Below are 72089 nucleotides of genomic sequence, written 5' to 3'. Positions count from 1 at the left end.
TTTTATTCGGATTTAATTATATGGTCGATTTAGCTTGGGATAGGCCTGTTAATACTAAACAGGGTTGGTAGTTGGACCAGATTCGAAAAAGGAGGAGATTTCAGTCGAGTTGGACGGAAACAGAGGTGAAGAGGCTTACGGTTCCATGTTGAGCTTATTTTTGGAATTTCAGGGAGACTAAACCGTAGATAATTTCCCCAAGATTCTAATCTATGTAAGGAAGAGTTTTGGAGGATTTGGACAGCTCAGAAACGCGTAAATAAGTCGGCAGAAAGATTATTGCCGTGACTTCCACAGAAAGAAAAGGAGATATTTAATCGGGTTTTAGAGGGTTTGGAGGTGTATAAAAGGTTTGCTCGAGTCCCAGAGAGGGGTATTGAAGTTTAGAAGAAGTTAGGGGAAGTTTAGAACACTACAGAGTCGAGAAATTGAAGTTACAGGAAGTCGAGTTCTGCTGTTGCTGCTGAAGAACACGAAGAACATAAGACCAATCAGAACAATCTTTTATTTTACAGCAGAGATTTTCTATCGATCCTTGTAACGGTCTTATCGCAACAGTTCTCTGTAACAGTCCTTTTGTAACGCCTATACAGCGTTGCAAACTGCCTTCTTTATTAGTTTTCTTTTGTTTTTCACCCTTTGGAGCTATGAACACCTATTTTGAGCAAGTGAATAATATGAGGAGCTAAACCCCTTTGCTGAGGCGACGGGGGAAGCCATTTTTCCAATTATTATGTGGTAATCTCTATTTTTAATGATTTTTGCAATTTTTTTTTCTGATTATTTGCACTGAACTGAAATCGAATATATGATTCTGATTAAGTGGTTGTGTTCTCAATTGACGGGTCATACTTAGGTTAAGTCTTTTGATGGTCCATGCTTTCGATTTACAACTATTGTTTTGAGAATCTACTTGTTTAGGCAAAAATATTAGAATCACTTTAAACGTAAAGAGTTGCATGAATATTGATTAGGTTAAATCAGATAAAAATTGGGGATTGGTGGAATCCTGAGTCTCAGTGCTTTTAAAATATTGATAACAACAACTTCTTAAGTTTTCTATTTTAATTTGAGTCTAAAATCGAATCTCTACAAGTGTGAGTGAACGACATCTTTCTTACCACTTTACAACAACTTTCAAAATCACATTAGTTCACCCGTACATAAGGTTGAGTTGATGGAGATATGCCTAGGATATTCCTCATTCCCGATGTTAACGATTTCGAGCTCATCAGTTGTGGAGTTGGTGCCATCTTGCAGCTGTCGTGGAGCATCTAGCACTTCCTCTTGTGGCTCGTCGTTGTTGTAGCATTCCATTGGGCGGAGAGACTGGGTAACAGTCTCCCCTGCTAATTGCTAACATTGGCGTCAGTACACGGTTTTCCCTTTCTGATCACGGATCGCCACAAAAGTTCGCCCACTCTTAGTGTGAACGTGGGTCGTGGCTTCACATGATGAAGAAGAATTGGTACGTCTTGTTAGCAAAGATGCATCGTGGGACTCAGCCTTCAATGATGCAATACGGCCCTCTTCCTGGATTGACGCCCACGTGGGGAGTGGAATGCAATGAACTTTGTCTGATTTTTCGCGTGTAGCTTATCTTGGTTCAAAAAATCCCACTCCACATATTGGTGCATAAGGAGATAATGATGCAAGAATACGAATGACTTCTTTATTCAGCATAGTCTTCAGGCATTGGTGATGCGTCGAGGGGACGATCCTATTATCATGAAGCCATAGTCTCCCCAGTATCATATGTTAGTACGATTCCTTTTCTATGACTTCGAATTTCACCTTTGATTGGACTGTCCCTACAGATAAATTCATATTGACATACCCGTATGTGTTGGTTTGGTTTCCTTCAAAGTCTGTCATCGTGGTAGGATGTCGCACGATCTTGCTTGGGTGAACCTTGGCTGTCCTGAGTGTCTTGAGAGTAATCACATTCGAAGACGCTCCCGTATCGATGAGGGCCCTCTTGAACTCTGAATCCTTGATGCGTACATTAACGTGTAGGGCCCGGATGTGACCTCCTTCCGCCACCATGTCTTCTTCTGTAAATGTAACATTATTCACAGACATCTCTGGTGTTTTTGAGGCTTCTGGACGCAAATAAGTCAAATGCACGTCTAGGGCTATCTGGTTGATTGCAGAAAATGTCTCCGCCCGCTGATTCTTCGATAGGTGTAAAAGTTCGCATAAACTTTCCACTAGAGAAACCGCTTCCTGATCCACTGGCCTCTGGTTCATAGTGAAACTATTGACTTGAGGAGAATCGTTGCGAGGATCAGTCCCCAGTGTAGAAATATCCGTGACAGGAGAACCACTCATATCTGATATCATCTTGATGAGGAGATCGAGTATGCAGTTTATTGTTTCTTTGATCAGGTCCATGTTCTTCGTGTGAATCTTTTGCACCCGTACTAACTCGATCGATGTTGTGATTCTTCCGGTTACACCATCAGATACACCGTTGGGAAGAGGGGTATCTTCATTGGAGGAGCTTCGACCGGGATTTGAAGTTGTTGGGGAAGTACTAAGACCAACCATTTTGAAAATCAGCCAAATGGGATTAGGTATTGAAGAGATTGACTTCACAACCGAGAGATTAATATCCCTCTATGGTCGCCAATTGTTTATGGGTGAAAACTGTTTCTACTGGTTTTTGGTAAATTTGGGTGTGTGGACGAGAAACGAATCTAAACCCTAAACAAATGCACTGCACGGAAGTGCTTTTGATTCGAGAGATCAATCTATAAAATTCTGGCCTAAACCAAGAAATGGGAGTTCTAGAATTGTTTCGGTCATAAAGTGAAGGAGATGGGGTTGATCTTAGGGAGGGAAGCGAAGAAGGTGTTGATATTGTGAAGGTGTTGGCTGTTTATGACTTGTATCATAATGATGAACTGGCTTGCACAATGAAAGCTATCAGTTCTGGGTGTTTTCTGGATACTGTGACAACACTTGGTTTTTTTGTGTTGTTTGGAAATTGGTGAAGGACCTATTTATAAAAGTCATTGAGCGCAACCCTCATCTCATAGGAAGTGGAGGAGGTGAAGTGATGGAGTAGTGGGGTCGTGTAGGAGTGGTGATTGTTACACGATCACACCTTTTCCCACTTCCCTCATCACTGTTAACCGTCCACCTTTTCCTGACACGTTCTTGTAATGGCGTGTTGCACGCTGCACGCTGTAAACCGCCAGACCAATACCCAGTAAGTATCCCCCAGTTTGTGACATGCTTGATATCTCGAATGAGTAGATCATGGGACCCACTGCAGGAAATAGCATACGGTGCTATTAAGTTAAATAACTAATTTATTTAAGAAATTGATATTCATGAAATATCGTGTATACTCGATGCATGTAATGCATCGAAAACAATCAATATGTATGAAACATCGATGTTTTAAAACTTAACCGAATAAGTCGCGGATTAAGCGTCTTAAAATAGCATCACGTCCAACCATCTTCGAGTGAGAGGCCGCATGGGCGAGCCATCCCCTGGTCGATCACTTCCTGTGGAAGAGTGGCGGACGGTGATCACCGAGGTGCTTCATTGGTCGTCTAGCTTTTCATCTAGGCTGTCCGACCAAGCTGGCAAAGTTGGACGGACGAGATGGTTTACGGCATATATCTACGACGTTGATGGAATTTTAGGGTTTTAAAGAGGTGCGCAAGCATCCCTCTTTGTCTTGATCGAATTCAAGCATGGGTGTTAATTTTGGTGGGACCGATCGGTCACACATGGAGGCGGTCCATTGTTGTGTATGTCTATACCTCTCAGTCCCATGAAGGCTTGATCTAGGCCACTCAAATTTACTGGCAAAGATGAGTGGTCGTGATCGATGTGCGATAGAAATGCATTGCCGCAAAGGATTTAGAAGCCGCGTGACATGCCACCTTCGGGCGTGCGCTTCGAGGCACTCGGCCATGGTTCGCCTAGGACGGACGGTCACACGCACAGGTGGGCCCACGGTAATCACGTTGACATCCTTGGGACCTCTTGAGTCTATATATACACCCTCCGTTTAGGCTGGCGAAGATGGATGGACGCGATCGAACTACGACAGATATGCATCGCCGCAAACCCTATTAAACAGTCACGCACGCGTGACTTTGGCCAAACGGTTTGGAAATCCACGCTTCCCCTTTGGGAGGACCGACCGTGTGGGTCCCACGTAGGGCTGATGGTGAACATATGTGCACCTTCTTGATGGTCCTAGGCGCGATCTAAGCCATCCAAATATGCTGGCTAAGTTGGATGGTTGTGATCGTTTTAAGATACTAGTGGAATTTCCTCGAACTTTTAAAGCATCACGCCAGCCATGTTTCGATCAAACGTTCATTGCTCCATGGCATTGCCGTGAGAAAGCCGATCGGGTAAGTGAAGAGCGGATCCGCCAATGTGTGCATTAGAGCTTCACTGATCAATCGCGGGACGATCCAAGCCTTCCAACTAGGCTGGCGAAGTTGGATGGTCGTGATGATTTTAAGACTGACCTGATCAGTCTCGCTCGTTCGAGCCTTTCCCAAAACAACACGGCCACCCTATTTTAGGGCTGGCGTTCGGCGGGTGTTTGGAAGTATAGCGTGCGTTCGACCGGCTAGGGCAGAAGCGGGCCCGCCGGTGGTCATCACTGTGATCCCTGTTCCTCCTAGGGTTTGTCTAGGCTGGTTAAATCATGCGGTCAGTTTACGTGACCGTGATCGTTTCTGAGACTGATACGGACAGTCCAGATTTCCCTTAGGGAATTAAATATGCTCGATCGGGCTAATATAATCACGCTGATACGAGATTCTCTTTGTTAGAGAATGGTGTATCATGTACGGGCATTTCGTGCATACTTCACTATTGACACTTGGAGATTCATGTTACTCTGCTGAGGGTAACACTCAGTCATCATGCCGCACCAATAATGAGAGTTCTGCTGAGAACAACATAGGAAATACTAGGCAAACCATGCATTAATTAATAATGCTATAAATTCACAGAATATTTGGGATTGTTGCTACATGCTCAATTATAGGTGAATTTTGTATATTTATCGAATTGCTTCAAATAAATAAAGCGAGAGGTTTTCTGCGCTCATCGCTTATCAAATGGCTTTATCCTTTGCATGATGTCAGCATATTAAAATTGGTTTTACAATTTTATCCCTGAACTAAAATCCACCATCAACAAGGATTTTTATTGAGAGTGAGAATTCAAACTTGTGATTAATTAACACAAGTATGAGCCTTGAGCTCATTAAATGAATGTTGTTTCTGGTTAAACCTCTTTTTCCTGATCTTTGGAGGAAAACCATTATGATGTGAAAAGTTATCAAAAAATTTAATATCATCAACGTATGACGCATATTGATGATTCTTACCTGAAGGATTCACAGAGGGACTTGTCATCCTGTTGATGATATCTTTATACCTTTCAATTATCCTTTTTAGGTTGGCTTCCATCTTTCCATTGCTTCCTTCTTCTGGTACCTTTTTCACATCATTAACACCATACTCTCCCTTTTTGATAGAAGAAAAACCATGAGTTCTTCTCGAACGGAATGGTTTAGAAAGACTGTTTCTCACCTGAACATTTGAGGAACACATCGAACTGACTTTCCTGGTGGGTTACACAGGGTGAGTACTAAAACCGATAGGTTTAGACATACGAATGTCAGTTACACCTTTCAGAATTAAACCTAAGGTGTGTTGGATACGAATAATATAATTGTCATTCAACCCAGAATTCCCCTTTTGTTCACAAATCCCTTTTGAATCACAAAAGAGACACACTTTCTGATCACCTGAGTCAGCTAAATAAACAGTCTTATCACCATTGTTGGGAGAATGCTTCCTTTCGTGGATTCTCCTTGATGAGAGGAAGACACAGACACATCTTTTTCAACAGGAAGGGATTTCGGTTTTGCTTCTGGAACTAATTCTCTTACAGTTAAATCAGAAGCAATTGGTATGGTGGACTCTTTTGAACACTCATGAAAGGAGAGTTTACTTAAGAGTTGTTCAATTTTCAAGGCATCCTTTTTGAGGTTTTCTTCTTGAAGAATTTTCAAGCGGGAGTCACACCCACTTTCCATACCAACAAGGACATTGACTTTGTGTTTCAATCGGTTGACATTATCAGCCTGGATTCTAATAAGTTTTAGAATCACTGCACTCTCTTTGGCTGCATTCCTTTCAACTTCAGAGTCAGACTCGTTAGTAAGGTAGTCATACACACACTTGTCAATGTAAGTCTGTTTCCTTAGAACACAAGGTTCTTCTATATTCGAGACTGACAAATCTTTCTCTTTAATAGACTTTAAAGAAACAAAACTCTTATTTCTGGTGATGCGTTTATCAGAGACAATATCGTCCATCCTCAGATCGCTACAAACACAGACTTATAAGGTCTTTAACGTGTTTGCCTGCGCTGATACCAATTGAAAATGTGGGGGTCTAACAACCACACCCAACAATTCGTTTGACAATCTGAGAGGACTTAATCCAATACACTTTCTAGAGAATCAATTAGACATTCAGACTCAATTTAGAGTAAAGTATATCAAAGAGCTTAATATCTCTAACTCTTAATTCAATCCGCAATCAGCAAATAGAAATCTGCGAGCCCGATTGAATATAAGAGGAGTTACTTGAACGGTACCAAATACCAATGTTCAAGTGTCAATTAATGTAAATCAACAACCAAAGGTTGGATATTCTAATTGATTGATCTTAACGCACAACCTGTGATATTTCAATTATATAAAAAAAATATAATGCGGAAGAGAAATAACACAAACACCAGAATTTTGTTAACGAGGAAACCGCAAATGCAGAAAAACCCCGGGATCTAGTCCAGATTGAACACCACACTGTATTAAGCCGCTACGTACTCTAGCCTACTATCAATTAACTTCGGACTGGACTGTAGTTGAACCCTAATCAATATCACACTGATTCAAGGTATAGTTGCGTTCCTTACGTCTCTGATCCCAGCAGGATACTACGCACTTGATTCCCTTAGTTAATCTCACCCACAACCAAGAGTTGCTACGACCCAAAGTCGAAGACTTGATAAACAAATCTGTCTCACACAGAAAAGTCTATAGGTTGAATAAATATGTCTCTCACATAAATACCCAAGAGTTTTTGTTCCGTCTTTTGATAAATCAAGGTGAACATGGACCAATTGATAAACCAGACTTATATTCCCGAAGAACAGCCTAGTATTATCAATCACCTCACAATAATCTTAATCGACTAGCGAAACAAGATATTGTGGAATCACAAACGATGAGACGAAGATGTTTGTGATTACTTTTATCTTGCCTATCGGAGAAATTAATCTCGATTCAATTATTTCAGTTGTACTCAATACGATAGAATCGGGCAAGATTAGAACACGCAACTACAAAGAAAATAGTTGGGTCTGGCTTCACAATCCCAGTGAAGTCTTTGAAGTCGTTAAACTACAGGGTCTCGATAGAAACCCAAGGTTAAAAGAGAATCGACTCTAGTTTATGCAACTAGTAACACACATGAGGTGTGGGGATTAGGCTTCCCAGTTGCTAGAGTTCTCCTTTATATAGTTTTCAAATCAGGGTTTGCAATCCAAGTTACCTTGGTAACAAAGCATTCAATATTCACCGTTAGATGAAAAACCTAATTCAACCAAGCTAATATCTTTTAACCGTTAGATCGACCTTAGCTTGTTACACACAAATCAAATGTACTCTCATTTAGGTTTATGTAACCGTACCTAAACATGTACACCATGTTGGTTCACAAATACTTAACCGAGGTTATCCATATGATTACTCTCATATCAACCTTATTCATTTTAACCATAACTAGTTCAAATGACTTAAATGAAACTAGTTGAAGAGTTGTTCAATTGTTATATTCTCATAGAATTATACAAGAACATAATTGAAGCAAAATCAGTTTGATTCACTTGAATCAATGATGAACATTATAGCCCCGGTTTACAAAGATTGCATTTTCCTTATTATATAAATGTTTATGTTCATGTTCATAACCGATTTTAGAACTTTAACCGTCAAGTATGCAAACGGGTACGCATACTTGAAATACCCGGACTAAGATTGAGTTACGCCAGTACGCAAATTTCAAATCCCAGCAGAAATCCTCGGACATGAACCTGTATGCCAGTACGCAAACGGGTACGCCTACTTAGGTTCCCGGATTTCTCAAACCAACCGGTACGCAAACGGGTGCGCATACTATGGTTCCCGGACATGGATTACATATGTGCAAGAGTGCACAACATGACATATCCAATAATGGTTAAGTGTTTTAAACTCTTATTTCAATCATTGAAACTTTCTTAAAGGATGTTATATAGTTGTTATTCACAAACTATTTTTCATCAAATCGATTTTCAAGTTATTGAAATAATCATTACGAAACATTCCAAGACAACGCCAATGATTGTATCACACAAACCATGTAAGATGTTACTCGGCAATTTTTACATGATATAAGATGAACTTGGTCGAAGCGAAAGCTTGCCAACACATATTTCGAGGTATATGTAAGCGAGTTAAACTTAGCTCGAAATCTCAAATGTGTATATAAAAAACTATATCGTAATACGACTTATGTCTCAATGTGGGAGATAGAGTAGAAATAGAATGTCCAAGTGATACATGAGTTCAAGTATCCACATACCTTTTGTCGATGAAGTTCCACAAGCTCCCCTTAGCAGTTCTTCGTCTTCAAACGATGAATGCCGTGAAAACTAAGCTCAACTACACAATCTATGTCCTAGTCCGAGACATCTATAAATGGGTTAGAAATCAAGACTTATAATTTTGATCACTAACATTGACAAACATGCTTGAGATGGCAACGCATGCGAGTTCGACCGAGCAGTGCTCTAACATTACAAAATATGTGTAATAATTTGTTAAAGAACATCCAACACTGTCTGCTTACATTCCATGCTTCAAAAGGTGTTTGATCCCATACGGCTTTAGACACTGCCTGCTTTCACTCAATGCTTCAAAAGGTGTTTGATCTTGTACTGATTTTGTAGAATACTGTCTGCTTCCACTCTATGTTTGATCTTCATAGTTCATACACAACATGGTCCTATGAAATGCAAATATGTATCTTGATACGTGAAAGTATGAGAAAATCACAATATACAGTGGCAACATGTTTGCAAGTAATGTTTCCCATAAAACACTATTGAGGCAAAATTATAATCCCATAAAACACTATTGAGGCAAAATTATAAGATGAAGTTTAATATGCAAGACTAATTATTCAGAAATATTTTGATAAGTTAAATATAAGTAATGCTTACATAATATAAGTCATGAGTGGAAAATTATCTGCTTATTTAGGTGTTTAAACTTCTTAATTGGTTAATTCTTCATTTTGTTGTTCGGATTCGTCGTCTGAATCATTTGGTGGTGGATTATTTGCATGTCTTCTTGTATTTGGATTTTGATTCATCTTTGTCTTAATAGTCTCCGTCTTTCCCATTTTTTTTGCTGAGAGTTTAATCAATGTTGAATAAATTATTAAAATTGATTTAGTTTAAAGAAGAGGAAAAAATAAATAAAAATTAACGACTAATAAAGGAAGAGGAAAGAAAAAAATTAGTTCATTTTTTGTGTGTTTATGAATAAGTTATACCAATCAAAAGGTAATTTAGACATTTGTTATGTATCTTAGAGGAGGAGTCCTTGGTGAAATATCAGGAATCCCGAAAGCATCTTTCTAGGAGTCAAACTGGTGGGGTGGACCGCGCCATATATAACCTTCAAATTTTCCCTCTGTTTGTGGGTGAAAACTGTTTCTGTTGGTTTTGGTAAATTTGGGTGTGTTGATGAGAAACGAGCCTCAACCTTAAACAAATGCACTGAACGGGAGTAGTTTAGATTTGAGAGATCAATCTGTACAATCCTGGCCTAAACCAAGAAATGTCCGTTCCAGTCTTGCTTCGGTCACAAAGTGAAGGAGAAGGGTTGGTCTTAGGGAGGTAAGCGAAGAAGGTGTTGAGACCAGAATGGTTAATTCTGAAGGTGTGGATATTTTATGACTTGTATCAGAATTTGGAACTGGCTTGCGGAATGTAAGCTATCAGTTCTTTGGTATTTTTCTGGATACTGTGTTGTTGTTCTAACCAAAACTTGTTGTCTGGTTTAAATAGGTAAAACCCATTTATACAAGTCATATTGAATGCACCCTGATCTCGTAGAAAGTGGGAATGATAGAGTGATGGAGAAGTGGAATCATGTGTAAATGCCAGAAACCACGTTCCCACTATGAAGGAAACAGGTTAGTTTACACCCACTACTTGTTGCCGCCACTAACTGCCCTGCTTTCTGACACTTTCTTATAATGGGCGTGTTACACGCCGCACGATGTAAACCGCCAGACCAATACCCTGATGAGCATCCCCCAGTTGGTGACATGTTTGACGTCTCGAGTGTTTTCGTGGAAAACGTGTAGCAGATTGCTATATGTGGCAAGTCAAAGTCAGGAGACTTGCCGCAGGAGAATAGCATGTGATGCTATTAGGCTTGTCTTGATTGGTCGCCTAAGACTTGCCAAAGGCCTGTGAATTATGTGGCGAATTTGGACGACTGAGATTTTAACTCATGAGAAAGGGTGGCCATTGATTATGGCCACACTCTGTTGGCGCCTGATAATAGCACAATGGCGCTATTGGCACATGCCAATGGTGTAGTGGCATATTTAGCGCATGCCAGTGGCACAATGACATGGTTGGCATAGTTAGCGCATGCCGGCGGCACGGTGGTGCAAGTAGCTCCTGGCGTAGCCATGGCCGCTAGATTTTGGCACATTGGTGTTAGACCCAAATATGGCTTGGCAACATTAGTTCCAGTTTCCACATCAATCCCAATGCTCTGGGTAGCATTACTTGGCTTGGTTGGCGTAACAACTTTACCTTAATTAGGGTTTGGCATGCCGAAACCCTAATTAGCGCGTGTGGCATGTGGCCACGACACGGTGATGTTTTGTGGCATGTTGTGGGGCCCGAAGTGGCGTAATTTGGGACACGACTGGAAATTAGGGTTTCGATTAACGCCACTAAATCAAGTTCGTGTTTCTGATTAGGATACCCTAATTGAAGTCTGTTATGGCATTGGCCATGAACAGAAGGCGGATTAGCACGTAGGCGTGCTATTTATGGAACGTTAGCACGTTCAGCATGCTGTTGCGGTAAAGTGGCATGTTTGGCATGTTTGGTATGTACGTTTAGTGCATTGTCGTCGGCATGGCATGTTTGGCATGCCATTAGCATGCGAAGCGGGATGCAACGTTTGACATGCACGTTTGGCACGCCATTGGCATGTTGGCGCGATTTTGGAAAGCCAATTTGGCATTGTGACCATCTGGCGTAATTTTGCCTCTTTTAATATTGTGACAGGTTTAGAGCGACCTGATTGGTCGATAAAAAGAGGGGCCGACCAAGCATGGGCGTGACCACAGTTCCAGTGCGCGTAGAGGATTTAAAGCGACCTGATTGGTCGATGGGAAATAGGGGCCGACAAGTATGGGCCCAACCACAACTCATGTGCGTGTGGCGGGTTTAAGGAGACCTGATTGGTTGACGAGAAACAGGGGTCAGTCAGGCGCCGATTGGCTTATGGCATGGCCACACCTCCCTTTGTTGCTTCTCCTATCCCGCGGGCTCCTTTTATTCTTTGTTTTTTGATTTTGGGTAGGATTTTTGCACCTACTAATCCATGGCGGATTAATTGCCTAGTTCGCCTAAGCTTAATTTCGGCCGGTGGGGTCTAATATATTGCGCAGGTCGCAAAGCCCTAATTTTTGCAAATTAGTCAGAGTAATATCTGAATCTTGTGAATTATCACAAAATTGATTGAATTTTATGTGTTGACACAGAGTTCTTTAAGTTTATTGCCAGAGAGCAGTATGTTTTCCAATTGAGTACTTTTATGCAAGGACCTTAACCTTGATACTTGGAAATTCGTGCTACTGTGTTGCGAGTGAACACAAATTGTCATGCCATATCAATATTAAAGGTTCAGCCGGGGAACATTGCATAGGAAAAATACTCGGCAGGCTCCGGCATTAGTGAGTAATGCAGCTAGGAGCTTATACACTCATTAGGCTCTATACTAGTGAACAATTCATCTAGGAGCTCGAGTTTCAATATAATATGAAGAGAGACATAGGCACTCATCATATTTTCATATATTCTCCAAATTCCCTGCGGAATATAGACATATCAATGTCTACCACATCTGATGCCGGGTCAGGTAGATAAACTTTTACAAATTTAGCCCTGAACTAAAAACCACCATCAACACCCTCAAAAATGTTTTACGGCCTGAAATCAAAGTATCATCCATAATTAAAATATTTTGGATCAGAAATGACCTAAAGTTTGTTTTATTTTGTCAGAAATCCCCACTAAAATATTTATTCAGAAATCCCACTAAAGAAGAGATTTGGCTCATCCTATCAAATATGAACCAATGCGGAGCCCCAGGCCCGGATGTCTTCCAACCAGGTTTTTTTAAAGATAACTGGGACATACTGGGAAAAGATATCATTGGCTCAGTCCAAGAATTCTTTCGATCGGGCATTCTCGACAAAGATTTCAATCATTTCTTCATAACCCTCATCCCAAAAATTTACACGCCTCAAACTCCGGGAGACTTCAGACCTATTGGCCTGAGCAATACCATTTATAAAATAATCTCAAAAATATTAGCTAATAGATTAAAACCCATACTCAGTAAAATAATCTCTCCCAATCGATCGACGTTTCTCCCTGGTCGAAAAATCACAGATAACATCATAATTGCTCATGAACTTATCCCCTCGATGAAAATTTCCAAGAAAAAAAAAGGGTTTCCTAGCGTTTAAACTAGACCTATCAAAAGCTTTCGATAGTGTTGAATGGATTTTTATTGAGAAAGTCCTCTTAGCTTTTGGCTTCTCGTAAAACTTGACAAACCTCATTTTTCTATGCATATCAACAACCTATTTTTCAATTCTTCTCAACGGTTCCCCGGGTCCCACTTTCAACACTCCGAGAGGTTTAAGACAAGGTGATCCATTATCGCCGTATGTTTTCCTAATATGAATGGAAATTCTATCTACACTCATGGAAAAAGCTATTGAAGCCAAGAAAATCACTGGATTTCAAATCAACAAAAATGCTCCCAATATATCCCACTTATTTTTCGCGGATGACTGTTTTTTATTTACAAAAGCGGATCTGGGGGAAGCGAAAAGTCTTTTGGTAATCTTACAATTATTTGGGAACATCACAAGCCAGATGGTTAATCTTCAAAAATCCAGCGTCTACTTCAGCTCATCAATTTATTCGAAACATGGGAAGATTATAGTAAAATATTTAAAAGTCTCGCTGATGACCAAAAACGATGGATACCTGGGTACCCCGCTCTTCTTTGATAAGAATCGAAAAGCCAATTTTGAGCCTCTACTACAACGATATTATTCTACTTTACAAGGTTGGAAATCAAAACTGTTATCTCTAGCGGATAAGACTGTCTTGATAAAATCTATCCTTCAATCTTACCCAACCTATCAAGTTCTTGCTCTTCCAAAAGAAACACTTGATCAACTCGAACGGATTCAGAGAAATTTCTGGTGGAAAAAAGATGGGAAGAAAAAGGAAATGAGGATTTATAAAAGCTTGGAAAAGTATATGCAAGCCCATTTCCCAAGGTGGTTTAGGAATTAAAAAAAACCCATCATTTCAACATAGCTCTTCTCACTAAACTTGCTAGTAGATTGGTAACCGAACAAGATCAATTATGGGTCAAACTCCTAAAAGGAAAATAGTTCCCAAACTCGCACCATTAAGAAGATTCCAGAGCCTCGAGTTTGTCTTGGATTTGGACCAGCATACAACAAGGTTTAAAGTTAATAAAAAGAAATTTTGTTTGGCAAGTCAAAAACGGAGCTTCGGTAAAAATTTGGGAAGACAGATGGATTCCTAACGCGGATATAGTCCATAAAGTCCCCAACTCTCAAGATCAGACACCAACAAGAGTTCAAGATCTAATAACGGATCAGAATAAGTGGGTGTTGATGGTGGTTTTTAGTTTAGGGTTAAAATCGTAAAACCTTGCATCTGATGTGACATCACTCTGCAAGGAAACAGATCCACGTGTGTTATCCTCTCCACGGGCATTGAGCCGCTCAATATACTTACATGAAATTTATCCAGACTGGCGAATCCCATATGTTCTGTAAATTTCGGCGCCTCGCGTATATTCACTTGATATAAGTTCCTCTGAATGCCTTCTATGCTATGTTCTCCGGATGAACTCTTAATGTTGATATGGCATGACGATTCGTGTTCACTCGATGAAATTTATCCAGACTGGCGAATCCCAGATGTTCTGTAAATTTCGGCGCCTCGCGTATATTCACCTAATATAAGTTCCTCTGAATGCCTTCTATTCTATGTTCTCCGGATGAACTCTTAATGTTGATATGGCATGACGATTCGTGTTCACTCGCAGCAGAGTATCACGAATCTCCAAGTATCAAGAATAAGATCTCTTCATAAGGTATTCAATCAGAAAAGCATGCTGCTCCCTGGCAACGAACTTAAAAGAGCTCTGTGTCGACACATAGAATTCAGTCAATCATCCTGACTAACTTGCAGAATTTAGGGTTTCGCGCCTCGCGCAATATACCATACCTTGCTTGTCAAAATTAAGCCTAATAAAACTAAGTAATTAGTCCGCCATGGATTAGCAGGTGCAGAACCTCGCTCAGAATAAGAAAAACAGGGAGCCGCAGCAGCAAAAAGAGGCATGGCCATGCCCGAGGCCATCTAGCACCATTGGCCACGCCCCGACCCTATTTTCTCGACCAATCAGGTCGCTTTAAACTCGCGATACTCTCATCAAAAGTATAGTCGCGTCCTATGTTTGGCCGGCCCCCTTTTAGGCCAATCAAGTTTCTCTGAACTTTTCACCATACACTAAAGACCAAACGCACCCTGCCGCGCCACCATGCTAAACTGACAAGCCAAACGCGCCCTACAACAAAAACATATTGGTCGGCATGCCAACATACCACTCTACCGCAGCAACTTCGCAACATGCCACTCTACCGCGGTAGCATGCCAACATACCACTCTATCACGACAACTTCTCAACATGCTAACTTCGCAACATGCTACCTCGCAAACATGCCACTTCGTGGAAACCTGCCATCAATAGCCACCCACAGCGAATTCTTCCATGGAGCCTTGGCCACGCCAAGCCTTAATTCTTCCACGGCGAATTCTTCCACGGCGCCAAACCCTAACTTTGGCCACAGAGCCAATTTTTAGCTTTGGACATGTCGCAACATCACTGGCATACCATTATACCGCGGATACTAGCATGCCGCTATGCCACGGCTACGCCATTGGCATGCCGCTAGCATGTAGCCGGCGCCACTTCGCATACAACAAGATGTGGCCATAATCAATGGCTATCATTCTTCATGAGATGCAATCTCAGGCATCCAAGTTCGTCACCGAACCGGTAAGCTCGCGACAAGTTTTAGGCGACTAGCGAAAAAGAGCCTAGCATCACATGCTATTTACCTGCGGTAAGCCTCTCGATTTTAACTTGCCACACGTAGCACAGTGTTACATGTTTTCCACGAAAACACTCGATACATCAAAATATGTCATAAACTGGGGGATGCTCATCAGGGTATTGGTCTGGCGGTTTACAGCGTGTGGCGTGCAATGCGCCCGTTACAAGAAAGTGTCATGAAATGGGATAATTAGTGGTGGTGAAAAGGAACGGTGTAAACAATTCATTTCCTTCATCATGGAAGCATAGTGACTGGCGGTTACACGAATTCACTTCCCTCATCATGGAAGCATAACGTCTGACAGTTACACGTTACTCTTTTCTTCCACCACTCAATCGTTTCCACTTCCTACGAGACCAGCGTACGTTTCACTATGACTTGTATAAATAGGTCTCACCTATTTCCACCAAAAAACAAGTTTTGGTCGGTAACAACATAGTATCTATAAATCATCTGGTAGCTTTCCATTCTGCTAACCAGTTCTACTTTTGGATACGAGTCATAAACAACCACACCTTCAGAATCAACTATTCTGATCTCAACACTCTCTTCGCTTCCTTCCCTGAGAACAACCCTCCACTTTGTGACCGAAACAAGTATGGAACGACCATTTCTTGGTTTAGGCCAGGATTGCACAGATTGATCTCTCGAATCAAAAGTACTCCCGTGCAGTGCATTGTTTAGGGTTTAGATTTGTTTCTCATCCATACACTCGAAATTACCAAAATCAGCAGAAACGTTTTTCACTCACAAACAATTGGCGACCACAGTGGAAGATCAATCTCTCGGTTACAACATCAATTTCCAATTTCCAATACCGTTCTTCAACACGATCTCAATATGGTAGAACTCAGGTCCGGATCAACAACAATTCCTGAGAACACTAGCGTTGAAATCATCCCTGGTACTAACGCTCCTTACAGTGGCATTAATACGCCACCCTCCAATACCAGAAGCGCGGAAAAGGTTCCTTCAGGTGTTACACCACCGATCTCCAGAGCCGCTGTCGCCTCTTCCAATGTTTCTACATGTCTGACACCTCCAACCGTCACCAGAGCCGCTGCTACTCCATCACCAGGACGAGAGACTGGAGGATCCAGGGGAATCCAACCTCCTCTTACCACTGTTGATTTGATGGAAACACAAAAAGTTCTCGCAGGGCTCAAACAGACATGGCTACAACTCAGCAGGACATAGCTATTTTCCTCAAGACACTAACGAGCGGCTGCTACAAGAGTCACGTCAACCCCAGATGGAGCTGACAAGGAATACTTTTAACATCCGACGCAAGCACTTCAACAGGACGCGCTGCTCCTAAACGTCCAGTAAAAAATAATCAACAATCCAATTTCATCACACGTGAAGATTAGGAACAACCTCTCCAAAATCGGGGCAAAGAAAATCAACAACCCTCCTGAGTTCACAGAGACCCTCTTCCCGTCAGGAGCTGCATGATTTCTGGGGACTTCGCCCACAAAATCGTTCAGTCTATGATGAAACATTTATGTGAGATTCTGTATTTTTCCAAGGCGCAATGTCAAGACATATTTGCATCCCTCAACCGCACTGCATCAGGAAAGCAGCTGTTTCCATCCAGGGAAGTCGTTCCCGAATCCCAACCTCTCCTGGAAAGCACGATTGATAGATGGAACTGGGGACTCCTAACCACTGTTCACTTGAAGGATGTCGAGTTTGACAGCACGCTGATTGACGCGATGTCCGACTTCAACATTGTACCGTCAAGGCTTTGAGAGTTGCAAGGGAAAATCAAACAGAAGAAGCGTATTCTTTACCATGAGGAGAAAAACAGTACTTGCCGACCAACACTATTTGTGACGTCTTCCCATATACCATATCATACCAAGTCGTTTTTCGAAGTCAAGGGTTAATGTCTCCCTCACTCGAGTTTTCTCCAGGAGTCGCTTCGACGTTTTTCTCCAGGAGACGCTTCAAAGTTCTCTCAAGAAGTCGCTCCGCTTCAACGTTCTCCAGCAGCGGCTCCACTTCAACGTTCCCCAGCAACGGCTCCACTTTAACGTTCTCTCCAGAAGTCGCTCCGCTTCAACGTCCTCTCCAAGAGACGAAGCCGCTTCAACGCCACTTATTCCTGCCAAAGATCGTGTCATAGCCGCCACACTCCTTCCTTCCAAGGTTCGTGCCCGTAGCCACCACACTCCTCTCTGTCAAGGATCGTGATCACAGCCAGCCAAGGATCGCAGTTGTGGCCACTTTTTGATCCATCTCGCCAAACCTCGTGGTCGTGGACAGTTTACCCGCTTACGCATCCAGCCGAACCCTTTGCTTCCATGGACGCCCATGCAATTCCAGCCAACCTATTTTGGTTCCCATGCGATGTCGTCTCTTCTGATTACATCTTCTGCCAAGAACTGTTGCTGCTCGTTTGTCGATACCAGCCAGAGATTCACCATGGAAACAACCACTACAAGGGTAATCCGTACTTCTCCATGTTTTAGTTTTACATGGAAGAAGTAATAGAGTCACCAGTACGGATGCAAGATGGTGATATCCTTATCATGGTCAACTCACCGACCACACCAGATATAAACATGTAAACCACACTTGGGGACTGAGGCTCTACACGGGACCCCTTCACTATCAAAGCTCAGAAGACACGGTCAACCAAAAGTCATAGCCACGAAAAGGTCATCCACCCTTCAAAGGTGTAGCGTAAGAATATCATCACCTCTCTGACTAGAATGTTCCTGCAACACTTTACGAGGCCGCGGTGGATCCCAAGCCTACTCAGAGAAAACAACTTTAGTAACCAAACAGAAGTGCGACTGGGGACTGCTCATCACGGTCCATCCCTGGAAACAATCAAGCATTCATGAGATAACTCCAGAGACGCGACCGAAACATTTTTCTTGAAGAGACAAAGGGATCCACGATTAACGACGTGATTCTCTCACTTCTACTTCTTCATTATCAAGAATGTTTCGTCCATGTGATATTCCAAGCATCCCAGCATCATATCCAGGAGAGTATGATAAGATTGTATCAAATCCCATAGGCGTGGATTCAAGGCGATGCAATTAAAGTAGGCTACATCTGGGGAATGAATCCTCCTTCATGTTTAGAAGCTTAAACGCAGTCACCACCTTACCAGTGAATGCAGCAGAAGCACATCTTCCACGAGAAAATAGGCTCAGGATAATCACACATGGGGACCACCAGAATGGAGTGCCTTCACTGCCCTCAACCAGGTTATTCCCGATTCCATCATCATCGCTGTCGAAGTTTTACGAGCCGCAAGAATTTCTCAACATGAAGCCGTACACGCGCATCAAAGACCCCAAAAGTACGACACAGAGATATATTCACATATCCGGCCACGCCATCGGATCTAACAGAAGTATAACTGGGGACTGCTCACCGCATCCCGTTCCATGCAATAGTCCAAGATTCAGAAGATGGTGGAAAGGATGTCGCTTGGAACGAAATCCTTAAAGACTTGATAGCAGCACATCGGAAACAGAACGCTCTCAACTCGTCTACTTCACCCAATGGCTCCAGAATATTTCGACCATGCAAGAATCCACAACATATCATCACCGCAATCAGAAAGTCCAGGCACCAAATAATCTAAAATCAAGGATGGACCAACAACGCAACCACAATCTCCAGGATTGTCCCTGACATGATCATTGCCGAGCATGTGTTTCATCCATCTATCCCAAGATCGCAATGGAGTTTGGTAAATTTTGAAATCCACTGGAGAGGTTAGATACTCATTCTTCTGGAGTCAGAGCCTTATTACACATTCTGGAGAAGATCGACGGTAGTGTTGGGTTGATACATGCGAGAGCATCTACCTTGAGTTCTCTTGGCTTTCCTTGCCGTTGATTATAACTATTGGAGATTGCTTTGTTGTCATTAATGCTCGCTCTACCACCGCTGAAAAATGACGAAGAGGAGACAGACGCTGCAGATGAAAGCACTAAGCCGAACAAACAACAAAAATAGAAGAGGGTCGATACCCCTTTTTATACAAACGCAATTTCTAGAGTTTGAACATAATAAGGATTCCTTATTGCTCAATCAATGGGAATAAATGACTAGGCACACCACACTCATGCTCCATAGCTGGACAAGTAGTGTGCCAATATCTCCGCTCCATGACCGAACCAGCAGCGCGCTAGCAAGAGGGACCCCAGTCGCTCAACCTACAAACGCTCCATGACTCCAACACTCCGTGGTCAAGCCAAATCTCCATTGCTCCAACACTCCATGGTCAAAGCCAACTCTCAATGACTCCAACACTCTATGGTTAAGTTAGCGCCAACGCTCCAGCATTCCGTGATCCAGCCGGCAAGCCTTCCAAGTGTCATATCCACCGTTCCACGAATCAAGAGCCAGCCTTGCCATCTCTGCTTCTCCGTGACCTAAGCCAGCCAAGTGCCATCCACCGCTCCACAGACCTATCCAACAACACCGCTCCACGGACCTAGCCAACAGCGCTGCTACGCGGATCTAACCAGCAACACCTTCCACGGATGTATCCAAGCAAGCAGCGCCGTCCATCATTCATCCATCATTCAAAGCCAACGCTACATTGGCCTTTCCAAGCGAGCCACGCCATTGGACCTTCCAATGTAGTCATGCATTGGCCCTTCCAAGCTAGTCATGCCATTGGCCCTTCCAAGCTAGTCATGCCATTGGCCCTTCCAAGCTAGTCATGTCATTGGCCCTTCCAAGCTAGCCTCGCCATCGTCCCTTCCAATCTAGTCATGCCATTGGCCCATCCAATCTAGTCATGTCATTGTCCCTTCCAAGCTAGCCTCGCCATTGGCCCTTCCAAGATAGTCATGCCATTGGCCCTTCCAAGCTAGACTCGCCATCGGCCCTTCTAAGCTAGCCACGCCATCCACCTTTCCGTAGCCGTTCAAAGCAGTGCCATCTTGGCCGTTCAAAGCAGCGCCATCTCCACCAGTCAAGGAAGCACCATCTTGGTCGTTCAAGACAGCGCCATCTCCATGCATTCCGTAACTTAGGCGGCTAGCAACTTTTGCCGCTCCGAGGACCAAGTCGCAGTACCACCTCTTCCAATTAGTAGCAAAAGTTGCAGTGCTGAGGCCAACACCCAACGGCCAAACCAAATTTATGCGAAAATGCCGATGCAAGGATCGCAGATTCTTCGTACCTCCTGACGAAGGTTAGCCAAATCTCCTTGACAATCTCTTCATGACTTGCTGTTTGGATTTTATCCTCATCTGTCACCATCTCATGCTTACCCCGCAATAATGTCATTGTTCCGAGCTAAGCAGGGGACTTAATGTTGTGGTGGTTTTTAGCTTAGGGTTAAAATCGTGAAACCTTGCATCTGATGTAACGTCATTCTGCAAGGAAATAGAGCCACGTGTGCTATCCTCTCCAATGACATATTCATTGAGACACTTAATATACTTACATGAAATTTATCCAGACTAGAAAATCCCAGATGTTCTGTAAATTTCGGCGCCTCGCGTATATTCACTTAATATAAGTTCCTCTGAATGCCTTCCATGCTATGTTCTCCGGCTGAACTCTTAATGTTGATATGACATGACGATTCGTGTTCACTCGCAGCAGAGTAGCACGAATCTCCAAGTATCAAGAATAAGATCTCTGCAGAAGGTATTCAATCAGAAAAGCATGATGCTCCCTGGCAACGAACTTAAAAGAGCTATGTGTCGACACATAGAATTCAGTCAATCGTCCTGACTAACTTGCAGAAGTTAGGATTTCGCGCCTCGCGTCATATACCAAATCTTGCTTGTCAAAATTAAGCCTAAGCAAACTAAGTAGTTAATCCGCCATGGATTAGCAGGTGCAAAACCTCGCTCAGAATAAGAAAAAACATGGAGCCGCAGCAGCAAAAAGAGGCGTGTCCATGCCCGAGGCCAGCTAGCGCCATTGGCCACGCCCCGACCCTATTTCCTCGACTAATCAGGTCTCTTTAAATTCGCCATACTCTCACCAGAAGTATAGTCACGCCCTATGTTTGGTCGACCCCCTTTTGGGACAATCAAGTTGCTCTGAACTTTCCACCATACATTAAAGACCAAACGCACCCTGCCGCGCCAGCATGCTAAACTGACAAGCCAAACACGCCCTACCACAACAACATATTGGTCGGCATGCCAACATGCCACTCTACCGTGACAACTTCGCAACATGCCAACTTCGCAACATGCTACCTCGCAAACATGCCACTTCATGGCAACCTGCCATAAATAGCCACCCACGGCGAATTCTTCCACGGAGCCTTGGCCACGCCAAGCCCTAATTCTTCCACGGCGCCAAACCCTAACTTTGGCCACAAAGCCAATTTTTAGCTTTGGCCATGCCGCAACATCACTGGCATACCACTATACCGCGGCTACTAGCATGCCGCTATGCCATGGCTACGCCATTGGCATGCCGCTAGCATGTGGACGACGCCACTTCGCTATACAACAAGTTGTGGCCATAATCAATGGTCATCCTTCTTCATGAGATGCAATCTCAGGCATCCAAGTTCGCCACCGAATCGGTAAGCTCGCGACAAGTTTTAAGCGACTAGCCAAAACGAGCCTAGCATCACATGTTTTTTACCTACGGCAAGCCTCTCGATTTTAACTTGCCACACGTAGCAAAGTGCTACATGTTTTCCACGAAAACACTCGAGACATCAAAATATGTCATAAATTGGGCGATGCTCATCAGGGTATTGGTCTGGCAGTTTACAACGTGCGGCGTGCAATGCGCCCGTTACAAGAAAGTGTCATGAAATGGGATAATTAGTGGTGGTGAAAAGTAACGGTGTAAACAATTCATTTCCTTCATCATGGAAGCGTAGTGACTGGCGGTTACACGAATTCACTTCCCTCATCATGGAAGCATAACGTCTGACAGTTACACGTTACTCTTTTCTTCCACCACTCAATCGTTTCCACTTCCTACGAGACCAGGGTACGTTTCACTATGACTTGTATAAATATGTCTCACCTATTTCCACCAAAGAACAAGTTTTGGTCGGCAACAACACAGTATCTAGAAATCATCTGGTAGCTTTCCATTCTGCTAGCTAGTTCTACTTTCGGATACGAGTCATAAACAACCACACCTTCAGAATCAACTATTCTGGTATCAACACTCTCTTCGCTTCCCTCCATAAGACCAACCCTCCTCCTTCACTTTGTGACCGAAAAAAGCCTGGAACGGCCATTTCTTGGTTTAGGCCAGGATTGTACAGATTGATCTCTCGAATCAAAAATACTCCCGTGCAGTGCATTGTTTAGGGTTTAGATTTGTTTCTCATCCACACACCCGAAATTACCAAAATCAGCATAAACTGTTTTCACCCATAAACAGTGTGATCAAGCAGGAAAGGTCATCTTTTCAGACTATGTCCAGCCATTGATGGAGTTCATGGAGTACTCTGTCCCTAGCTCCATATCCATTAAACAAGAAGAAAAGGTCATCCTTGTGGGTCACAGCTTGGGAGGGTTGGTGATCTCGAAAGCTATGGAAACGTTCCCGGAAAAGATCTCCGTGGCTGTTTTTCTCACCGCCTTCATGCCTAACGCGTTACAAGAAATCAAGTACCCTGATATCTTTAAAGAGGTGTGTGTTTTTGTTAGGTTTGATTTTGCAAGATTTACAAAAAATATATAAAACTTTGATTACCAATATGGGGTGACAGGGTTCCAGAGGTGATAGCATATATACTTACGGCCAAGGGACCAAGGGGGCGTCTACAAATTTCATGTTTGGTCCCCGCTACATATCGTCAAATCTGTATGATCTCAGTTCACCCGAGGTAATAGAGCTGTTTAGTTTATAATTAAAACCTTAATGGTCATGATGATGAGTATCTCATTAATTCATAAAAAATATATGTATTGCAGGATCTGGCTCTAGCAAGTATGTTGGCGAGACCGATACGCATTTTCAGTGCAGATGACATGTCAAAGCAAATGACAATGTCCAAGCAGAAATATGAATCGGTTAAGCGAGTTTATATCATAGCCGAGCTGGATAAAGGGATACCAAAGGACTTTCAACGTTGGGTAATCGAGAAGGATTCAGTGGATGATGTAAAGGAAAACGCTGGGTCTGACCACATGGTTATGATGTCTAGGCCTCAGGAGCTTTTTGCTTGCCTTCAGGAGATTGCTGGAGGAGCCTGAACCGTCATTAAGCTCTTCCAACCCGTTCGGGCTTCAATCTTATATAATGTAATAAAATAAGAGTATTTATGTTGGATAGGTTTTATGCCAAAGGAAAATGGTGCCATTGCCTCTAATTTGTCACGATCATACAAGTACTTACAGTGGAAAATTCGAGATCACATACCTAAAGTTAGGCGACGAGCATTAGTGAATAATTGTTAGAAATTAGCACCCAAATTTTATGAGCTAGCACAATTCTTACTGTTTCTTGTCAACGCCAGCTTAGTTCTGTGTTCAATTTCCAAGCTTTGTGGTGGAGTCTAAAACTTCACCTACCTTTCAAACATCAGTAATTTTTAGTACTAATATTGGTGGATATAACTACACTGATGGCGGCTATTGCTTGATGTACTCGTTTATCTTCCAGTCTTGTTTAGAAGGACAAGAGAGGGGGGAAAAAATCAAAAAAGCCAAGAAAATTTTCACATCAACCAATTGATGTGAAAATAATAAAAAACAACTGGATCACTTGGAAGTAATTTCAAAAATCTCTTATTCAACAATTTTTTTTTCAATGGCTAATGGTTGATGTGCACATACAATTGGTAGGTATATTTTTATACGACTTACCGAGTGTAGAGATAGAGCGTTAGAGAAGAAGAAAATGTAGAGAAAGATTGCCATATTGGCAGGTTAGTGAGGTTTGAACCTACCGATTTTGGAATATCCCTAATTTGGAAAAATCTAAAAACTTTAAATTTTTTGAAGACCTATAATTGACAGGGTATATAAAAATATACCTACAGATGATACTAGTGCCCTAAATTTATTTATTTTTTCTTCCGATTTCCAAATTCTGAAATTCTAGAATCGGTAGGTTCGAAATGATTATATGATATCGATTTAGACAATTTTTTGTACAGAAAACATGACAAACTCCAAATCCAAATCCAAAATCTTTTCCAATAGCAAGTACCGGGTCGACTAGAGAATATCTCCTAAGAGTCGAACATAGGTTTTATGCCGGCCTGTCCGAGCCTCGCACAACTTGCACTACGACAAGCAAACATGACAAACTCAACAAATATAATCTGTAGATAAGAAACTCAAAAGCCCGCCGCTTGTTCTCAGTACGATGTTTCTTCATTCATGAAGAACATCATCCGCTATCGGTGGGTATGAAAATTAAAACCCACCGAGTTGTTCTAGAATCGAATGGTGTTGAATGATTTTTATATTGGAATATATCAAGTATTTCCAAAATAATTGATTTGAAAAAAAAAATAAGTCGATTCTAAGCAGTTTTGAAAGATATGGAAAAAGATTGAAAGTTTTAGATTTCAAGGATAAAAACATAATTTTAGTAAGAGGGTAAAAGAGATATTTCATTTTTTTTAAACATCTTTGGTTCACCTTCATTGGATAGATTTTAAAAAGTAGTCCCTGCTTATTTCTGAGTAGCTTTCCAAATAGCCAAGTGTTTTTTTATTCTTTTTTGGTATAACAAATAACCATGACATAGCACATACCTATTTTAATAGATTAACGAATTTAAATGTAAAAGTAATTAATATTATTAGGTAAGGAATAAGGATACCAGCTAGAGTTCACAGCCAATATGGTATCCTTTATCTGAACTGGCCGGTGATAGATTTCATACGCGTCTGATACTTTGCCCACATGTCTAATATCTGTGGATGAGCATGTGGATAAGTTGGATGCGAGTGGATTTACAGATTTGTATTAAAAGTTCTATTTAGGTAAGATAAAATTATTATTTAATTAATAATTTATAAAACCATAAATCATCCATAGATAAATATCGTTAATCCTTTAACTAAATCTTCTCCGCCTCTCTACCAACTAAGTGTAAAATTAAAATTTCCATAGATGAATAATACGAAGTAGATACACTGTTGGATATAAATTACTAAATTTATCTTCATATCTTGTATAATTCTAAAAATATCATTAACCTAACGGGTGTGGGTATCCAATGAATTAATATAGATGCACTCGTATCCGATCCAATATGAAAAAGCGGGGGTCTAACAACCACACCCAATATTTCACTTAGCAATCTGTATGGACAAACTCCAATATACTTTTAAGAGAATCAACTAGACAGTCAGACTCAATCTTAATAAAAGTATATCAAAGGGTTATATCTCACTTTCTCGATTCAATACTTACTCAAGCAAATCGAAATATGCCAGTCTTATTGAATACAAGAGAAATCACTTGAACGGTACCAAAGACCAATGTTCAAGGATCAAGAAATTTCAATCAACAACCAAAGGTTGGATTTCCCAATTGATCGATTCAACACACAACCTGTGATATTTCAATTATATAACAAAATATGCGGAAAAGAAATAACACAAACACCAAAAGTTTTGTTAACGAGGAAACCGCAAATGCAGAAAAACCCCGGGACCTACTCCAAATTGAACACACACTGTATTAAGCCGCTACAAACACTAGCCTACTACAAAATAACTTCGATCTGGACTGTAATTGAACCCCCAATCAATCTCACACTGATCCAAGGTACAGTTGCGCTCCTTACGTCTCTGATCCCAGCAGGATACTACGCACTTGATTCCCTTAGCTGATCTCACCCAAAACTAAGAGTTGCTACGACCCAAATTCGAAGACTTTAATAAACAAATCTGTATCACACAGAAAAGTCTACGGTAATAGATAAATCTGTCTCCCACAGAAATACCTAAAAGTTTTTGTTCCGTCTTTTGATAAATCAAGGTGAACATGAACCAATTGATAACCCGAATTTATATTCCCGAAGAACAGCCTAGAATTATCAATCACCTCACAATAATTTTAATCGACTAGCGAAATAAGATATTGCGGAATCACAAACGATGAGACGAAGATGTTTGTGACTTATTTTATATCTTGCCTATCGGAGAAATCAATCTCAAGCCAATCTTATGATTGTACTTAATACGATAGAAACAACAAGATCGTATCACGCATCTACAGAGAAAATAGTTGGGTCTGGCTTCAGAATCCCAATGAAGTCTTCAAGTCGTTAACTTACAAGGTCTCGATAGAAACCTAAGGTTAAAGGAGAATCGACTATAGTTAATACAACTAGTATCACACAAAAGGTGTAGGGATTAGGTTTCCTAGTTGCTAGAGTTCTCCTTTATATAGTCTTTCAAATCAGGGTTTGCAATCAATGTTATCTTAGTAACAAAGCATTCAATATTCACCGTTAGATTAAAACCTAATTAGATTCAAGCTAATATCTTTCAACCGTTAGATCGAACTTAGTTTACACACAAATGAAATGCACGTTTATTTAGGTTTGTGTAATCGTACCCAAACATGTACACTTAGTTGGTTCAACAGTAGTTAACCAAATGGTTAGCCATATGAGCACTTTCATATCAACCATAATCATCTTAACCATAACTAGTTCAAATGACTCAAGAGAACTAGTTAGAGAGTTGTTCAATTGCTTCACGGAAGTATATAAGACACAATCGAAGCAAAAACGATTTGATTCACTCGGATCAATTCATGAACTTTACAGCCATGGTTTTCAAGTATGCATTCCTTAGTTTATATAAGTTTAAGTTCACGAATAATCGTTTTTAGAAACTAACCCACTTAAGTACGCATACTGGTACACAGACTTAAGTACCCGGAATAAGTTTGTTTTCAGTTCACAAATTCCAGCAGAAATTTACGGGATGTGAACTTCCGACAGTGCGCGTACTGGTATGCGGACTTCAGTTCCGGTTTTCCTGAGTAGTAAAGTACGTATACTTTGGTTCAATGAATAAGTACTTACACACGTATGAGTTATCACAAAATGTTTATATCCTTCCAAGGTTATATTCTAAACTCTCATTTCAATCATTGAAACATTCTTAGCGGACGTTGTATAGTTGTTGTTCACAAGCTATTTTTCGTCAAAGCGATTTTAAATTAATTGAAACTAATATGACTTTCTTCACTAGTAAAGATGAACTTGGCAAAAGCAAAAGCTTACCAACACATATTTCGAGAAATAGATAAGCGAGATAAACTCGGCTCGAAATAACAAATGTGTATAATCATAGTCTATATAGCAATATGACTTTTGTCTCAAGATAGGAGATAGAGTAGATAGACTTTTGAGTTATAGATAAGTTCGAGTCTCCATATAGCTTTTAGTCGATGAAGTTCCACCAGTTCCTTGAGTAGCTCTTCGTCTTTGTATGATGATCGTCATGGAGTCTAGAGCTCAAATACACTTTATATCCTATTCCGAGACTTAGCTAATAGTAGACTAGAAATCAACACTTATAGTTTTGGCAACTAAACTTGATAACAAGCTTAAGATAGCAACGCTTGCGAGTTCGACCGAGCAGTGCTCTAGCAATCTCCCCCTTTGTCAATTTTAGTGACAAAACTATCAATACATATGGAATACAAAATAAATAAACAAACTTTTGTAGCTTCTCTTCCATATGCATGATCTCCTTGGTTCTTCAACATTACTCGAAATCTTCGTCACTTCCAAGTACTCCAATGATTCCAAAGGTTGTAAGTTTAGCATCATCGTTGTCGAAAATCCGTATCTATAACAATGAGAAAACACGAGTTCTCAATCATTGTTACACAGTTTCATAGTATTATTACACAACATCAAAGTTCAATTGTATCACAACTTCGACAACAATCTATGGTGATATCTATCACTCCCCCTTAGTCAATACTCCATCTCACATGGAAACCACTCCTCCTTACATAATGACCCGAACACCATACATATTTGTAGTGTGAACTACACATTAATTCTCCCCATTTTTGTCAATAAAATTGGCAAAAGCGCGAAAAACTAGTGGGATCTTAATGAAATTTCCATAGAGACATTTCATGGCCAAAAAAAAGCACATATCAACTTTTTAGATGCCATCTTATAGCCGAAGCTAAATGCATTCATCAAGGAGTTTATAAAGATACAAGATAACCCCTATAATATTCCACAGCCGCACTCCCCACAAAGATTTGGCAATTAAGCATTAAGAACTCTCCCCCATAAAATGTCATTCCCGAAAGAACAACAAGAGCGACCTTACTTTCACAAGAAAAGAAGGATTTCTTTGGACATAACAAATCACATACGAATATGAATTTGAATCCAAAATACTCAATTATATTAACCACAAGAAAATCCATGATTAATTTAATAGAAAATGCTCAACATAAGAGAACTTATGGAGTCGCACAATATATACATTAAAATCTGGATCAGGGAAGATCAACACTGCGGAATAGACAAGGATTCATTCTATTTTCCATCACTATTTGCACAATGATATACAATAGACATAATCCTCGTAAACAAAATTTCATCCTATCTTCCATCAATATTTGCATAATGACATACAATAGGCTTAAAAACTTTTGTAATGTCAAAAGTTCATTCATTCTTTTATCAATACTTGCATATCGACATATGAAAGACTTAACTTTTGACAAAGTATGGGACAAACATAGTTCACTGACGCAAACACACATATCCCATAACAAATTGCAATATATAAAACCATAAAGATTAATAATGCAAAAATCATCTTCCAAACAATTTTAGAATTTAACCAAATAAACCTAAAAACAATAAAGATGAAAACGTTGGACATAGCTATGTGTAGTCACAATAATGGCTATTCAAAACTCTAGTTATTCTTCCTAAAACACAAGAATAAAATTCTCATAAGAAGATTTCCTAGACAAAACAAAATCAACAAGCTAAAGAACAAGGACAGACTCTTAAACCATCAAAATCGAATACGAACTGAAATCAAATAGACGTCTCAGAATCCTCACGAGCCTTGAGGTCTTTGAGCTTGTGATTGACAACATCTACTGCTTCTTCAGAGAAGATATCCTCATTGAGAAGATCTTTAACATGTGTCTTTATGAGACCAAGGTCAGAAGTAACCTTTTTCAACTCAGTTCTTAACACATCAAGACTCTTCAAAGTATCAACGAGTTGCAGTTTTGCTTCCTCAAAATATTTAAGAAAATCATGAACCACTTCAGCAGAAACCATATCCTCATTATCAACATCCTAATATGTATAGGCATAGTAACATGAGGCATTAGGATGATCATCTTCTACTAGGGTTCTTTTCTTCCTTCCCTTGGACTCGAAACAAATACCTTTGTCAAGAAAACCTTTTGCAAAACCGCTGGAGTTAGAAGAAGACATTCTTGACAAAACACAAAAAAATTCTAGAGTATGCGTACGAGACTCAAGGGTTTTGGTATTTAAATGGTTTATTAGGGAAGGTAACTTTTAGGGTTTCTAATAATTGATTCGTGACAGTAACACGGGTACTCATACGAACACAATCTTGACCCAACAACAAAAGTATGAAACCAGTCGTATTTTTTACGACAAGACAAAATTTCAACTATGTGAAAATTATCGCAAGATTTTTGGCTCAATAAATTTTATATCTCCATAGAGAAATAATTTAGAGAACACAACGTAGTTGCAACAAAAACAAAAGAAGAACAACATCAGTCACAACCAAAACTTTAAGCAAAGTTATCTGCAGACAATAGTTTATCTATGGACGATAAGAAAATAGCTCAACTAAACAGAAAGCAATTTTGCCAACAGTATACCTGATTATTAACACATCTTACTCAACAAGATTTTTATGAGTAAGTTTTCAATCCTTGTGATTAATTGACACAAGTATGAGCTCTAAGCTCATTAAATGAACTGTGTTTACGGTTGAGTCTCTTTTTCCTTTCGAATATAGAAAAGAATTCTTTTTGATGTGAGAAATTATCATAAAACTTACTGTCATCCAAATATGAGTCATAGTTTGAGTTCTTACCAGAAGAAATTTGATTTGAGGAGGTTGACAACCTGTTGAAAATTTCTTTATAACCTTCAATTATCTCCTTCAGGTTATTTCTCATATCATCATTTTTGTTCCTTTCTCCTGGAATTTTGTTCACATCAAAGGTAACATTATCTCCTCTTTTATCAGAAGAAAAGTCTTGATCTTTCCTTAGACGATTTTTGTTAAGACGTGTGTTTAGCTTCTGAGCGTTCGAGGAACTCATTGAACTGACTTTCCTGGTAGCATACACATGGTAAGTACGAAAACCAATTGGTTTAGACATACGAATGTCAGTTACACCTTTGAGAATTAAATCTAAGGTGTGTTGAAGTTGAACAAAGGAAATTTTATTCAACATAAACCGGAAGTTGTCGGAATTATGCGTAATAAGATATTGGCCACAATTGAAGAGGTCTTATCAATAAAATTTCCATTTATCTGTGATCTATGCATAGTTCGCAATCCATTCTATAATTCTTCTCATTACCTCGCGTGGGAAAAGAATCCCACAAACAAAGGAATTGTACAGGACGAAATAACATAAAAAAAAGACTCGTTCTAAACATGAAATTAATATTTCCTACAGATTATGATAACTCGAGAAGTTTTTTATTGGATTATGATTCAAAGAAGGATTCCCTTTTGTTTAACAGAACCTTTTGCCTTGCAAAAGAAACATACTTTCTGATCATCAGATTGATTAGATAGTGCAGTCTTAACAACCTCGTTTGAAGATTTATTTATTCCATGTAATGTGGAAAAACCTTGATTAGATGAGGTGACAAACATATCTTTTCCAATAGGAAGGGATTCTGGTTTTACTTCTAGAACCGGAACTCCTTCAGTTACGGTAGAAGTACATGGTATATTACACTGCTTAAAGCATCCTTGAATTGAGAGTTTACTCAAGTGATGTTCAATTTCCAAAGCATCCTTTTTGAGGCTCTCCTCGAGTAACATACATGAAGAATGATCTTCAGTATTTTCTTTGGATTTACAGTCTCTTATTACACCAAGAAGAACATTGACATGATTTTTCAACCGATTAAACCTATAAGCTTGGATTATAACAAGATTTATAATCAGTTCACTCTCTTCAGTTGTTTCCCTTTCATTAATAGACATAGACTCGTTTGAAGGGTAATCGGAATAACACATGTCAGTGTCTGTCTGTCTCGTCAGGACACTAGGTTCGTCTATATTTGAGATTGACGAATCTTTCTCTTTAATAGATACAGTCGAGAAAAAACTTTTATTTCTGGTGATGCGTTTATCAGAGATAGTACTCTTGTCCATAGAGTCATATCGCTACAAACACAGACTTATAAGGTCTTTAAACGTGTTTGCCTACTCTGATACCAATTGAAAAGGAGGGGGTCTAACAACCACACCCAATATTTCGCTAAGAAATATGTATGGACAAACTCCAATATACTTTTAAGAGAATCAACAAGACAGTCAGACTCAATCTTAATCAAAGTATATCAAAGAGTTATATCTCACTTTCTCGATTCATACTTACTCAAGCAAATAGAAATCTGCCAGTCTTATTGAATACAAGAGAAATCACTTGAACAAGACCAAAGACCAATGTTCAAGGATCAATCAATTTCAATCAATAACCAAAGGTTGTATTTCCCAATTGATCGATTCAACACACAACCTGTGATATTTCAATTATATAACAAAATATAATGCGAAAAAGAAATAACACAGACACCAAAAGTTTTGTTAACGAGGAAACCGCAAATGCAGAAAAACCCCGGGACCTAGTACAGATTGAACACACACTGTATTAAGCCGCTACAGACATTAGCCTACTACAAACTAACTTCGGTCTGGACTGTAGTTGAACCCCAATCAATCTCACACTGATCCAAGACGCTACTTACGTCTCTGATCCCAGCAGGATACTACGCACTTGATTCCCTTAGCTGATCTCACCCACCACTAAGAGTTGCTACGACCCAAAGTCAAAGACTTTAATAAACAAATCTGTATCACACAATAAAGTCTATGGTAATATATAAATCTGTCTCCCACATAAATACCTACAAGTTTTTGTTCTGTCTTTCGATAAATCAAGGTAAACATGAACCAATTGATAACCCAGACTTATATTCCCGAAGAACAACCTAGAATTATCAATCACCTCATAATAATCTTAATCGACTAGGGAAAGAAGATATTGCGGAATCACAAACGATGAGACGGAGATGTTTGTGACTTCTCTTATATCTTTCCTATCGGAGAAATCAATCTCAAGCCAATCTTACGATTGTACTTAACATGATAGAAACAGCAAGATCAGATCACACATCTACAGAGAAAATAGTTGGGTATGGCTTCATAATCCCAATGAAGTCTTCAAGTCGTTAACCTACAGGGTCTCGATAGAAACCTAAGGTTAAAGGAGAATCGACTCTATCTAATACAACTAGTATCACACAGAAGGTGTGGGGATTAGGTTTCCCAATTGCTAGAGTTCTCTTTTATATAGTCTTTCAAATCGGGATTTGCAATCAATGTTAGCTTAGTAACAAAGCATTCAATATTTACCGTTAGATGAAACCTGATTAGATTCAAGCTAATATCTTTCAACCGTTAGATTGAACTTAGCTTGTTACACACAAATGAAATGCACGTTTATTTAGGCTTGTGTAACCGTACCCAAACATGTACACTTAGTTGGTTCAACAGTAGTTAACCAAATGGTTAACCATATGAGCACTATCATATCAACCATATTCATCTTAACCATAACTAGTTCAAATGACTCAAGAGAACTAGTGAGAGAGTTTTTAAATTGCTTATATCTTATAGAAGTATATAAGACACAATTGAGGCAAAAATGATTTGATTCACTCGAATCAATTCATGAACTTTATAGCCACTGTTTGCAAGTATGCAGTCCTTAGTTTATATAAGTTTAAGTTCACGAATAATCGTTTTTAGAAACTAACCCACTTAAGTACGCATACTGGTACGCGGACTTGAGTACCCGGAATAAGTTTGTTTTCAGTTCACAAACTCCAGCAGAAATTCACGGGATGTGAACTTCCGACAGTGCGCGTACTGGTGCACGGACTTCAGTTCCGGTTTTCCTGAGCAGCAAAGTACGCATACTTTGGTTCAAAGAATAAGGACTTACACATGTCTGAGTTATCACACAATGTTTACATCCTTTCAAGGTTATATTCTAAACTCTCATTTCAATCACTGAAACATTCTTAGAGGACGTTATATAGTTGTTGTTCACAAGCTTTTTTTCGTCAAAGCGATTTTCAAGTAATTGAAATTAATATGACTTTCGTCACTAGTAAAGATGAACTTGGCCAAAGCAAAAGCTTACCAACATATATTTCAAGAAATGGATAAGCGAGATAAACTCGGCTCGAAATAGCAAATGTGTATAATCATAGTCTATATAACAATACGAATTTTGTCTCAATATAGGAGATAGAGTAGATATACTTTTGAGTGATAGATAAGTTCAAGTCTCCACATACCTTTTAGTTGATGAAGTTCCACTAGTTCCTTGAGTAGTTCTTCGTCTTTGTATGATGATCGACATAGAGTCTAGAGCTCAACTACACTTTCTATCCTAGTCCGAGACTTAGCTAATAGTAGACTAGAAATCAAGACTTATAGTTTTTGCAACTAAACTTGACAACATGCTTGAGATAGCAATGCTTGCGAGTTCGACTGAGCAGTGCTCTAATACAATACTTCATAATTTTTCAAGGATAGACCCATGTACAATCCACCCATTGAGCGGGTTTGGCGTCCACCCGCAATCGGATTGGCGGAATGGAGCACCCATGCTCTCCCCTAGATACAATAAAACCAAGGAAGAATGAACAATAACTGGGAATAATTACTAAAACCTGAAATAAAAATAAGGGTTTTTGATAAAATTCCCATGTAAAGATGTGCAATTAATAAATTGCCCACGTTTTTTCGAATTTAATTAAATAACCAAACTTTGACCTTTTCCGACCGGTTTTATTAAAAAAAATGGTTAACGGCCATTAGAGGCCAGGTGGCATTAATTGAGCCAAATCAAAAGATATTCATGCCCTCAAATCATTTGACTAGGACCTAATTGAATCAAGTTAAAAATCAGACCGAGCTGAATTGAGTTGAAGTCTACTGTTGTTATGAAATCACACAAACACGAATCATAAACAATCCAACAAGAAGATCCGATCAATTTACCAAGTTTTTAATATTCCCTACAAAAAATTGCAGACCACAGCTTAAGAAATCGAAAAGACAAAGTTGAGAAACAATAGAATCAGCTAGGAAGAATATCAACCATACTCACCACATCATGAACAACATCAAATATTTGTTTTAAATCCCCTAATCGCATATAATAAACAACAATTGAATTCCAAAAGACTTTATTAATTATTGAGAAAACTATGATAAAGATAGATTGGATAATATATTTCGGGTGATTATTACATACACTGGTGAGGTGTATTTTTAAGACTCTGACAGAATTCCTCAACTCAAGTCAACATGAGACCTACACAACTCCAACATAATACATTTACATTATACTTGAATTAAGGTGAAAAACTGAGAATTATGGCGATACTGAATTATTGGTCATGATCTTTCTCAAGCAATCATTGTAGTTTTTTTTCCCTCTAAAACTTTCTGTAGTAGATAGTCGATGCTCCTTGCTTGTTTGTTATATATGTACTTCTTTGTGGTTTAAGTATGTAGGTTGGATATGTGGAAACTCAATAATGAATATCATTTTTTTTTCTCTCTTCGGTCTCCCCCCACCCCACCCCACACCGTGCGCAATCATCGACCCACTACAAAAACAAGTGCTTGATTGTATTTAGTGAAACAACAATACAATTCTCATTAGAAAATAACAGAAGGTTACAGAGAGTCTTTATAGACAGGCATAAAGTTGTTACTCATAACAGTCAGTGATAAACCGCCAGTAACATGTAACGGAAAGAGACGGGCAGTAACAGTTCTTCAAAATAACTATTCACACCCACCAAAAGATAAGAGTAAACCAACAGGAAAACAGATAAAGGGCAATCATATAATTAACCCCCCCCCTACCCACACACACACAAGTTTAGCAGAGGACAGAATTCTAAGCTTGGACTTTAAAAAATCAAATCATGTAGATGCAAGACCTTTAGTGAAGACATCTGCATCCTAATCAAGGGTAGAGATTTAGATAATCTGAATGTTCTTGTCTTGCACAAGTTCTCTGAAAAAATGAAAGTTAATTTCTAAGTGTTTCCTCCTGCTATGAAACACAAGATTTGAGGCTATAGAAATTGCACTTTTGTTGTCACAAGTTATATAAGGAGGTGAGGAAGAAATACATACAAGTCTCTTAAAATATGACAGTTCCACAACACCTCTGCAACAGTGGAATCTAAAGCCTTATACTCAGCTTATGTATTGCTCCTAGAAATAGTTGGTTATTTCTTAGAGGACCAAGATACTTTATTTGTACCAAAGAATACACAATATCCACTAACAGATCTTTTATCATCAAATTTCAAGCCCAATCAGCATTGAATAACCTTGTATAGCTGCAAATCCCTCGGAAAAATATAAACCATGTCCAAGAATACCTTTGACATATCTGAGAATCCTTTTTGCATCCATAAGATGAGTAGTTGTTGGAGCATGCATGAACTGACAAATTTGATTAAAAACAAAGATGATTTCTGGTATGTTCCAAGCAAGATACTGTAAAAAACTAGCTAGAGACCTGTAATATGTAGGATTAGCACGTAACTCTCCATCTATAGATGATAGCTTGAAATTAGCAGGACAATGAGAATCACAAGGTTTAATACCAACCAAATTCGTCTTTTGAAGAAGATCAATAGAATATTTAGTTCGACACAAGAATAAACCTGAATTATTTCTTTTAATATCAAGACCTTGAAAGTAGTGAAGTGTGCCAAGATCCTTGACAAGAAACTGAGAACCCAAATGATAAATAATGTTGTTGCAAAGAGAGATATCATTACCAATAATGATGATATCATCCACATAAACCAATATTATAGTAAGTTTAGATCTTAGTTTCTCAACAAAAAGAGATGATTCAACAACAAATGACTTGAAGTCCAAGGATATAAGAGCAGTAGACAGTTTTTTGTACCAATATCTGGGAGCTTTCTTTAATCCATAAAGAGATTGGTATAGCTTACAAACATACTCAGAATGATATTTATCCTCAAAGCCAGGAGGCTGAGTCATGTAAGCATTTTCCTTGAGATCACCATGTAAGAAAGCATTGCTAGTATACAATTGCTTGATCTGCCAATTAAAATTAACTGCAAGAAAGACTACGATTCTGATGGTAGTAGGTTTAACAACGGGACTGAACTTATCTGTATAATCTAGCCCTTCAAGTTGATGAAAACCTTTTGCCACTAGCCATGCTTTATATATTTCAATGTAACCATCTGCATTATGTTTAATTTTGTAAACCCATTTGCAACTAACAATATTTTGACTGGGATCAGGTGGTAATTTAGTCCATGTCTCAGCATCAATAAGAGCATTGTGTTCTTTGACCATTGTATCACGCCAAACAAGAATCTTTTTTGATTGAGAATAACATGTAGGGTTTAGAGGTGTAGGAGTAGACAAACAGGCAGCTGGTAAGGCATGTCTTGTGGAAAAAAAGTATTTTTGGCTTATAAATGTTATTTTCAGATCTTACGAGCATCCGATGAGTATCAGATACATATGGTCAAAAGGATGAAGTGGAAGTACTAATAAGGGTAGTATTGGAAATAGAAATATAGTTGAAATGTTAGAAGGGACAAAAGAGGACAATGTAGGTCGAAGTAAGGGATCAAGAAGAGTAACTGATGACATGTTAAAAGTAAATAGAATATCACTAAGAGTATTAGTAGCGGTGAGAAAAGAATAGGGAAAAACAGTCTCATGGAAAACAACATGTATAGAGACATATATCCTGTAAGAGATAGGATCCAAGCACCTATAACCCTTTCTGTGAGAAGTGTAACCTAAAAATATGCACTTAGTACTCATAGGTTGAAGTTTGTTAGAAGCATATGGTTTGAGCCAAGGAAAACAAAGGTGACCAAAAGACTTAAGAAAATGATAATCAGGAGTTTTGTTGAAAAGTTTATCAAAAGGAGATAAGGAATTTAAATATCTAGTTAGAAGCCTATTGATATATAGCGTAGTTTGCAGTACATAAAACATAAAACCAATAAGATAAGGGGAGTGAGGCTTGAATTAAGAAAGTTCTGGTAATATCTAGGAGGTGCCTTTGTTTGGACTCAGCAACACCATTTTTTTCAGGTGTGTGAGGACAAGTAAGCTCATGAGAAAATCCATAAGAAGATAAAAATAAATCGAAGTTCATGATTAACAAACTCACCTCCATCATCAGTTCTTTATAGTTTTGATAGTGCAAGACAACTTGTTTTCAAACTTAGTTTTAAAGGTAAACAAAAAACAAAAGTGAAATCTGATTTCACAACAAGAGGAGACCCAATAGAATTTAGTAAAATTATCAATGATATTAACATAAAATGTATATCCATTTATAGAAGTAATTGGAGCAGGACCCCAAACATCAAGATGTAACAATTATAGAGGAAACAATGATACAAAACTTGATACTTGAAAAGTTTGCTTATGTGACCTTCCGAATTAACATTCAGTACATAGAAGAGGCTTAGACATGACATTGTCTAGCTTTACTGACTTGCAGACTTTATTAAAAGACTCAAAGGAAGGATGAGCTATAAGGTTGAATTGGATTGAATGTAGTTGTGAAGAAGATAAAGTCCATTCTCACTGGGTCGTTGAAAGATAATTCTCCCTGATTTCAGATCTTTGATGCAAAAATCAGTGGAGGTAAAGGTTAGAGAACAAGAATTGTCTTGAGTAAATCTATGGACATATATTAGGTTATGAGAGGCCTTAGGAACATGTAAAATGTGATTTAGATGAAAAATGTGAGGAGGAATATATTTTTTGTCACAACCATGATTGATAATAGACATACCTTCACCATTAGCTGTAGTAACAAAGTCATTTCCACCATAAGAAGTAGATGCCTCAAATTGACCAACATTAGTAGTTTGATGATTGTTTGCTCCAGAATCCCTGTACCATGGATTTTCACCAAAAATATTAGCAGAAGCAAGCATAGCTTGTATGTTTTTAGGAGGTCCACGACCTTGATTGGCAAAATTGATACGATTCCAACATTCATTAGCATCGTGACCATATTTTCTGCAAATCTAACATGTTGGTCTATCACCTGAAGATAATTCAGAAGGAGGAGGTCCAGAGAATACTTGACCAGCAGAGGGAGGAGGAGATGGAATTAGACCATGACCAAAACCTCTAGCAGCATGAAAGTAATTACGACCACCACCTCTGGAGTGAAAATTTGTATAACCACGATGAAATCCTCGACCAGAACCACATATATTAGTCATTGATGCAGTAAAAGCACGATTTGTAGACTCATCGCGTAAAGCTTTAGATCTTTCAGAAATAATTGTATCTTCACTAATAAGAAAATTGTGTAACTCAATGCTTGAAACAGGAGGAGTACGGATCCGAAATGAAGTAGCAAATTATGCATAATCAGAATGTAAAGCAGAAAGAGTATCAACAACCAATTCACCATCAGAAACACTAAATCCGGCAGCGACAAGTTTGTCAGCAAGTAATTTGAAAGATTATGAGCAGATTTGTCACCTTGTATGATGGACATTAATTTTGTTCTTAATTGAATATGGTGAATTGAAGAAACACGGGAAAATCGTTCTTCAATGTTTTTCCAAAGTTCATGAGATGTATTTGATCTGGTGAAGTAAGCAATAACTAAGTCACAAATTGTTTAATGTATCCACATTAGGATGGTTGCATCTTCATCTAACTAATCCGAGTGAAGAGGATTTTCAACTCCATTTGTTTCGTTTATTGCAGTTGTGTATTGAACATGACAAGGATAAGAACCTTCGAGAAACTTCATAATTCCGAATTTTCTATAATTATAAGAAGCATTAGAGATTTCCAAGTCAATAAATTATCATTTGTGAGTTTCAGATGAACAATGCTGGTTAATTGATGAATTGGAACTTTAGACATCGAAAAAGAGGTTGGATTTTCCATTGATGTAGATGAAAATTCTTGAATCATGAAAGAAAGAATCAAGATCTAAAAGTTGATGAGAAGAAGATGAAGAAACATGAACTACAAACCAGATCTGATAAGTTTGATTGAAAAGAAAGTAAGAAAAGAATATGAAAGAATCAAATCAGATGTCTTAAGCAGATCAATCAAAAGATGAGAAAAAAACAGAAAATCAAGAACACGAATCATAGATGAAAAACAGATAAAGAACATGATCCTAACAGAGAAACTCGGTTTCTCCGTCTGATACCATAGTTGTATTTAGTGAAACAACAAAACAATTCTCATTAGAAAATAACAGAAGTTACATAAAGCCTTTATAGAAAAGTATAATAAAGCTGTTACACATGACAGTCGGTGATAAATCGTCAGTAACAAGTAATGGAAAGAGACATGCTGTAACAGCTGTTGAAAATAACTATTCACACCCATCAAAAGATAAGAGCAACCCAACCGTAAAACAGATAAAAGGCACTCCTAGAATTAGTAACCAGTCCAACTATGCAAATGATCTGATTAATGACTTGTAATCCATGTTAGAGCTAGCACTATGGAGAGGGATATCCCTTCCCTATCCCTCTCCATCCCTCAAAACCCCAAAAAATCAAGTACTATGGTCTCCTAAATCCCTACTCATGTAGGGATACTCACCTCTTTCTCTACTTGCCTGATCAGATCTGGTCAGCCTTGTAGGGAAGGGAAATCACACGGGTACTCAGTACGCGTAGCTTTTTACACGGGTACTGAGTACGCGTTTCCGAAATTTTATTTGTTTGACCTTTTTTCGTTTACACCTCTCTCACACCCGATCCTAACCATCCATCATTAAAAACGACTCTATTTTCTACACTGTCGGATCCCAACGGTCATTTTTTCAAAATCCTCTACAAATACCACTCTAATTCTCTACTCAAACCACACCAAATCAATTGATTTCTTATTTTCTCCTTCTTATATCAATTGATTTCTTCTTCCTCTTCATCTTACTATATGTATTTGGTATTTAGATTTATAAAACCACCCAATTTTATTTTTTTATCTTAGTAGCTTTCAAAATGGTACTTAATTTTGTCACACAAGAAGAGGTTGATCTTACTACTGCTTTTATTTATGTGAGTATGGACGAAATAGTGGGTTCGGCGCAAAAAAACGCTCTGTTTTGGAAACGTATTCTTGAAATTTTTGAGCAACGCAATGGCAATCCATATGAAAGAGATTGGGAAGCTTTAAAAACCAAGATGAGAAATATTAAAAAAGATGTCAAAGAATTTGTGTCCATTTTTAACGCTCTATATCGGCAAACCAAAAGCGGTGTGAACCACGAAGATTTGGTAAGTTTTATTATTTTTTTAAGTTTTTGCACCATAGTTGGTGATAATAGTAATAAACCTAATGTTTGTTATTTAATTTTTCAGACAAGAGATGCTCGCCTTCAATTTTAGGATCAACATAATCAACCATTCAATTTCATCAAAATTAAAATCAAAATCAAATTAATTTGAAACCCTAACATTAGAATCACTCACCTTTAAATGATTTTTTGGATGAAATTCGAAATTGAAGAATGGATTTGTTTCATCTTGTAGTAACCATCAAACCCTTTTAATCTAAGCAATCGAATCGCAATGAATCAACATGAAAATCGAAAGGGGGTAAGAGGGGTTTTGAGAGGATGAAAGGAAGAGAAGAAGAAGAAATAGTCGACTGAACCAAGTTCCGTGTTCTTAAACCTATGAAACGCGTACTCAGTACTCGTTTTTTGGTCAAGTCAACGAGTTGACTTATACGGGTACTGAATACGCGTTTGGCATTATTCATACCGTACGGGTACTGAGTACGCGTTTCGTGTAGGGAAGGGATGAGAGGACACCATAACAAGATTTCCTTTGATGTGCCATCCTTTCCTACATTTGAGGGATAGGGAAGGGATAGTGGTGCTAGCTCTTATAACATTGGAATTGCAGTGATTTTCTCAAGAATCTACAGGACCTATACAAGATCTTCAGAAGATTTTCTCACCATGTCACCGTGATTTTCTTTAAATTTGTGTTGGTTAAAGTCAACCTAAGAATAAAGAATGTTACGTCATGAAGAAAAAAAGAAAGAGAAAAACCAATCAGAAGCAAACGCAGTAAAAGCCATAAATTTGCAACTTACTCCACTATATGTATGTCTGCTTTTCGTTGGATTTCATTTCAGAAAAACTTTTCGTTTCAGTTTTTGTTTAAATGACAGATTGAATTACTGAATCATTCTCACAAAACAGAAGTTACAGTAAACTCATTTGGACCTACAAAAGATAGAAGAAGATAGAGATGAAGGACGAGAGGAATTCATTTGTGGTACTCTTACTTTTCGTTTCTTTGGTCCAGATATATGTTTATAATTTAGTCGTTTTTATATGAATTAAATTATAAAGAAAACTAGGATGAAAACTGCTGCATTAATCCACAGGCAACCAACAGTAGTAGTAAATCAACAAACAAGCATTTTGTCCTTGTTCATGGAGGTTGTCATGGAGCATGGTGTTGGTTTAAGTTGACACCACTGCTAAAGTCAGCAGGTCACCGTGTCACAGTTCTGGACCTTGCAGGTTCTGGAATCAATTCAAAGCAGGTGAACGATCTCCGGTCATTTTCAGACTATATACACCCATTCATGGAGTTCATGGAGTACTCTGTCCCTGGCGGCATATCCGTTAAACCAGAAGAGAAGGTGATCCTCGTGGGTCACAGCTTGGGAGGGTTGGTCATCTCGAAAGCTATGGAAATGTTCCCAGAGAAGATATCTGTGGCTGTTTTTGTCACTGCTTTGATGCCCAACATGTCAGAAGAAATCAATATCTCCGATGTCGGCAAAGAGGTACTTACAATCATAGTGCATAGATTGGAACAACTTTCATTTATGGTCCCACAGGTGACAATGAAGAATGCTTTTACAGGGTTCAACAGGTGACAGCATATATACCGACGGGTGAAGGATATACCCACAGCTTCCATTTGTGGTCCCAATTACTTGTCGTCAACTCTGTATAATCTCAGTCCACCTGAGGTAAGGTAGTTTAACTAGCTAGCTGATTGCTTAATGATTAAATGTAGACTAAGATGATGACATCATGTGTAATGGACATATAACAGGACATAGCTTTGGCGATTATGCTGATGAGGCCTGTACGTATGTACAGCATGAAAGACATGTTAAAAGAAATTGCAATGACCAAGCAGAAATATGGATCAGTTAAGCGAGTTTACATCATATCTGAACAAGACAAAGCAATATCCAAGGACTTTCAGCGTTCGATCATAGAGAAGGATCCAACAGATGAAGTGAAGGAAATCACTGGTTCGGATCACATGGTTATGATCTCCCAGCCTCAACAGCTTTTTGTCTGTCTTCAGGAAATTGCTGAAAAAGCTTGAAACTTCATGAGCTCTTCAGTAAATTACAACAATAAAATATGTAACTTATTCACTAGGATGAAAGGAAGCTTGAGCAAGTCATTGTAATTTACTGTTTTTGATAAAATTATAGTGATTGAAATATGGAGGAGCAAGTCCATTATGATGTGGGTCTAAGTTTGTTGTGGCGTCATACTGCAACACCTTGTGTTCGGTCGTATTGAGCATTATTGAGAAAACAGATACAGATTAGATTAGATGTGATATGAAGAAACGGGACAATTTCATAAATGTTCCTTTTCATGGGCCGGCCAGCCAATCCCAGTTCCAAATTAAACATTTAAGATAATACAAGTTTATGATAAATCAAATGTCTTCATCAGAGTAGACACAGTCCCCCACACTATTAGCCAGTCCCAGAGTGGCACAGCCGCCTGCATTATTAGTCACGTTTTGATTTCAAGTTTTCAACTAAATACCAAAATATAGGTCTTCCTTTTGAAGGCCTATCTAAATGTCTTGGAAAATCACATTTTGCAAGCAGTTATTTTGGTGGATCATACATACATTAAAGCACGGAAAAACTAATACCGAAAATTTTAGAGTCGATCTATTGAGATGGATGTCGTAGATGTGGCTTTCATTCCACCCATTGAGCATAGACCTGAACCGAACGTTATTGTTGAGGCAGTAGAAATTCCACTAATTGACCTCTCTCCATTACTACATCCGGATGACTCCACAGAAGCTCAGCGTGATGAATTAGCAACCAAAGTAGGCAGGGCCTGCAGAGAATGGGGTTTCTTTCATGTTATCAATCATGGCGTGCCGTTCGATCTACAGCACAGAGTTGAGGTAGCTGTGAAGAAGCGAAAAGTGCAGAGGGATGAGGTAAACCCATTGGGTTATTATGATACTGAGTATACGAAAAACATCAGAGACTGGAAAGAAGTATTTGATTTTATGGTAAAGGATCCAACCGTAATACCTGCATCACATGAACTGCATGATAATGAGCTCCAAGAGTTGAGGAACAAATGGCCTAATTACCCTCTTGAATTAAGGTAACTTGTATATGCCACTAATTTGCTGCTGTATTTGTTCTGAAATGAAACAGCAAGGTTGTGGTTAATGAGATTTGTTTTGTGTACGACTTGTTTACTCTATGGATCAGGGAAGTGTGCCAAGAGTATGCCAGTGCTGTTGAGAACTTGGCAATTAAGTTGCTGGAACTGGTGGCACTGAGCTTAGGCTTACCAGAGAAGAGGTTGAACGGTTACTTCAATCAGAACAACACGAGTTTTATCCGCCTGAAACACTATCCACCTTGTCCTGCACCTCACCTAGCCCTCGGGGTTGGTCGACACGAGGATGGTGGTGCTCTTACTATTCTTGCTCAGGACGATGTCGGTGGTCTCGAAGTAAAGCGGAAAATATAAGGGGACTGGGTCAGGGTTAATCCCATCCAAGGTTCTTATGTTATCAATGTTGGTGGCATTATTCAGGCAGTTCCTTCAGACTTAGATTCCCTTTATTGTACAAGCAGAGCCAATGTTTTTGGTGAGGCAGAGGCTTCATCATGCATGAATGTGTTGAACTGCAACAGGTTTGGACAAATGATAAGTACGAAAGTCCAGAGCACAGAGTGATGGTTAACTCAAAGAAGGATAGGTTCTCCATTCCTTTCTCCTTAAACCCTGCTCATGACGTGATGATTAAACCATTAGATGAGTTCATAAGCACACGGAATCCGTCAAAATATAAAGAATACAATTGGGGGAAGTTTCTGAAGACAAGGAGGCTAAGCAATTTCAAGAAACTTGATGTTGAAAACCTTCGAATACATCATTTTAAGCAATCTGGTTGATTTTCTTCTGCATGTTAAGAGATCGACCATTCAAAACAATAACTAAGAATGTAGTCAGTTTGTTCAAAAGAATGAAAACTTAGACAAATAGTGTGGGAAGCCTTTTTCTCTCTATCAGAGCCAGGTTTCGATCCTGGGACCTGTGGGTTATGGGCCCACCACGCTTCCGCTGCGCCACTCTGATTTGTTGTCAATTTTTCTGTATTTATAGCTATATAATAAACTGTCAAAAATTTAATGGACGAGAGAAACTAGACGTACACGTACTGGATTAGATTTGCAATAAAAGAGATTCTCTCATTCTTTGTAGCTTTGCCAACTAGAGCTGCTCCAAAGATGCAGTTTATCCTTTCACATGTACAATGACTTGTTAAAAGTAGCAAAAGGCCAACCTGAGGTAGGTCAGAGTTCAAAAAGAAAAGTGAACTCACACTTCAGATTCACAAGTTCAACGCATTTTAGGTCTGAGTTCCTGAATTCTACATGATCTTGAGGCTAAGAATTCAACTCCTCTTTAACTCAGAGAAATCATTTTCTTTTAGAGAGATCAGATGGCTGAAGTTGATGTGGCTTTTGTCCAACCTCTAGAGCACAGGCCAAAGCCCAACAATTCTGCTAAGATAGTAGAAGGAATTCCAGTGATTGACCTCTTTCAATTAACAAATACGGGTTCAATCGATGCTCCTCCAACTGAGATTGTTTCCAAAATTGGCAACGCGTGTAGGGATTGGGGATTCTTCCAAGTCATCAATCACGGAGTACCGTTTGAACTCCAACAAAGAGTTGATGCGACAGTGAAGAAATTCTTTGGTCTCTCTCCCGAGGAAAGACGCAAAGTTAAGAGAGACGAGACTAATCCTTTGGGTTATTATTGTTGGGAAAATTGGCACCCCTAGCGCAGCGGAATCAGAGGATCACAAAGGGTAATTGGTGATTTAGACCAAATATGGGAGAAATAATAAGAAAGACAGAAGATAAAGAAGCACACACAACCACAACTCAAGATATATGTGGTTCACCTTTACAGGCTACATCCACCGCCAACACCACCAGAAAAACTTCCATTAAATCAAAGACCATTACATGCTCTTTTTGCAACCCAAAACAAGACCCAAGAGTTAACAAGACATACCCGAGAACACTATTGAAGAAACCATAAAAACCAACTCTCTAACCATTCTTCAAACCAGCCTCATATCTTCTCTTCTACGCCGTTTTCATAGCTGCTACTAACAGAGGAGAAAATGGAAACATTAGAACACCAAAATCCTCTCTTTACAAGTTTTTTCTCTCACACCGATATTGACCTTCACGGTAGCACACGATCCTCCCTACCAAAAAAGACCAAAATCCTAAGCACAAGGATTTACCACTCTTTTAGGTTGGATGTCTACAAACCTACAATTCTAGTCCTATATATAGAGAACACAAATTTGGCCATCAAGTATTAGTCTCCAACTAGGAAACTAAACTCTTTCCTAATATATTTCCAATTCCAATTAGGAAATCCACCTTTGTATGGAAACGGATCTTAAATAGGAAAACCACACTTTTCATAACAATCTCCACCTCGGATCATACTTTCAAGCATGAGACGATCACAGGAAATCACCTCCGTCTTCCACCAGAGTTATACACCATCTCTATATACCCGTAGAATCACATTTGTAGCTCATACGCGAACTTCCATCTTTTTAGAACCACCTCTTAGACCAAAACACCATGATGTTGATAAAAGTATTCAAACCATCTTCTACCGGAAGAACACTTGTGAAATTGATCATGTTTCACAAACACCATGAAAATCTTCAACCACCATCAACGAATCCTTGCACAGACTCCACCATTGATCAACAAGAGAACCATCTAGAAGAATCATCATTAGCTCCACCTAACCAGTAAGCTAACAACATATTGATCTCTAACTCAGAAAGGAAGAGTTAGCTTCAATACCATACTCCAGCACATGTCATGATTACCGTGTATCTGAAACAAACCATCATACATCTCCACTGTGATTAACATGCTTAATACTATAAGCGATTCCCAAAGCCATCACCAATATGACATACTTTTTACCACCATCACACCCAACATACTCGCTTAAAATATGTACCGTGTGAATGCCCATATTAACGTGGTACATGCTTTCGAGATCGGGCACATTCTTCATATTACGTGCAAGCCATCAAGAATACTTTAACATAGACTTAAGAACATAAATCTATAACATCTCGTGCATAACTTCGAAGCGTTGCTGGACTTGCTTCTACATGAGACCTCATAGCCCCATCCTTTCTTCAAACTTTGTAACCCATTATTTATGGTGTATGGTCACTAACACCCTCAAGAAGTATATATGTATTTCACCTCATTCAGCCTTATTTTGCGTCCCATACTACATCATAAAACTAAACGAAAAACATACACCTCTACCAAGTTGAACCTCCGATTTGTAAATCACATAACAAATCCATCTTTGTGTAAACACTGGTTGAAATATTATCTTTAAAACATATTTCTCCACCCGAACAATAAACCATCGTTCAATTCCATGTTCAATCACACCCTCCCTTCCTTGCTCCGATACCAATTGTTGGGAAAATTGGCACCCCGAGCGCAGCGGAATCACAGGATCACAAAGGGCAATTGGTGATTTAGACCAAATATGGGAGAAAAAATAAGAAAGACAGAAGATAAAGAAGCACACACAACCACAACTCAAGATATATGTGGTTCACCTTTACAGGCTACATCCACGGCCAACACCACCAGAAAAACTTCCATTAAATCAAAGACCATTACATGCTGTTTTCGCAACCCAAAAAAAGACCCAAGAGTTAACAATACATACCCGTGAACACTATTGAAGAAACCATAAAAACCAACTGTCTAACCATTCTTCAAACCAGCCTCATGTCTTCTCTTCTACGTCGTCTTCATAGATGCTACTAACAGAGGAGAAACATGGAAACACTAGAACACCAAAATCCTCTCTTTACAAGTTTTTTCTCTCACACCGATATTGACCTTCACGGTAGCACACGATCCTTCCTACCAAAAAAGACTAAAATCCTAAGCACAAGGATTTACCACTCTTTTAGGTTGGATGTCTACAAACCTACAATTCTAGTCCTATATATAGAGAACACAAATTTGGCCATCAAGTATTAGTCTCCAACTAGGAAACTAAACTCTTTCCTAATATATTTCCAATTCCAATTAGGAAATCCACCTTTGTATGGAAACGGATCTTAAATAGGAAAACCACACTTTTCATAACAATCTCCACCTCGGATCATACTTTCAAGCATGAGACGATCACAGGAAATCACCTCCGTCTTCCACCAGAGTTATACACCATCTCTATATACCCGTAGAATCACATTTGTAGCTCATACGCGAACTTCCATCTTTTTAGAACCACCTCTTAGACCAAAACACCATGATGTTGATAAAAGTATTCAAACCATCTTCTACCGGAAGAACACTTGTGAAATTGATCATGTTTCACAAACACCATGAAAATCTTCAACCACCATCAACGAATCCTTGCACAGACTCCACCATTGATCAACAAGAGAACCATCTAGAAGAATCATCATTAGCTCCACCTAACCAGTAAGCTAACAACATATTGATCTCTAACTCAGAAAGGAAGAGTTAGCTTCAATACCATACTCCAGCACATGTCATGATTACCGTGTATCTGAAACAAACCATCATACATCTCCACTGTGATTAACATGCTTAATACTATAAGCGATTCCCAAAGCCATCACCAATATGACATACTTTTTACCACCATCACACCCAACATACTCGCTTAAAATATGTACCGTGTGAATGCCCATATTAACGTGGTACATGCTTTCGAGATCGGGCACATTCTTCATATTACGTGCAAGCCATCAAGAATACTTTAACATAGACTTAAGAACATAAATCTATAACATCTCGTGCATAACTTCGAAGCGTTGCTGGACTTGCTTCTACATGAGACCTCATAGCCCCATCCTTTCTTCAAACTTTGTAACCCATTATTTATGGTGTATGGTCACTAACACCCTCAAGAAGTATATATGTATTTCACCTCATTCAGCCTTATTTTGCGTCCCATACTACATCATAAAACTAAACGAAAAACATACACCTCTACCAAGTTGAACCTCCGATTTGTAAATCACATAACAAATCCATCTTTGTGTAAACACTGGTTGAAATATTATCTTTAAAACATATTTCTCCACCCGAACAATAAACCATCGTTCAATTCCATGTTCAATCACACCCTCCCTTCCTTGCTCCGATACCAATTGTTGGGAAAATTGGCACCCCGAGCGCAGCGGAATCACAGGATCACAAAGGGCAATTGGTGATTTAGACCAAATATGGGAGAAAAAATAAGAAAGACAGAAGATAAAGAAGCACACACAACCACAACTCAAGATATATGTGGTTCACCTTTACAGGCTACATCCACGGCCAACACCACCAGAAAAACTTCCATTAAATCAAAGACCATTACATGCTGTTTTCGCAACCCAAAAAAAGACCCAAGAGTTAACAATACATACCCGTGAACACTATTGAAGAAACCATAAAAACCAACTGTCTAACCATTCTTCAAACCAGCCTCATGTCTTCTCTTCTACGTCGTCTTCATAGATGCTACTAACAGAGGAGAAACATGGAAACACTAGAACACCAAAATCCTCTCTTTACAAGTTTTTTCTCTCACACCGATATTGACCTTCACGGTAGCACACGATCCTTCCTACCAAAAAAGACTAAAATCCTAAGCACAAGGATTTACCACTCTTTTAGGTTGGATGTCTACAAACCTACAATTCTAGTCCTATATATAGAGAACACAAATTTGGCCATCAAGTATTAGTCTCCAACTAGGAAACTAAACTCTTTCCTAATATATTTCCAATTCCAATTAGGAAATCCACCTTTGTATGGAAACGGATCTTAAATAGGAAAACCACACTTTTCATAACAATCTCCACCTCGGATCATACTTTCAAGCATGAGACGATCACAGGAAATCACCTCCGTCTTCCACCAGAGTTATACACCATCTCTATATACCCGTAGAATCACATTTGTAGCTCATACGCGAACTTCCATCTTTTTAGAACCACCTCTTAGACCAAAACACCATGATGTTGATAAAAGTATTCAAACCATCTTCTACCGGAAGAACACTTGTGAAATTGATCATGTTTCACAAACACCATGAAAATCTTCAACCACCATCAACGAATCCTTGCACAGACTCCACCATTGATCAACAAGAGAACCATCTAGAAGAATCATCATTAGCTCCACCTAACCAGTAAGCTAACAACATATTGATCTCTAACTCAGAAAGGAAGAGTTAGCTTCAATACCATACTCCAGCACATGTCATGATTACCGTGTATCTGAAACAAACCATCATACATCTCCACTGTGATTAACATGCTTAATACTATAAGCGATTCCCAAAGCCATCACCAATATGACATACTTTTTACCACCATCACACCCAACATACTCGCTTAAAATATGTACCGTGTGAATGCCCATATTAACGTGGTACATGCTTTCGAGATCGGGCACATTCTTCATATTACGTGCAAGCCATCAAGAATACTTTAACATAGACTTAAGAACATAAATCTATAACATCTCGTGCATAACTTCGAAGCGTTGCTGGACTTGCTTCTACATGAGACCTCATAGCCCCATCCTTTCTTCAAACTTTGTAACCCATTATTTATGGTGTATGGTCACTAACACCCTCAAGAAGTATATATGTATTTCACCTCATTCAGCCTTATTTTGCGTCCCATACTACATCATAAAACTAAACGAAAAACATACACCTCTACCAAGTTGAACCTCCGATTTGTAAATCACATAACAAATCCATCTTTGTGTAAACACTGGTTGAAATATTATCTTTAAAACATATTTCTCCACCCGAACAATAAACCATCGTTCAATTCCATGTTCAATCACACCCTCCCTTCCTTGCTCCGATACCAATTGTTGGGAAAATTGGCACCCCGAGCGCAGCGGAATCACAGGATCACAAAGGGCAATTGGTGATTTAGACCAAATATGGGAGAAAAAATAAGAAAGACAGAAGATAAAGAAGCACACACAACCACAACTCAAGATATATGTGGTTCACCTTTACAGGCTACATCCACGGCCAACACCACCAGAAAAACTTCCATTAAATCAAAGACCATTACATGCTGTTTTCGCAACCCAAAAAAAGACCCAAGAGTTAACAATACATACCCGTGAACACTATTGAAGAAACCATAAAAACCAACTGTCTAACCATTCTTCAAACCAGCCTCATGTCTTCTCTTCTACGCCGTCTTCATGGATGCTACTAACAGAGGAGAAACATGGAAACACTAGAACACCAAAATCCTCTCTTTACAAGTTTTTCTCTCACACCGATATTGACCTTCACGGTAGCACACGATCCTTCCTACCAAAAAAGACTAAAATCCTAAGCACAAGGATTTACCACTCTTTTAGGTTGGATGTCTACAAACCTACAATTCTAGTCCTATATATAGAGAACACAAATTTGGCCATCAAGTATTAGTCTCCAACTAGGAAACTAAACTCTTTCCTAATATATTTCCAATTCCAATTAGGAAATCCACCTTTGTATGGAAACGGATCTTAAATAGGAAAACCACACTTTTCATAACAATCTCCACCTCGGATCATACTTTCAAGCATGAGACGATCACAGGAAATCACCTCCGTCTTCCACCAGAGTTATACACCATCTCTATATACCCGTAGAATCACATTTGAAGCTCATACGCGAACTTCCATCTTTGTAGAACCACCTCTTCGACCAAAACACCATGATGTTGATAAAAGTCTTCAAACCATCTTCTACCGGAAGAACACTTGTGAAATTGATCATGTTTCACAAACACCATGAAAATCTTCAACCACCATCAACGAATCCTTGCACAGACTCCACCATTGATCACCAAGAGAACCATCCAGAAGAATCATCATTAGCTCCACCTAACCAGTAAGCTAACAACATATTGAACTCTAACTCAGAAAGGAAGATTTAGCTTCAATACCATACTCCAGCACATGTCATGATTACCGTGTATCTGAAACAAACCATCAGACATCTCCACTGTGATTAACAGGCTTAATACTTTAAGCGATTCCCAAAGCCATCGCCAATCTGACATACTTTTTACCACCATCACACCCAACATACTCGCTTAAAATATGTACCGTGTGAATGACCATATTAACGTGGTACATGCTTTCAAGATCGGGCACATTCTTGATATTACGTGCAAGCCATCAAGAATACTTTAACATAGACTTAAGAACATAAATCTATAACATCTCGTGCATAACTTCGAAGCGTTGCTGGACTTGCTTCTACATGAGACCTCACAGCCCCATCCTTTCTTCAAACTTTGTAACCCATTATTTATGGTGTATGGTCACTAACACCCTCAAGAAGTATATATGTATTTCACCTCATTCAGCCTTATTTTGCGTCCCATACTACATCATAAAACTAAACGAAAAACATACACCTCTACCAAGTTGAACCTCCGATTTGTAAATCACATAACAAATCCATCTTTGTGTAAACACTGGTTGAAATATTATCTTCAAAACATATTTCTCCACCCGAACAATAAACCATCGTTCAATTCCATGTTCAATCACACCCTCCCTTCCTTGCTCCGATACCAATTGTTGGGAAAATTGGCACCCCGAGCGCAGCGGAATCACAGGATCACAAAGGGCAATTGGTGATTTAGACCAAATATGGGAGAAAAAATAAGAAAGACAGAAGATAAAGAAGCACACACAACCACAACTCAAGATATATGTGGTTCACCTTTACAGGCTACATCCACCGCCAACACCACCAGAAAAACTTCCATTAAATCAAAGACCATTACATGCTGTTTTCGCAACCCAAAAAAAGACCCAAGAGTTAACAATACATACCCGTGAACACTATTGAAGAAACCATAAAAACCAACTGTCTAACCATTCTTCAAACCAGCCTCATGTCTTCTCTTCTACGTCGTCTTCATAGATGCTACTAACAGAGGAGAAACATGGAAACACTAGAACACCAAAATCCTCTCTTTACAAGTTTTTTCTCTCACACCGATATTGACCTTCACGGTAGCACACGATCCTTCCTACCAAAAAAGACTAAAATCCTAAGCACAAGGATTTACCACTCTTTTAGGTTGGATGTCTACAAACCTACAATTCTAGTCCTATATATAGAGAACACAAATTTGACCATCAAGTATTAGTCTCCAACTAGGAAACTAAACTCTTTCCTAATATATTTCCAATTCCAATTAGGAAATCCACCTTTGTATGGAAACGGATCTTAAATAGGAAAACCACACTTTTCATAACAATCTCCACCTCGGATCATACTTTCAAGCATGAGACGATCACAGGAAATCACCTCCGTCTTCCACCAGAGTTATACACCATCTCTATATACCCGTAGAATCACATTTGTAGCTCATACGCGAACTTCCATCTTTTTAGAACCACCTCTTAGACCAAAACACCATGATGTTGATAAAAGTATTCAAACCATCTTCTACCGGAAGAACACTTGTGAAATTGATCATGTTTCACAAACACCATGAAAATCTTCAACCACCATCAACGAATCCTTGCACAGACTCCACCATTGATCAACAAGAGAACCATCTAGAAGAATCATCATTAGCTCCACCTAACCAGTAAGCTAACAACATATTGATCTCTAACTCAGAAAGGAAGAGTTAGCTTCAATACCATACTCCAGCACATGTCATGATTACCGTGTATCTGAAACAAACCATCATACATCTCCACTGTGATTAACATGCTTAATACTATAAGCGATTCCCAAAGCCATCACCAATATGACATACTTTTTACCACCATCACACCCAACATACTCGCTTAAAATATGTACCGTGTGAATGCCCATATTAACGTGGTACATGCTTTCGAGATCGGGCACATTCTTCATATTACGTGCAAGCCATCAAGAATACTTTAACATAGACTTTAGAACATAAATCTATAACATCTCGTGCATAACTTCGAAGCGTTGCTGGACTTGCTTCTACATGAAACCTCACAGCCCCATCCTTTCTTCAAACTTTGTAACCCATTATTTATGGTGTATGGTCACTAACACCCTCAAGAAGTATATATGTATTTCACCTCATTCAGCCTTATTTTGCGTCCCATACTACATCATAAAACTAAACGAAAAACATACACCCCTACCAAGTTGAACCTCCGATTTGTAAATCACATCACAAATCCATCTTTGTGTAAATACCGGTTGAAAAATTATCTTCAAAACATATTTCTCCACCCGAACAATAAACCATCGTTCAATTCCATGTTCAATCACACCCGCCCGTCCATGCTCTGATACCAATTGTTGGGAAAATTGGCACCCCGAGCGCAGCGGAATCACAGGATCACAAAGGGCAATTGGTGATTTAGACCAAATATGGGAGAAAAAATAAGAAAGACAGAAGATAAAGAAGCACACACAACCACAACTCAAGATATACGTGGTTCACCTTTACAAGCTACATCCACGGCCAACACCACCAGAAAAACTTCCATTAAATCAAAGACCATTACATGCTCTTTTCACAACCCAAGACAAGACCCAAGAGTTAACAAGACATACCCGAGAACACCATTGAAGAAACCATAAAAACCAACTCTCTAACCATTCTTCAAACGATCCTCATGTCTTCTCTTCTACGTCGTCTTCATAGCTGCTACTAACAGAGGAGAAACATGGAAACACTAGAAACTTGGTTTAGGACAAAGCCCTAAACCCTAAACACTAGAACACCTAAATCCTCTCTCTACAAGTTTTTTCTCTCACACCGATATTGACCTTCACGGTAGCACACGATCCTCCCTACCAAAAAAGACCAAAATCCTAAGCACAAGGATTTACCACTCTTTTAGATTGGATGTCTACAAACCTACAATTCTAGTCCTATATATAGAGAACACAAATTTGGCCATCAAGTATTAGTCTCCAACTAGGAAACTAAACTCTTTCCTAATATATTTCCAATTCCAATTAGGAAATCCACCTTTGTATGGAAACGGATCTTAAATAGGAAAGCCACACTTTTCCTAACAATTATGACACTGAGCATACCAAGAATGTTAGAGACTGGAAGGAAGTGTTCGACTTCACCGTGAAAGATCCCATGGTCTTACCTGCCTCGTGTCAAGTTCATGACCAAAATTATGAGCTCCATGAGTTGAGGAACCAATGGCCAACTTATCCTCCTGAATTCAGGTACAACAATTTTACAACAAGCATTGTTTCTTCAAGTGTTTTTCTGGGAAAAAAATTATAGCTCCCCTAGAATTTTGATTACTAGCCCATCCTACTGTTGCTGCCTCTAGGTTTGCATAACATTGGACAAATAGATGGAGCTACGAATTGCTCACTTGTTTTAGTCGTGACCAAACTTGAACGCATTTGATGTTGAAAACAGGGAGGTGTGTGAAGAATATGCTAAAGCTATGGAAAAACTATCATTTAAGCTGCTAGAAATCATGGCCTTAAGCTTGGGCTTGCCAGAAAAGAGGTTAAATGGTTACTTCAATGATGAGCCTACTAGTTTTATACGATTCAACCACTACCCACCTTGTCCAGTGCCACACTTGGGTCTTGGCGTGGGTCGTCACAAAGATTCGGGTGTCTTGACTGTTCTAGCGCAGGATGATGTTGGTGGCCTAGAAGTAAAGCGCAAAACAGATGGTGAGTGGATCAAGGTCATGCCTATTACAGGTTCTTACATAATCAACGTCGGCGATATAATTCAGGTACATAAACTACACAACAAACCATGTTTGGGTCATCATCTATGGGGGAACCGATTAAACTGATTGAGTTATTGTTATGACATTTTGATGTAATTACAGGTCTGGAGCAACGATGCCTACGAGAGCGCAGAACATAGAGTGGTGGTTAATTCCGAGAGGGAAAGATTTTCTATCCCTTTCTTTTTCAACCCTTCACACACTGTAATGGTAAAGCCATTAGACGAGCTGACAAACGACCAGAATCCAGCCAAATACAAGGAATATAACTGGGGGAAGTTTTTTAAGACTCGAAACATAAGTGATTTCAAGAAACTCGACGTCGAGAACATTCAAGTACATCACTTCAAAGAATCCGATTGACAATTTATGTATTCTTCTAGCTAGTCAAGCATGTATCTTTGTTTTCCGTGTTTTCAAGTAATTTGTGGATCAGTTCTTGGTGACATGTATTCATTCCTTCACCTTCCAACTTTGAATACGATTAAGACTACTTCAGCTTAGTTAATGCACTTTCTAGATTTCATAAACAACTCTTGATCAATTAGGACTTGTGTCGAAGATGTTGACTAAGAGGAATTCTACTCGAACGAAAAGCCGATTATAGTTACAAACCCATATCTTTGTTCTTAAGTACTTTTAAATGGACGTTCTTCTTCATAAGACTAAACAAAACTTTTAACAGACTGCAATTAATAAACATGAAAACATTTTTACCGAAGAATTTGTTGGAGTTATTTGTTCGGAAAAAACTGAACTTGATCCGAAACTAGCAGATGAGTTTTAATTTGCAACTTGCTTAACTGGTGTTTGTATGTGGAATTCTTAGTTCTTTCGATGAATTTTGTTTGTGTGGAAGAGGAAACAGATAGAATCATATTACTGCAAAATCAAGAAATCTCAACTTAAAATGAGAAGCAAAACTGGTACAATTAAGAAGAAAAAACAACAACAATTCTCTTCTTCATTCACAAACAAATCAACAGTATATTCACCTTTCGTTTAACTATACCAAAAACACTTATACTTTTCTTCTTCAAGGTAATCACTATCAATTATTTCTCCCATACCAAATCAAGTGATTAAAAATTGTGTACTAACAAGTACCACAATCATTGCTTTTGGTGTTGTATAATCCGTTCCGTTGCTGCATCAAATCAAAGTCTGATTAATGCACACTTTTAAGGTAGAAACCCAACTAGAGGTACATATGTAGTGAGATGAGCAGGTATAGGTACTGCTGTTAATACGGCGGATGTAGGATTTTCCCGAAGAGCACATCCCACAGCTTCAACAAAGATTACAACAAACTCAATTGCAAACCTCACCATTCTTATACATAATTCTATTCTCTGAATCACCATATCTTGATCTAACTCTTGTATATACGTTTCGAATTCTTTTTGACTCTGAACCCTGATTAACTTCTCTCTCTGTAACTCTGTTTACTAAGAATTTTAAAGCTTAAATCGTCGAATTCCTTTGCACTTTTTCTCTCAGAAAGTTTAAACTTGTTCTTGTCCCCGCGTCTAATATTTTCTCTCTACTGCTATAATTTATTAATAGCTTTATGTTTATATACTCCTTCAGAAACCTGTATAAAACGACCTTTGGGACACCTTAATAGCCAGAGCCGTTTATTCTTCTCTCTCGTTCTATCTCGAAATCTATATGCACCCACCAAATTATTGTGGATAGGATTGCATAAATAGTGTACTATAGCTAGTAATAATAGAGAATTATGTTTGTTGGCTGTCATAGCAGATATATAAAATTCATGCATGATATTCATATCTCACCTTTCACGTATAGTTTTTGCAGTACATGTTGATTAGTTTTATTTTATATGATGACAATTTGGCTAGTGACGGTGAAATGTACAAGTCATTCTTTCTTCGTCGAAACTTATCGTTTTTGTATTTTGCCATGCATATCCATCTTAGTCATTTGACTTCTTCTTCCTAATGTTACTTAATTACTCATCACATATTATTAATATAGAAATGATCGAAATGAGATTTCTAGACAAACACGAGACCCATGCAAAAACGTGTTGCATTGATATGGTTAAGTTTTACGTGCAGTGTGAATTACTCGCTGCGTATGACGACCGTCCTGCCAATAAAGACTTGACACGTTAAGAAATAGAGCAATTTCTCCGAGCTACCTTAGCATTTAATAGTACCGTCGGAGATTAGATGGTCAGTGGATTGCATTGAGCAGTGAGATATGATCTTAATTAGATGTCTCTTTCGTCTATTATCTTGTTGTCCATTCCATTCGTCTTAAGATAGATCTTTGTTCTTTAATCAACAAGAACCATAGAAGAATATGCTATCAATTAGTGTCGATTGAATCTTAATATCAATATTAAGCAAATTAGGTGGTGATAATTAAACTACAAATACATTATATTATTGTCCATCAAACTAAGAACATGAGTGAGATGGTGTTAGGTATGTTGGAGACACCCGAATTTAAACTAATTTTCTTAGTTAGATCTTTTTTTTTTTTTTTGTAAAAAACTAGTTTTCTCAGAAAAGGTTAATTAGCAAAAAAAATTAAAAACATTTTATGTTGAACTAGGCTATGCCGTGTTTACACTGCAATTCCCTTGTTTCTGTGAACTTGGCTAATTGTAGGGCACTTATTTAAGTAAAAAATTATATTGACAGCTGACCGACCAAATATTTGCCAATATAAGCGATATAGATGGGCACATATACATGATGAGTTAATACGGTTAAAGTTTGCAGCCTTGGAAAGTGTCACCGGTTCAAACTATCCAAATGCAATAGCAAACCTTGACAACGGCAGTATGCTCAACAACACGGTCTCAGCCAATTTATACTTAGCTAATTTCTTCATTTTTTAACTAAAATTCTATTCAGCCCATACTAAACAGAGGTTCTGCTCACAATCATTCAAGCCACCAGACCAGCACTCATACTCCGCTTGATGCATAAAACAGTTAGCCAAAAAACGAGACAAATACACCAACAGAACTTAGTTTTAATCTTGGTCGAAGCCTTATTATTATTGCACACTTAGGGTTACACAAACTCTCCTTGTTCTGGACACCCAACCCATCACAAATAAGGCTTTTATAGCCTTACAAAAGCTATACACATAACTGACTAGCAGTTACAGATTTACTTTACAAGGCAGTTGGCCAACCGTGCCAACTGGCGTAACTTCTTTTGTAAATCCATAGATGCAGTTCCTAGCCTTTCAGAAAGCATAAAGCAAATACTAACTCGTGTAACCAACTTGTAACTTTCAAGGCCATGTGCCTATCACATGGCTCTAGCCTTGCGTCATGATAGCTTGTCCCAGCCAAAGTACGGCCATCATAGTTGTGCATCACTCCCACAATGATGCAAGTATGTTTACGCAAGCCTTGCTCGCATCCATGTATGCCTCATGCACACAGGTTATGTGTCAAACTCTTTTGGCACCTAATGATGCTAAACTCGCATCTTTGGTCCATGCGTTGGCCTAATCTGCAACTTCGAATGTGCCGTGTATTTTTGGCCTTAGTCAACTTGCAGATAATGCGTCATCTTTGCGCTTCATTACTATCAAGGCCAAGGCATGATAGAAATATAATTGTCAAGGCCATGGCTCTAGCCTTGCGCCATGATAGCTTGTCCCAGCCAAAGTACAACCATCATAGTTGTGCATCACTCCCACAATGATGCAAGTATGTTTATGCAAGCCTTGCTCGCATCCATGTATGCCTCATGCACACAGGTTATGTGCCAAACTCTTTTGGCACCTAATGATGCTAAACTCGCATCTTTGGTCATGTCCAAACTCTGTTTGGTCCATGCCTTGGCCTAATCTGCAACTCCGAATGCGCTATGTATTTTTGGCCTTACTCAACTTGCAGATAATGCGTCATCTTTGCACTTCATTACTATGTTGCTTGACAGACCGGTCATAGACCTCCCCCATCAGCTGAACTCGGCGCTCTCGTCGATTATTTTGCTATAGGTAAGCCTGAACTTGTTCTTCAAATTGTCACAATATTGTGTCCTTCTCACAAGAAGCCTCTGAATCTTGTAAACCATACCACTTTACCAAATAATAGGTTCTCATATTCGTTTTGCTTTGCCCCTCAACTCAATCATCAAGTATACTCTCAACTTGCTTGTCGAATAGGGATCCGATTACTGGTGGTGCACCCTTTGATTGCTGTCTTGAAGTATCTAATAAATCAGGATGATACTTCTTTAAGAAGCTGAGATGAAAAATGGGATGCACTTTTAATCGTTCCGGCAAAACGAGTTTGTAAGCCACCTTACCAACTTTTTTCATTACTTCAAAAGGACCATCGTATCTTGGAATCAACCTATATATATGCAATGTCTTGATAGAAATATTCTTCTAAATTTGGAGAATTAGCTTTAACAGTACCATATCTCCCACCTCAAATAATATATCTCTGCGATGTAAATCAGTATACTTATCCATCCTTCTCAATGCCTTGGACAAACTATCACACGCCTGCTCAGTCATCTCCGTTGTAGACCTTGCATAACAATATGCTGCTGGACAGGAGCCTTGCTTCTTAGCCTTCGTCACCTCATGAGGGGTTAATGGTTGTTGTCATGTTGCTAACTCGAAAGGACTTATCTCCTTAGATGAGCACTTGTGAAAATTATAACAAAATTGAGTCGTATACATCAACGAAACCCAATTTCCCTAACTTGCAGTCATATAATGACGCAAATACTCTTTTAACAATGTATTTATCCTCTCCGTCTGATAATCGGTTTGAGGATGATTGCTGGTAGAAAACTTTAGTTCAGACTCAAGCAACCTGAACAAGACAGTCCAAAATCTGCATGTAAACCGTGAGTCTCTATTACTCACAAAATCTTGAGGAGGTCCCTAATACTTCACTACATTATAAAAGAAAAAATCCGCTGCAATGTCTGCATTACAAGAATGGGGACAATGACGACCATTATCGAGCTAAAGCCTTGCACCTTCGGCAACCCATTGATCAAGTCCATCGACAAGCATTGCCATAGGTTGGTTGGAATCGGAAAAGGTCGTAGCAATGCTGCTATATTTTTCCTTTCTGTCTTATCCAGTTGACACACTAAACATGTATTTACATACAACTCAACGTCTTTTTCCATCTTAGGCCAGTAGTAAGAAAGAGCAATCAAAGCATATGTCTGTTCCATGCCTGGATGACCAGCCCAAATGGAATCATGAGTCTCTCGCAAGATTTCCCTTATTAATCCACCTGAATCGGGTACATAAATTCTTCCTACTTTGGCATAGATGACTCCATCAAGTATGCAATATCGACGAACGATCCCATCACAGATTTGCTTAGTCAGGGCACACATGCCTGATCCTTTTTTGTCTCTTCTTTGATTCGAGACAAAAACTCTACCTCAATCGTGGTCAGTGTGGCAACATATTCTTCTACCAACTTTCTGTTCAACACATCTGGCATAAATCTAAGCCTTCCTGGCTTATGTTCGAACTTATAGTCGACTTGCTCAAAAAGTTAATCCATCTTGCTTGTTTAAGCGATAATTTTTCTAGCTGGTAAAGAATGTAATGACCTCATTGTCTATCCTTATAATGAAATAAGTTCCCAACAGATAATGGATCCATGTTCTTAGGCAATATATCACTGCCAACATCTTTTTCTCATGCACAGTGCATCGGCCTTCAGCATCATTAAGCTAACGACTCTCATAAGCTACCGGATGGCCATCTTGCACCAAGACTCCCCCTAGATCCCTATCTGAAGCATCATTGTGCACTTCAAATGGTATATTTAAGCAAGAAAGCGGGGAGAACTAGTTTTATTGAGACCGCTTCCTTTACTGCATCGAATGAACGCTAACACTCGTCAGTCCATGCCCAAGATTTGTCTTTCCTTAACAAATCTGTCAAAGGGGTTATTTTCTTTGAATATCCAACTATAAAACGCCGGTAATAGTTAGCCAAAACCCAAGAAAGAACGAAGTTCTCCCAACTTCTTTGGTGCATGCCAATCCATAATGGCCTTTACTTTTTTCTGGTTCATATGCACGCACCCTTACGATATCACATGGCCAAGGAAAGGTATCGTGGTCTGGGAAAACTCACACTTTTTCTTCTTCACATAGAAACTAGCTTCCTTAATCTTTGCAAACACTTTACGAAGATGTGTCGCATGATCTTCCAAAGTATCACTGTAAATAACTATGTCGTCTGAGTATACTACTACAAAGTGGTCAGTATACTCAGAGAATACATCCTTCATCAGGTTGCAAAAGGTGGCAGGAGCATTCGTCAAACCGAATGGCGTTACACGGTACTCATACGATCCATACTTGGTTACCATTACAGTCTTTAGTTCGTCTCCTTCTGCTATGTGCACCTGGTAATAACCTGAGCGCAAATCCAACTTGGTGAAGAACTTAGCCTTGGATAATCTGTCGAACAAGTCGACCACTAGCGGAATTGGGTACTTATTCTTTACAGTTAGCTTATTCAAATCCATATAGTCTACATAAATGCGAAGCGAGCCATCTTGCTTCTGTTGGAGCAAAACTGGAGAATCAAATGGAGCTTTAGACGGTTGTATATAACCTGCCTCCAGCAGTTCAGAAATATGCTTGCGTGTTTCCTAGATTTCTAACGGTGACATACGATATGGTGCTTGTGCAAGCGGCCTCGCCCCTGGCACCAACTCAATCATATGATCGATCATACACCGTAGCGGTAGCGACTTAGGAAGTTCTACAGGCATCTGTCTGCAAACTCTTCTGAGACCTCAGCTATCTCATCATCAACTTCTACTACCTTTCCTGGTTTGTTCTCAACCAACACGCCTATGAAAGTAGTTAATCCTTTATGTAGACCTTCTTTCACTTGAATCGCAGACAAACATGGATTAAGTGTCTAGTATGGTTCATCACTTTGCCTCACCCTTGGGACAAATCATGGATATTGAGAGTATTGAATCAATATCCCATATCGCAAAAGAAATCCATGCCCAATATAAGGTCATAATCATCCATGGCCATCACTAGAAAATCTAGTTTTCCTTTCCATTCTCTAACTTGAACATCCGCATTGCGAACTTGCCCTCGACTGGTTTGTGGTACTGAGTTAACAGCCTTGATGGTGCTAGCCGCGCTAGTGACTGTTAAGTTCAATGTTAAGCCAACATCTGGATGAATAAATGACTTAAAAGCACCGGTATCAGCCATCGCTAATACCCACTCTCCATTGATCTTCACACCAATATACATCAGTCCAGAAGAAATTTTATTATTGGTGTGTTCCTTGCTCCCTAGTAAGCGACTGATGTTCCGATGTTGGACCATACCATCATCATGCTGATCCCTCCAAGCATCGTGATGTATCCATCAACACTTGTAGCGTGTATGGTACCCTTAGTATAGTTCTGATATGTAGAACAACTCGTTTTACCCTTATCAAGTTGTTCCGAAGACATCCTTTGTGTATGATCATTACTTGATGATTTTTGGATATAGAGTTCACATACCTTTAATGCTAACCTTTGGACTAATCTTCTTCCCATCCTTTTCTAGGACAAATACAATTCACAACCAACTTCAAGAACAACAACAAACTCAACTATCCTTCTATAATCTAATGTGAACATAGACACCCTTAACTAGGGCTCTGATACCTGGATTGTCATAGGTTCAAACTATCCAAATGCAACATCCAACCTTGGGAACGACACTATGCTCCACAACACAATCTCAGCCAGTTCGCACTTATCTAATTTCTTCACTTCTTGACTAAAACTCTATCCAACCCATACTAAACAGAGGTTCTACTCACAATTATCAGGCCACTAAATCAGTACACACATTCTGTTCGATACATAAGAAAGTAAGCCAAACAAAGGGATAAATGCACCGACATAACTTAGTTTTAATCTTGGAGAAACCTTATTATTACTGCAAACTTAGGGTTACACAAACTTTCCTTGTTCTGGACACCTTACACATCACAAGATTAGGCTTTTACAGCCTTACAAAAGTTATACACAAATAACTGACTAGAAGTTACAGATTTACTTTACAAGGCAGTTGGCCAACCGTGCCAACTGGCCTAACTTCTTTCCTGAAGCCATAGAGGTAGTTCCTAGCCTTTTAGGAAGCATAAAGCAAATACTAAATCGTGTAACCAACTTGTAACCATCAAGGCCATGTGCCTGGCACATGTCTCTAGCCTTGCAGCGCCATGATATCTTGTCTCATCCAAAGTACGACCATCATAGTTGTGCATCACTCCCCCAATGATGCAAGTGTGCTTATGCAAGCCTTGCTTGCATCCCTGTATGCCTCATGCACACATGCTATGTGCCAAAATCTTTTGGCACCTAATGATGTTACCCTCGCATCTTTGGTCATGTCCAAACCTGTTTGGCCCATTCCTTGGCCTAATCTGCAATTCCAAATGCGCCGTGCATTTTTGGCCTTGGCTAACTTGTAGATAATGCGCCATCTTGGCGCTTCATTATTAGGTCGCTTGACCGACTGGTCATACAAGGAAATGTGAACAAATCTCTTAACTTTCACAAATAACTTCAAAATTCAAATGATGGCTAGGCATGGTTTTCAAACAGTATGATCAATTTGGCTAAGTCAAGGGCACCCTTAGTCTCTCGGGCCTCGACATCAGGTAAATCTGTATGGCACTACATCCATCGACTATCACTTGGTCATTTGGACTAAGAGCAACAAAAGAATTTTCAAAGAGAAGAGTTTGTCTAAATCAGACTTTGACTGTTTTTGAGGAAAGAACTATTCTTCTGACATGGGCATTCGCTGGCTCTTATCTACACATAAACTTCTCTACTTTACTTGTTGACCCAAATTTGGCGCCCAATAATGTCACCGATCTGAATCCTAAACCTAGGAATAGTGAATCTCTTTGGAGATAGTGTAATCCCACACGAAAGTCATATATAACTAATGAGTGGTTCTATCATCTGCGATTGACATATCTTAGGAGCAAATTTTAGGGATAATAGACATTTCATGCACAATTTTGTTGTAGTTTTTGCCCTTTTTGTTCATCTACTACTCCTGGATATTATAAATTCTTCCCTTCTGATTTCATTGGTAGGCAGAGATTCATGTTGTATAGACGTGTGTAGAGGTGTAAATTGGGACGGGCCAGCACGTTTAAGGCACGACACAACACGTGACCGGCCCAGCACGGGCACAACACGTTTGTTTAATGTGTTGTGCTGTGCCAGACAAATAGGCACACCGACACAGCACAGCACAGCACATCACGCGAAGAAAGCACGCCACGTCATGCGTAAAATACTACACAATACATCACATTTGATGCATATTTCACAAAAAAAATCATTGTTTTAGCCAATTTATGACATTTTATTTTCGTTATGCTAATTTATTTTAATAATGATACATGTGCTAACTAAAATATCTCAAAAATATTTATTTTGGAGAACATAAAATAAGTGTGCTAGCACAGCCCAGCATGGCACGGCACGTTTATTTTTCTGGCACAACACAACACGGCACGTCATTTAGCACAACACAGCACAGCACGTCTGAATCTCTGGTACAACCCAACACAACACGCAACGCGCTAAGCATGTGACTTCGTGGGCCGGGTTGTGCCGGGCCGGCACGTTTTACACCTCTAGACCTGTGTAAAAACCAAAAACAACCATCACAGACGAAGAATCGTGATTTAGGGGGAGGGAATTATGACGGGAAAAAACTGGTGACTCAGCATGGTTATGAGATAAAATTGAAGCTATCCCATATAACCCAAAACGTGAAATACGGCTGCACTAAGTTTTCTCCCTATCAAACACTTTATTCTTCTCTGCATTTCCTAGGAAAAAGCGGCAAGTAAATAAACCCTAATTTAGTTTCGTGAAAACGAAAGAAGAAAACAATAACCTAGATGCAGTTGAAATACCATTGATGCTAGGCCACTAAAACAAAAAGAGCACTTACAGTTTCAATCACATTAACTACATCTTGAATCTCTAGTAATCGACAATTCTTTCCAATCCATGAATCTATTACAATGAGTAATTCTGAAGATGTTTGGCAAGAATTATCAATTATGTAAAAACAGTGGTGATTTTATGTTAGCCGAAGAAATGAAATGTAAGTGGATTGGAAAACAATGGTAATGTTGGGCAAGAGTTTTGGTAATTGTTGCTTCGATGAATTTCAAATTTGTTTCTCAAGGAGGTAATAGATATTTTTAATAAAAGTTCTGCAGTACTGTTTTAATTCTGCTAATTATCTTCTTGTGATTTCATCATAACCGATCCTGCAAAACGTACAATGCCAATCCTCCAGATAAAACAATCATTTGTATCTGTCACAGACGTCTATATATGCTTAATAGAATGGCCTAAGGGTCGCTACGTTGATACGAATTCCAGATGCCACAAACGTCTGTATATGCTTGACATGGAAAAAGAAGAAGTAATTAGTAATTTTAATTTGCTTACTCACTGTAGAAATTTTGTTAAAATTCCCTTTGTAATAATCTAGCACCGTCTTGATCTAATAATGGTCTTATTGGTTCTTCGTCTTTTGTTACAGAGTACAAATATTGAACTGTTTCCTTTTGCTCATCTGTAACACATAGAAGTGCAATTTCAAGGGGCTTGACTAATGCATGATAATCAACGTCTAGTGAATTGTAGAGAAATGAAGTCTCTGGCAGTTTCAATATAACACTTTATAGGAGAAGAGAGCGGGAAATGATACATTTTTGAGGTTATCCCCTATCGAAGTGACACGGTTGGTTTTGAAAATTCCACCCCCACCCCCACGTAATTCGTTCCCCTAAATCACGATTCCAAACGAATGAAGACCGTCGGTAAAACATTTTTAATATCTTCGCCTAGAACAGTTCAACAAAATATCTTCGCTTTGAGTACACTAAGAGAAATTACCTTACCTACCACTGTAGAGATATCTTGTTTGCAGAACTTTAACTTTGATTTAAATTGTTAATCCCCTGTATAATGGCCAAATTAAATTCATAATAATAAAATATTAAAAAGTTTCATCCTATCATTCAACAAAGCAAAGATATTTCTGGATCTCAATCAAAGTTTCTTTTCATGAATGATTATATTAGCTTCCACGAACATCCCTTTCTCATTTTTAAGCTTATCGTCGCGGTTTTGCAGCTTAATTGACTATTAATCAAACATTATACTGTATGTTTTACAGTTGAGTCTCAACTAACAAATTTTGATTGATTAATTAAAGCCTAATCATACACTAAGCTTTCTTAGTTCCAACAACTTGGCTGAATATTAGGAATTCAAAAATGAAAAGTTAGTGTCAAACCGTACAAAAAATAACTTTTAATTTGTTAGATATTTACTAACAGTGGCTTAAGACGATTGGAACAAATCTAGATGGCCAGATGGGCATTATCCAGAGAAAACGTCTATATGCATTTCAAAATTGAATATATACACTACATGTGGTCAGATTAATCAGTACGTAGACAAGGACATTCAAGATCACAATCATAGAGGACAGAGTACATGGTGGTCCATTATTTTGATCTTAAATCCACTATGTTCTTCAATGAAATGAAAATATTTAATTCAAGCCCAATCACCTAGCCCAAATAGAGAGCTTTTGATGTGCGTCAAGGGCTGAAAGAAGGGCATAGTAATTTGAGGATAGAGCCAAGTAAAAAACACAAAGAAAAATTTGTAGTTAGACTCACTACTCACTAGTCGAGAATCTATGGGCAATTGCTCTCCCTCATGGCAGCAGGCCATCATGCCTATATTTGTCCCAGAACTCAAGCTTATTCTGCCCCTGAAGGAGTATCAGTCAGTGCTGGTCATTTATAGCAATTTATGATCAGAATGGGATTGCTAAAATTTGCATATTTTGGTAACATCAATTGCCATCTGAATAATATTACAATTTCGTATAGTAATATAGGTAAGTATCGCCACATGCAACTTCAAGTCCCGTCTCATGCTATTTCACTACAAACTCAATCTGAAACAAGCAGAGAACCAACCCCTACCTAACAGCCTCGTGATCCATTGTCTTATTTCGTTAACCATTTAAGAAACGACGAGTCTACAACACATATCCTACAAGTAGTTTGCAACTCGATCAAACTAGATACCGTATTACTTAAGATTTAAGTTGTTGCATCTAGTTGGGTATGGCGCACACTCATTTTCAGATTGAGCGTGGCATGGAACCGTTTTTAGATTTCCGTTTGGAAGTCAATACTGAAATTGAGTATAGCCTATGAAATAGTATTTAGAAAAGTTGATCAGCGTGTATCAAAGCATGTACATCGGTGAATAGTGTATTTTTGACAAGTCTCATGTTGTTCTTGAAATCTATTTTATCGACTGTCCAGGCTTCGACAAACCTGTGGATTGAATTCCCTAACAGACTTTAGACATTTTCAAATAGTTTCTAGTTTCAACTTATGCTTAATTTTTGATTTGGAATTACCTGGGCACCAACCATTTTTAACTTAAAAAAGAAATTTGCATGATCCAAACTGAGATAACATTCACAGAAGCTCGTATGTATAATCTCGTGGACCATTTGAATTATTTACATGGTAGAAAGACACTTTTGTTTAGGACTTTCATACACCATGGTAAGAAATTGCCAGAACAAAAAAAAAAAAAAACGAATAATATACAGCTTAAGTAGGACCATGAACCGTTTGATTAACGAACGCTATTAGTCGTTGTTTACAGGTAAAGAATAAGCATAACGTTAGATATAACGGTATATGTTCGCCACAACAGAACCTAATGGATGATCATGGAATAATGCCAATCAAAAGAGAATCAACTGAAGAGAAGGATATGGGCCTGGTTGAGGTATGGTAGTCGCGCCAGAAGCTCAGACACAACCCTACTGCTTCACCAAGTCCATCAGTGCCATGTATACTGTAACATGATGCATGATTAACATATAACAAACAATCAATAATCCCCTGCTACTGTATGAAGAACTTCTTAGTAGTTGTAGTGAATTATAGATACTGGGACAGAATTAGCAAAAAAAAAAAAAAAAAGATACAGAATTTCAACGACCTGAGAGCAACTGCAGTGGACGACCAAACCTATAATTATGGTCCAGGGACGAGACGCAGCGGGACGGAGTAAAGATTAAAAGCTGGACCATAACCAAATTCCGGACCATATTTGGTCTGGGACCAAGACCAAAACTATATATAGTGGAGCGGATGTATAATCACCGTTTGTCATCGGGCGTGCATATAATCTACGCCTGTTGTGAAACGTACGTAAAGACACCGCCCCACAAAGAGGCGTGTATATAATTTACGCCTGAATGAGGCGTTGCTGAAATGTTCGCCCGATGGGACGTTGATAAAGTTTACGCCCCACGCCAGGCGTTCATAAACTTTACGCCCCAATGAGACGAAGATTATATCAACGCTCCAGCCCGGCGTATGTATAGTTAACGCCTGTTGTCGAGCGGACTTAATATCTCCGCCCCATTTAAAACTTCAGAAAATTTTAAAACGTTATTAGACAAATTTGTTTTTGAAATTTTTTTATACCGTTGGTAATTCGAACGTTGAAGAAAATCGAACGTTTGAAGAAAATCGAACGTTGAGTAATTTGGAACGTTGGAAAGTTTGGAAGACATTTTCGAACGTTGGAAATTTACCGAGGAAACACCTATATATACACATGAAAGGGTGTAACATTTTCCCACAACTAATACTTCAGACTATCTATCACACCAATAAGAAGAAATATTATTTCTGCTTTCAAATCATTTGGAAATTTTTCTGCATTTTGCTTACAATGGCACCAAGAACAGCACGAGGTCCAAATTTTACGACAATTGAAGATGTAACAATGTGTAAAATTCATTTATCTATATCTCAAGATCCTAGTGTTGGAGCTGATCAATCAGAGGCGACGCTGTGGACTCGTATCAAGGATGATATTGAACTTCATTTATCTAATAATCCAGAGCGGTCTTGGAGTTCTTGGCAAAAACGATATCAGGGAATAAGTAAAGATGTGGCGTTATTTTCCGCAAAAGAGGCATAAGTGGAAGGTGAATATCATACTGGATGGGGTCCTGAAAAGAAGGTAAGCATTCTTGATTTTTTGAATAATTATTTTCTAATATTTAATAAGCGCCCATGTACTTAAGTGTTTTTAAAAACATTAACAGCTTGAAGAAGTGAACAAGCGGTTCAAGGAATGCAACGATGGGAAAAAATTTAAGTACGAAGAGTGCTATCCAATTGTGTTAGAAAATATAAAATATAATCGGCGATCGACTTTTGTATTCGATACGACTCACGATTTGGACACTTATGAGAATAACGAGGAAGATGAGGAAGGACCGCAAACAACAACCCAAGGAGAGACTTGTAACGACACAGATGGGGGAGACATAGAGAACACATATCTCCGTAAGATGGGGAAAAAAGCAACAAAAAGATTGAAGAAAACAGGGAGAGAGAGATCCAGTCACCAAGAGGAATTGATGGGAATAATTATTAAAGAACAACAAAATTTCAATACTCATTACCAAGCACAATCAAGATTCAAGATGGAACAAAGAGCAGCAGAGTTTGCAGCAAAACAAGCTGAACATGCGGCAAAAATAGCCAAGCAAGCTGAAGACGAAGAATTTCGCATCATTATGATGGATCTTGAAAAAATGGAACCTGTACAACAAGAGTACTTCCAACTTCGCAGGGAGGACATAGTTCAGAATAAAAGAAACCAATCTTAACACAAAGGCGGAGTAGTTCAAACCTTACTTAATATTGCCTCTTAATTTGGGAAAACTCGTCACTATTGCCTCTTAATATATTAACCGGTGCTGCGTTGCTACGTTGTTCATAAACATGTGGCCAGTCACCGGGTAGACTCTCATCCTCGACTATCATATTATGTAAGATAATACAGGTTTTCATGATATAGGCAAGCACATCTGGATTCCACATTCTTGCAGGTTGTTTGATGATTCCAAATTGTTGTTGAAGTACACCAAATCCCCGTTCAACATCTTTTCTTGCACCCTCTTGCATCGATGAAAATATTTCCTTTTTCCTACCAACAGGATGTTTAATGGCCATAATAATAGTAGGAATCTCTGGGTATATGCCATCACCTAGATAATACGGCATATCATATGAATGTCTGTTCACCTCATAGCTCACCGGCGGTGCTTTTCCTGTTACAAGACTTCGAAAAACATATGAACGGTTCATAACATTAATATCGTTGTTAGAGCCGGGCATACCAAAAAAAGCATGCCAAAACCATAGGTCATACGACACCACTGCCTCCAACACGATACTTTCGCTCCCTTTATACGCGGTGTAAGCCCCGGATTCTGCCGATGGACATTTATCTCATTTCCAATGCATGCAATCTAGACTACCCGGCATCCCAGGAAATTCCCGGTCTTTGTTTTGCTTGAGCAACAGTTCAATATCACCAGCCATTGGTTCACGCAAATATTCTTTCCCATACACATTTACAATCGTCTTACAGAACCTACGAGTAGCTTCCAGCACAGTGGTTTCTCCTATGCGTAAGTACTCGTCTATTGCATCTGCCGTACATCCGTAAGCTAACATTCGTACTGCTGCTGTTACTTTTTGAAAAGGGTTTAATCCTAGAACTCCACAAGCATCGGGCTTTTGAACAAAATATCTGTTTGCATTGGTAACACCTTCCACTATTCGGTTAAACAATTGTCGACGCATTCTAAATCTTCTGCGAAAAACATTGGGTGGTTGGTTTGGGTACGGAGAAAAATAGTCGTTCCATAGAAGTGAAGCCCCTGACTCACGATCTCTTGGTATTTTGATACGAGTTTGAGGCCATTTTGAATTTGTAATAAGGACTCCCAAACTAACGACCATGTTATTTTGCATAATTGCTATTGCATCATCATCCGAGGAATAAAAACTACTGTTAGAAGAAGAAGATGAAGAAGAAACAGAAGAGCAATAATGAGCGGTTTTCTCATAGTTTTCCATTACTATATGAAGCAGGAGAGAGGTATTGTTATTCATATATTGAG

At 39.0% G+C, this 72089-nt stretch overlaps 3 protein-coding genes, 1 non-coding gene and 1 pseudogene across 4 annotated transcripts; 4 read left to right on the top strand and 1 right to left on the bottom strand.

Annotated features, from left to right (window-relative positions):
- The first annotated feature begins 23051 nt into the window (after window positions 1-23051).
- On the top strand, window positions 23052-23767 carry LOC113347430 (salicylic acid-binding protein 2-like). The gene is made up of 3 exons (XM_026591083.1): window positions 23052-23203; window positions 23298-23397; window positions 23486-23767. Exons 1-3 carry the CDS (start codon window positions 23103-23105, stop codon window positions 23765-23767), a joined length of 483 nt encoding a protein of 160 aa, XP_026446868.1. The 5' UTR covers window positions 23052-23102.
- An 18244-nt stretch (window positions 23768-42011) lies between these two features.
- Window positions 42012-43361, top strand: LOC113347419 (salicylic acid-binding protein 2-like). Its single transcript, XM_026591071.1, has 4 exons — window positions 42012-42161; window positions 42274-42681; window positions 42778-42870; window positions 42957-43361. The coding sequence occupies exons 1-4, from the start codon at window positions 42135-42137 to the stop codon at window positions 43236-43238; spliced, it is 810 nt and encodes a 269-aa protein (XP_026446856.1). The 5' UTR covers window positions 42012-42134; the 3' UTR covers window positions 43239-43361.
- A 414-nt stretch (window positions 43362-43775) lies between these two features.
- Window positions 43776-45251, top strand: LOC113331223 (annotated as a pseudogene).
- TRNAM-CAU lies at window positions 45197-45268 on the bottom strand. Its single transcript has one exon. It is a non-coding gene; the product is annotated as a tRNA-Met (tRNA).
- Window positions 45269-45635: 367 nt separating this feature from the next.
- On the top strand, window positions 45636-56355 carry LOC113331204 (protein DMR6-LIKE OXYGENASE 2-like). The gene is made up of 4 exons (XM_026577945.1): window positions 45636-45951; window positions 55300-55462; window positions 55665-55995; window positions 56095-56355. The coding sequence occupies exons 1-4, from the start codon at window positions 45636-45638 to the stop codon at window positions 56353-56355; spliced, it is 1071 nt and encodes a 356-aa protein (XP_026433730.1).
- Window positions 56356-72089: the final 15734 nt, after the last annotated feature.

The sequence above is a fragment of the Papaver somniferum genome, chromosome 1 (genome assembly GCF_003573695.1).
Source record: "Papaver somniferum cultivar HN1 chromosome 1, ASM357369v1, whole genome shotgun sequence".
NCBI classification, from domain to species: domain Eukaryota; kingdom Viridiplantae; phylum Streptophyta; class Magnoliopsida; order Ranunculales; family Papaveraceae; genus Papaver; species Papaver somniferum.
The sequence above is the reverse complement of the archived record's forward strand: the minus strand, read 5'-3'. Positions and strand labels throughout refer to the sequence as shown.

Bases quoted from the DNA above. Each gene is read 5' to 3' on its own strand.
- LOC113331204 (XM_026577945.1), top strand. From the start codon at position 45,636: ATGGCTGAAGTTGATGTGGCTTTTGTCCAACCTCTAGAGCACAGGCCA. The intron at 45,952-55,299 runs ATTATTGTTGGG...CTTTTCCTAACA, and splicing joins CGAGACTAATCCTTTGGGTT to ATTATGACACTGAGCATACC. The intron at 55,996-56,094 runs GTACATAAACTA...ATGTAATTACAG, and splicing joins ACGTCGGCGATATAATTCAG to GTCTGGAGCAACGATGCCTA.
- LOC113347430 (XM_026591083.1), top strand. From the start codon at position 23,103: ATGGAAACGTTCCCGGAAAAGATCTCCGTGGCTGTTTTTCTCACCGCC. The intron at 23,204-23,297 runs GTGTGTTTTTGT...CAGAGGTGATAG, and splicing joins CCTGATATCTTTAAAGAGGT to CATATATACTTACGGCCAAG. The intron at 23,398-23,485 runs GTAATAGAGCTG...TATGTATTGCAG, and splicing joins ATGATCTCAGTTCACCCGAG to GATCTGGCTCTAGCAAGTAT.
- LOC113347419 (XM_026591071.1), top strand. From the start codon at position 42,135: ATGAAGGACGAGAGGAATTCATTTGTG. The intron at 42,162-42,273 runs GTACTCTTACTT...ATTAATCCACAG, and splicing joins ACGAGAGGAATTCATTTGTG to GCAACCAACAGTAGTAGTAA. The intron at 42,871-42,956 runs GTAAGGTAGTTT...GACATATAACAG, and splicing joins ATAATCTCAGTCCACCTGAG to GACATAGCTTTGGCGATTAT.